Source organism: Elephas maximus, chromosome 3 (genome assembly GCF_024166365.1).
Source record: "Elephas maximus indicus isolate mEleMax1 chromosome 3, mEleMax1 primary haplotype, whole genome shotgun sequence".
In the NCBI taxonomy this organism is placed as follows: domain Eukaryota; kingdom Metazoa; phylum Chordata; class Mammalia; order Proboscidea; family Elephantidae; genus Elephas; species Elephas maximus.
In genome coordinates, this window is record NC_064821.1 from 42428420 (window position 1) to 42489367 (window position 60948).

General features: G+C 49.4%; 4 protein-coding genes across 12 annotated transcripts; 3 read left to right on the forward strand and 1 right to left on the reverse strand.

The window, feature by feature from the left end:
- The first annotated feature begins 9056 nt into the window (after nt 1-9056).
- On the forward strand, nt 9057-31200 carry CCDC27 (coiled-coil domain containing 27). The gene is given in 12 exon segments (XM_049875499.1): nt 9057-9173; nt 10136-10268; nt 12169-12279; nt 13579-13736; nt 17617-17796; nt 18918-19019; nt 19432-19822; nt 20109-20239; nt 25075-25152; nt 25816-26028; nt 30676-30780; nt 31072-31200. Coding segments are annotated over 12 exon segments (1848 nt in total).
- A 777-nt stretch (nt 31201-31977) lies between these two features.
- Nucleotides 31978-36499, forward strand: SMIM1 (small integral membrane protein 1 (Vel blood group)). 8 transcript variants are annotated; one of them, XM_049877711.1, is made up of 5 exons: nt 31978-32215; nt 33021-33105; nt 34155-34213; nt 35329-35439; nt 35819-36499. In XM_049877711.1, exons 4-5 carry the CDS (start codon nt 35330-35332, stop codon nt 35943-35945), a joined length of 237 nt encoding a protein of 78 aa, XP_049733668.1. In that variant the 5' UTR covers nt 31978-32215; nt 33021-33105; nt 34155-34213; nt 35329; the 3' UTR covers nt 35946-36499. The 8 variants fall into 8 exon arrangements, with proteins under 8 accessions (XP_049733668.1, XP_049733670.1, XP_049733663.1 ...); XM_049877713.1 differs by lacking the exon at nt 31978-32215 and adding an exon at nt 32584-32682; XM_049877705.1 differs by lacking the exon at nt 31978-32215 and adding an exon at nt 34398-34463 and having other exon boundaries at nt 33020-33101.
- A 157-nt stretch (nt 36500-36656) lies between these two features.
- LOC126072489 (endogenous retrovirus group V member 2 Env polyprotein-like) lies at nt 36657-43213 on the forward strand. Its single transcript, XM_049877704.1, has 2 exons — nt 36657-36735; nt 40769-43213. The coding sequence occupies exon 2, from the start codon at nt 41091-41093 to the stop codon at nt 42558-42560; it is 1470 nt and encodes a 489-aa protein (XP_049733661.1). The 5' UTR covers nt 36657-36735; nt 40769-41090; the 3' UTR covers nt 42561-43213.
- A 3752-nt stretch (nt 43214-46965) lies between these two features.
- On the reverse strand, nt 46966-60005 carry LRRC47 (leucine rich repeat containing 47). 2 transcript variants are annotated; one of them, XM_049877714.1, is made up of 7 exons: nt 59366-60005; nt 52192-52653; nt 50326-50442; nt 49414-49529; nt 48470-48572; nt 48067-48156; nt 46966-47911 (listed from the first exon to the last, which is right to left on the reverse strand). In XM_049877714.1, the coding sequence occupies exons 1-7, from the start codon at nt 59978-59980 to the stop codon at nt 47663-47665; spliced, it is 1752 nt and encodes a 583-aa protein (XP_049733671.1). In that variant the 5' UTR covers nt 59981-60005; the 3' UTR covers nt 46966-47662. The 2 variants fall into 2 exon arrangements, with proteins under 2 accessions (XP_049733671.1, XP_049733672.1); XM_049877715.1 differs by having other exon boundaries at nt 47829-47911; nt 48005-48156.
- Between the last annotated feature and the right edge of the window lie 943 nt (nt 60006-60948).

Consider the following 60948-nt stretch of genomic DNA (forward strand, 5'->3'; position numbering starts at 1 on the left):
TCTTTCAAATGTTAAAAGACAAAGATGTCACTTTGAAGAAGCACCTGACTCAAGCCATGGTATTTTCAATTGCCTCATATGCATGCAAAAGCAGGACAATGAATAAGGAAGACCAAAGAAGAATTTATGCATTTGAATTACGGTGTTCGAGAAGAATATTGAATATACCATAGATTGCCAGAAGAATGAACAAATCTGTCTTGGAATAAGTACACCCAGAATGCTCCTTAGAAGGGAGGATAGTGAGACTTCATCTCACGTACTTGTGACATGTTATCAGGAGGGACTAGTCTCTGGAAAAGGATATCACGCTTGGTAAAGTAGAGGGAGACTCTCAATGAGATGGATTGACACAGTGGCTGCAACAATGGGTTCAAGCATAGCGACGATTGTGAGAATGGCACAGGACCGTGCAATGTTTGGTTCTGCTGTCTGTAGTGTCGCTGTGAGTTGGAACTAACTCAACGGCACCTAACAACAGTGGTAAATGATGTTACCATAAAGTCAAGTGTTAGGTGTTCTTGTTTGTTTTGGTTTTTTATTGTACTTTAGATGAAGGTTTACAGAACAAACTAGTTTCTCTTTAAACAGTTAGTACACGTGTTGTTTTGTGACATTGGTTACCAACTCCACGGCATGTCAACACTCTCCCGTTTTCAACCTTGGGTTCCCTATTACCATCTTTCCTGTCCCCTCCTGCCTTCTAGTCCTTGTCCCTGCACTGGGGTGCCCCTTTAGTCTCATTTTGTTTTATAAGCCCGTCCAATTCTCCTCTGAAGGGTGAACCCCAGGAGGAGTGTTTGGTGCTTTTAAGAGTCCTGGCCCAGGTCTCTGCTCAGTCAGGCAGCCTGGTTCTTCCCCAGAGTCCTTTTTGGGCAGGAACCGTCTTGTATTGTTCATGGCCCTCACACTTCAGAAAGCTTCACGTACTACATCCAATCCTATTTTTAAAACAGAATTACATCTTCAGGTACTAAGAAAAGCTTCTAATTTGTGAATATTAAGCAAAGATGTTTAAATTTTCATTGCAGAGCCACTGACACAGTACCAGGATTTCTTTTTTGTTTGTTTTTTTGTAACTATCACTGCATTCTATTTCCATGACTATTTTATCACAGCTAATAAATTTTTGTCTCTATATGTTATGGGTTGAATTGCGTCCCCCAGTCTTGGTCATTTAGTGCTGCTATAACAGAAATCCCCCACCTGTCTGTCAGTTTGTCGTACTGTGGGGGCTTGTGTGTTGTTGTGATGCTGGAAGCTATGCCACCGGTATTCAGATACCAGCAGGGTCACCCACGGAGGACAGGTTTCAGCTGAGCTTCCAGACTAATACAGACTAGGAAGAAGGACCCGGCAGCCTACTTCCGAAAAGCATTAGCCAGGGAAAACCTTATGAATAGCAGTGGAACATTGTCTGATATAGTGCTGGAAGATGAGCCCCCCAGGTTGGAAGGCACTCAAAACATGACTGGGGAAGAGCTGCCTCCTCAATGCAGAGTTGACCTTAATGACGTGGATGGAGTAAAGTTTTCGGGACCTTCGTTTGCTGATGTGTTATGACTCAAAATGAGAAGAAACAGCTGCAAATATCCATTAATACTCAGAACCTGGAATGTACGAAGTATGAATCCAGGAAAATTGGAAATCATCAAAAATGAAATGGAACGTATAAACATCGATATCCTAGGCATTAGTAAGCTGAGATGGACTGGTATTGGCCATTTTGAATCAGACAATCATATAGTCTACTATGCTGGGAATGACAGCTTGAAGAGGAATGGTGTTGCATTCATCGTCAGAAAGAACGTTTCAAGATCTATCCTTAAGTACAACACTGTCAGTGATAGGATAATATCCATATGCCTGCAAGGAAGACCAGTTAATACGACTATTATTCAAATTTGCGCACCAACCACTAGGGCCAAAGATGAAGAAATAGAAGATTTTTATCAGCTGCTGCAGTCTGAAATTGATCGAACATGCAATCAAGAAGCATTGATAATTACTGGCGATTGGAATGCAAAAGACGAAAACAAAGAAGAAGGATCAGTATTGGAAAATATGGCCTTGGTGATAGAAACAATGCCGGAGATCGAATGACAGAATTTTGCAAGACCAATGACTTCTTCGTTGCAAATACCTTCTTTCACCAACATAAATGGCGACTATACACATGGACTTCGCCAGATGGAACACACAGAAATCAAATTGACTACATCTGTGGAAAGAGACAATGGAAAAACTCAATATCATCAGTCAGAACAAGGCCAGGGGCCCACTGTGGAACAGAGCATCAATTGCTCATATGCAAGTTCAAGCTGAAACTGAAGAAAATCAGAGCAAGTCCACGAGAGCCAAAATATGAGCTTGAGTATATCCCACCTGAATTCAGAGACCATCTCAAGAATAGATTTGCAGCATTGAACACTAGTGACTGAAGACCAGACAAGTTGTGGAATGACATCAAGGACACCATCCATGAAGAAAGCAAGAGGTCACTGAAAAGACAGGAAAGGAAGAAAAGACCAAGGTGGATGTCAGAGGAGACTCTGAAACTTGCTCTTGAGCGTCGAGCAGCTAAAGCAAAAGAAAGAATTCATGAAGTAAAAGAACTGAATAGAAGATTTCAAAGGGCGTCTCGAGAAGACAAAATAAAGTATTATAATGACATGCGCAAGGAGCTGGAGCTGGAAAACCAAAAGGGAAGAACACGTTTGGTGTTTCTCAAGCTGAAAGAACTGAAGAAAAAATTCAAGCTTCGAGTTGCAATACTGAAGGATTCCATGGGGAAAATATTAAATGATGCAGGAAGCATCAAAAGAAGATGGAAAGAATACACAGAGTCATTATATCAAAAAGAATTAGTCGATATTCAACCATTTCAAGAGGTGGCATATGATCAGGAACCGATGGTGCTGAAGGAAGAAGTCCAAGCTGCTCTGAAGGCATTGGCGAAAAACAAGGCTCCAGGAATTGATGGAATATCAATTGAGATGTTTCAACAAACAGATGCAGCGCTGGAGGTGCTCACTTGTCTATGCCAAGAAATATGGAAGACAGCTTCCTGGACAACTGATTGTAAGAGATCCATATTTATGCCTATTCCCAAGAAAGGTGATCCAACCGAATGGGGAAATTATAGAACAATATCATTAATAACACACGCAAGCAAAATTCTGCTGAAGATCATTCAAAAACGGCTACAGCAGTATATCGACAGGGAACTGTCAGAAATTCAGGCCGGTTTCAGAAGAGGACGTGGAACCAGGGATATCATTGCTGATGTCAGATGGATCCTGGCTGAAAGCAGAGAATACCAGAAGGCTGTTTACCTGTGTTTTATTGATTATGCAAAGGCATTTGACTGTGTGGATCATAACAAACTACGGATAACACTACGAAGAATGGGAATTCCAGAACACTTAATTGTGCTCATGAGGAACCTTTACATGGATAAAGAGGCAGTTGTTCAGACAGAGCAAGGGCATACTGATTGGTTTAAAGTCAGGAAAGGTGTGCGTCAGGGTTGTATTCTTTCACCATACCTATTTAATCTGTATGCTGAACAAATAATCCAAGAAGCTAGACTATATGAAGAAGAACGGGGCATCAGGATTGGAGGAAGACTCATTAACAACCTGTGTTATGCAGATGACACAACTTTGCTTGCTGAAAGTGAAGAGGACTTGAAGCACTTACTAATGAAGATCAAAGACCACAGCCTTCAGTATGGATTACACCTCAACCTAAAGAAAACAAAAATCCTTACAAATGGACCAATAAGCAACATCATGATAAACAGAGAAAAGATTGAAGTTGTCAAGGATTTCATTTTACTTGGATCCACAATCAACAGCCATGGAAGCAGCAGTCAGGAAATCAAAAGACACGTTGCATTCAGCAAATCTGCTGCAAAAGACTTCTTCAAAGTGTTGAAGACCAAAGATCTCACCCTGAAGACTAAGGTGTGCCTGACCCAAGCCATGGTATTTTCAATCGCATCATATGCATGTGAAAGCTAGACAATGAATAAGGAAGACCGAAGAAGACTTGACGCCTTTGAATTGTGGTGTTGGTGAAGAATATTGAATATACCATAGACTGCCAAAAGAATGAACAAATCTGTCTTAGAAGAAGTACAACCAGAATGCTCCTTAGAAGCAAGGATGGCAAGATCACATCTTACATACTGTGGACATGTTGTCAGGAGGGATGAGTCCCTGGAGAAGGACATCATGCTTGGCAGAGCACAGGGTCAGCGGAAAAGACGAAGACCCTCAATGAGGTGGATTGACACAGTGGCAGCAACAATGAGATCAACCATAACAACGATTGTTTAAGGATGGCGCAGGACCGGGGCAGTGTTTTGTTCTGTTGTGCATAGGCTTGCTATGAGTCGGAACCAACTTGATGGCACCTAACAACAACAACATAACAGAAATACCACAGGTGGATGGCTTTAACAAGAAGAAGTTTATTCTCTCATAGCCCAGTAGTCTAGAAATCCAAATTCAGGGTGCTGGCCCCAGGAGAAGGCTTTCTCTCTCTGTCAGCTCTAGAGGAAGGTCCTTGTGATGCATCAGTCTTCCTTTGGTCTGGGAGCATCTCAGCACAGGAACTTCAGGTCGAAAGGATATGCTCTGCTCCCGGCACTGCTTTCTTAATTGTATAAGGTCCCCATGTCTCTCTGCCTGCTTCTATCTTTTATATCTCAAAAGAGATTGGCTTAAGACACTATCTAATCTTGTAGATCTCATCCGTATAACTACCACTAATCCATCTCATTATATCATTGTGATAGCATTTCCAACACATAGGGAAATCACACCAGATGACATAATGGTAGACAATCATACAATACTGGGAATCATGACCTAGCCAAGTTGACAGGTATTTTGGGGGGGCACGATTCAATCCATGATACCCCCCAAAGTAGGAGTTGAAATTTTAACTCCTGTACTTGTAAATATGACTGTGTTTGGAAAAAGGGATTTTCTGTGTTACGTTAATTAGGTCATATCTGAGTAGCATGAGTCCTAAGCCTAATCTCTTTCAAGTTATAAAAGAGCAGGATAACTTCTGGAAGGGAAAGAGGCCCCAGATAAGTAAAGCATTACTGAAAAAGAAGAACAGAGTGGGAGGCCTCACTCTACTTGATTTTAGAACCGATTATACCGCCACAGTAGTCAAAACAGCCTGGTACTGGTACAACAACAGATACATAGACCAGTGGAACAGAATGGAGAATCCAGACATAAATTCAACTACTTATGAGCAGCTGATATTTGACAAAGGCCCAAAGTCCATTAAATGGGGAAAAGACAGTCCGTTTAACAAATGGTGCTGGCATAACTGGATATCCATCTGCAAAAAAATGAAACAAGACCCATACCTCACACCATGCACAAAAACTAACTCAAAATGGATCAAAGACCTAAATATAAAATCTAAAATGATAAAGATCGTGGAAGAAAAAATAGGGACAACGCTAAGAGCCCTAATACATGGCATAAACAGTATACAAAACATTACTAATAATGCAGAAGAGAAACTAGATAACTGGGAGCTCCTAAAAATCAAACACCTGTTCTCATCCAAAGACTTCACCAAAAGAGTAAAAAGATTACCTACAGTCTAGGAAAAAGTTTTTAGCTATGACATTTCCGATCAGCATCTGATGTCTAAAATCGACATGATACTGCAAAAACTCAACTACGAAAAGACGAATAACCCAATTAAAAAATGGGCAAAGGACATGAACAAGCACTTCACTAAAGAAGACATTCAGATAGCTAACAGATACATGCGGAAATGCTCACAATCGTTAGCCATTAGAGAAATGCAGATCAAAACTAGAATAAGATTCCATCTCACTCCAACAAGGCTGACATTAATCCAAAAAACACAACATAAATAAATGTTGGAGAGGTTGTGAAGAGACTGGAACAGTTATACACAGCTGGTGGGAATGTAAAATGGTACAACCACTTTGGAAATTGATTTGGCGCTTCCTTAAAAAACTAGAAATAGGGCTACCACATGATCCAGCAATCCCACTCCTTGGAATATATCCCAGAGAAATAACAGCCTTTATACAAACAGATACATGCACACCCATGCTCATTGCAGCACTGTTTACAAGAGCAAAAAGATGGAAGCAACCAAGGTGCCCATCAACGGATGAATGGATAAATTATGGTATATTCACACAATGGAATACTATGCATCGATAAAGAGCCATGATAAATCTGTGAAACATTTCATAACATGGAGGAATCTGGAAGGTATTACGCTGAGTGAAATTAGTTGCAAAAGGACAAATATTGTAATAGACCACTATTATAAGAACTTGAAAAATAGTTTAAACAGAGAAGAAAATATCCTTTGATGGTGATGAGAGTGGGGAGGGAGAGAGGAACAGGGATTTTCACTAATTAGACTGTAGATAACTGTTTTAGGTGAAGGGAAAGACAACACACATTACAGAAGAGGTCAGCACAACTGGGCTAAACCAAAAGCAAAGAAGTTTCCTGAATAAACTGAACTCTTCAAAGGCCAGCATAGCAGGGGTGGCGGTTTGGGGACCAAGGTTTCAGGGAGCATCTAAGTCAATTGGCATAATAAAATCTATTAAGAAACCATTCTGCATCCCGCTTTGGAGAGTGGCATCTGGGCACTTAAACGCTAGCAAGTGGCCATCTAAGATGCGTCAGTTGGTCTCAACACACCTGGAGCAAAGCAGAATGAAGAACACAAAAGACACAAGGTAATTATGAGGTCAAGAGACAGAAAGGGCCACATAAACCAGAGACTACATCAGCCTGAGACCAGAAGAGCTAGATGGTGCCTGGCTACAACTGATGACTGCCCTGACGGGAACACAACAGAGAACCCCTGAGGGAGCAGAAGAGCAGTGGGATGTAGACCTCAAATTCTCATAAAAAGACCAGACTTAATGGTCTGACTGAGACTAGAAAGACCCCGGGGATCATGGTCCCCAGACCTTCTGTTAGCCCAAGACGGGAACCATTCCCAAAGCCAACTCTTCAGAAAGGGATTGGACTGGACTATGGGATAGAAAATGATACTGGTGAAGAGTGAACTTCTTGGATCAAGTGGACACATGAGACTATGTCGGCATGTCCTGTCTGGAGGGGAGATGAGAAGGCAGAGGGGGTCAGGAATGGACCGAATGGACATGAAAATAGAGAGTGGAGGGAAGGAGTGTGCTGTCTCATTAGGGTTAGAGCAACTAGGAGTATATATAGCAAAGTGTATATAGATTTTTGTATGAGAAACTAATTTGATTTGTAAACTTTCACTTAAAGCACAATAAAAATTAAAAAAAAAAAAAAGAGCAGAATAGACTTAGAGACACACATAGGGGAGGGGGGTAAGACTCATCAAGGAACACCAAGGGCTGCCAACAGATACCAGAAATAAGAAGAGAGGCTCACAGAAGGAATTGACATGGCCGAGAACTTGATTTGGACTTTTAGCCTCCAGAACTGTGAGACAATAAATTGTTTTCTAAAGCCACCCACTTGTGGTATCTTTTGTTATGGCAGCACTAGGTAACTAAGACACTATGCACTTGCCTATTCTAGATATTTCGTATAAGTGGTACCATATAGTATTTGTCCTTTGTGTCTGACCTATTTCCCTCAGCATGTTTTCAAGGTTCACACATGTTATGGCATACATCAGAACTTCCTTTCTCAATGACTGAATAATATTTCATTCTGTATACATGCCATATTTTGTTTATCCACTCATCTGCTGATGAGCACTTGAGTTAACACGTTTTGGCTCTTCTGAATAATGAATGTTGGTGTACACCTACCTGTTTGAGTCTCTGCTTTCAATTCTCTTGGGTGTACCTAGAAGTGAATTGATGGGTCATGTTTGTTTTTTATGGTAATTCTAAGGATCCCAGGTGGTGCAGTTGTTAAGCACCAGGCTGTTAACAGAAAGCTCAGCAGTTAGGACCCACCAGCCACTCGGTGGGAGAAAGATGTGGCAGTCTGCTTCCGCAAAGATTAAACCCATTGCTGTCACGTAAATTCGAACTACTAGCCACCCTACAGGACAGAGTAGAACTGCCCCATAGGGTTTCCAAGGCTGTAAATCCTTATGGAAGCAGACTACCACATCTTTCTCCCTTGGAGTGGCTGGTGGGTTCTAACCGCTGACCTTTCTGTTAGCAGCCAAGTGCTTAACAACTGTGCAATGAGGGCTCCTTCTGTAAAGATTATACCCTTGGGAACCCTATGGGGCTGTTGTACTCTGGGCCACCATACTCTGTCCTATAAGGCCCCTATGAGTTGTGATCAACTCAGTGACAATGGGTTTGGTTTGGTTTATGGTAATTCTATATTTCACTCTTTCAGGAACCTCCACAATGTCTTCCACAGCAGCTGCCCCGTTTTACATTCCCACCAGCAATGCATGAGGGTTCCAATTTCTCCACATCCTCACCAACACTTGTTATTTTCCATTATTATTATTATTTTTTATAATAGCCATCCTAGTGGGTGTGACCTGCTATCCCATTGTGGCTTCAATATTTTAAATAAGGTAAAATATTGATGATTAAAGTAAATAAAAAATTAAATAAACCACAAAAGGAAGATGGCTGTTAAAGCCTCTGGTCCCTTCTAGTGTGTCTGTAACATGCTGAGACTTGGTGAGAGGTACTTCCAGGTCCCCTTCCCAGCTTCTTCTCCTAATTGCAGAACATTGAGATGAATGACATGCCAGTTTCTATGGAGACATCTGTGATGCCATACTCTGTTCCCAGAATCCAATAGGACGTGGGCTTGTAGAGTGTGGAATCTGGCCTTCCTGCCCGTACTAGTCGGCAGGCTCCAGCTTGAGCCCACACTGACCTTGTACACTGACCTTGACACCTTGCCTCAGACCGAGAGAGGTCCAGAGGAGCAGCCAGGGTCTTGTCATCCACGTGACAGCCTTAGTCTTTCCGTCTCACCTTCCTGATGCTACTCAAAAAGGAAAACAACACATCCGAGAGGCGTGGCAAGGCACCCAACACGATGGTGAAGGGTCTGACTGCGTTGAAGAGTGTCGCCAGCCGGGAATGGAAGCTGGACAGCAACCGGCCCTCCCTCAGCAAGTCAACTCGGGTCACCAGCCACTACTACCAGAAGATGGTACGGGGCCAGAGAGGATGGCCCAGTGAGCCCAGCATCCAGGAGATGACACGTCTCCTACCTTAACAAAAGACCTCATTGAGTCTCAGCCCATATTGTTATTGCTATTGTTGTTGTGCGCTGCCAAGTCGATTCTGACTCATAGTAACCCCATGGGACAGGGTAGAACTGCCCCATAGCATTTCCTAGGCTGTAATCTTTATGGGAGCAGATCACCAGGTCTTTCATCCATGGAGTTGCTGGGTGGATTCCAACAACCAACCTTTCAGTTAGCAGCTGAGCGCTTAACCATTGTGCTACCGGGGCTCCTTGGTCAGTCCATTAAAATAATCCCACTGCCACTGAGTCAGTTCCGACTCATAGTGACCCTGTAGGACTGCCCCACAGGGTTTCCGAGGCTGTAAAACTTTATGGAAGCAGACTGCCACATCTTTCTCCCGTGGAGGAGCTGGTGGATTCCAACAGCCAACCTTTTGGTTAGCAGCCAAGCACTTTAACCACTGCACCACCAGGGCTCCTTTCAGAGCATTCCAAATAAGTCTTGGCGATCAATAGATAAACGGTGGGCAGTTCCAGGAATGGAGTGGCACCGGTGGAGCAAACCCCTCTCATTCTCATCCAGGCTTGTTTCTCTGGGGGAATTGGTGCCTCAGTTCCCCATCTTTATGGGTTTCTCCTGGGGAATTAGCTGCTCTGGGCCACTTCTCCCTTGGCAGACCTATACTGGCTTTCTCTGGCCAGCCCAGCACAGAGGGGGTCTCAGAAAGCCAGCCCAGGGTCCCTCAGGGCCTTCTGAATAGTCGTGTTGTCCTGGACTTAGCATACAACGCACTATTTTTACTAAGTGCCCTGGTGTGCCAGGAGAGGGGAGAGACCCACATAACTGAGCCTTTTATACTTCTCAGTGGAAGAGGGGCTCCCAAGCCATTTCTCTGTGTGATGTCTTCTTTACTCCCTGCCAGAGTGAAATCAAGGATGTCCCCAGCCCTAGTGACGCTGGCTTTGCATCCCAAGTGGAAGAATTGCGAAAGGCATTTTTCATGCGTCCTGGCTGTCCCCAGTTTAGCACCAGAGCCACATCCACGTCTCAGTACGGTAAGAGCTACCACTGAGGGTCTGCTGCTGTATGACAACCGCCTCCTTCCAGTGCCTCCTGGCACATGGCCCCTCAGCCTTCACGCAGTGGCCTGAGTCCAGCGTGCCTGGCAGATGTAGCTGAAGACTCACTCTCTGCGGGAGAAGCAGGAGTCGGAAGAAGCAGCTGAGGCTGAGAGGAGAGGAGGGAGGGAAAAAGAGGGAGGAAGACAGTTTTCCTCTGCTCACTCTCAGCAGTATTATTTGTCTCCCAGCCTTCTTGCTTTTTCTGTTGTCCCACTCACCAAAGATTCGGTAGAGTTAGGGCAGGGGGAGAGGGAGATGGCTGAAGGTTCTGGAAACTTCAGGAAAGACAGATATAAGGCTAAACCAGTTGCTGTCATGTCAGCTCTGACTCAAGGCGACTCCATGCGTATCAGAGCAGAATGGTGCTCCATAGGGTTTGTAATGGCTGATTTTTCAGAAGGAGATTGCCAGCCCTTTCTTCTAAGGCACCTCTGGGTGGACTTGAACCACCAACACTTCAGTTAGCAGCTGAGTGCTTTCACTGTGTGCACCACCTAGGGACTCTAATCACCTGTCTCTTCTAGACACTCGTTGTTTTGATGGAGAATACGAGGCTCAGGGAAGGGCTGACGAGCCAGAGGCCACGGCATGCACCCCTGGCTCCCAGACTCGAGTTGTTCCTTTTCCCCACGCACCGTATCATCCTTGTTGTTGTTATTGTTAGGTGCGTGGAGTCGATTTAGGTTCACAGCAACCCCATGTGACAGAGTAGAACTGCCCCCTAGGGTTTCCTTGGCTGTAATCTTTACGGAAGTAGATCGCCAGGCCTTTCTCCCACAGAGCTTCTGGGTGAGTTCGAATTGCCAATTTTGCAGTTAGCAGCAGAGTGCTTAGCCATTTGCACCATCATGGCTCCTTATATCATCCTTACCCGTAGCCATTGAGTCGATTGCGGCTCATAGTGACCCTGTAGGACAGAGTGGAACTGCCCCCTAGAGTTTCCTTGGCTGTAATCTTTACAGGAGCAGACTGCCACATCTTTCTTCTGCAGGGCTGCTGTTGGTTTTGAACCACTGACCTTTTAGTTAGCAGCCAAGCACTTAACCACTGCACACCAGGGCTCCTAGGCCTGCCTGTGACCCATGACTGGCTGGGTCCTGTCCAGAAAGGCCAGCGGGCAGTCATTGAGAAGCATGGGGCCCCACCCACCATCCAGGCTTGAAGCGCTTCCACTGCTTTCCTGGAGGAGGAGGGGTCTGTTGTGGGCAGGTCTCCAGGAGCGGCCACAGGACCATCCAGGCCTTGGGTGTGGGGTCTGTCTACATGGTGCATGGGCACTGTTGGGCGTAAACTGGGTCTGCCTTTGAGTGAGCCCAGTCCCGAGGCAGAAGGGCGTTGGCAAGACTTTCAGGAGGAGCCATTATTACAGACAGGAAAGGGGGGTCCACTCTTCCTGGGGAGGAGGCCCAGGGCGCAAAGATTAAACCTCCCTGGGCCTATTTCAGGGGGACACACCGTGGTGGGCGGGAGGGCATAACTGGAGTTTGATTCTACCCTGCTACTCTTGTCCCATGTACCCACTGAAAAATGCCATCTTTACCTAATGTGAAGGAGTCCCTGGGTGCTGCAGACAGTAACCACTCGACTACCAGCTGAAAGATTGGTGGTTCGAACCCACTCAGAGGCACCTTGGAAGAAAGGCCTGGCAATCTGCTTCTGAAAGATCACAGCCTTGAAAACACTGGGGAGCAGTTCTACTCTGCAGACATCTGGTCACCATGAGTTGGAATCAACTCAGTGGCAACTAACAACAAGCCAATAATAACCCCCGTCCTGAGATAATGAGGAGATAAGGGCGCAGTGGTTACCAGCTGGCATTTCTAATGCTCCGCAGGGTCGACTGTGGCAGCTGCTCTGCCCAGAGAGCTGAGTGTCAGCACAGAGACCTGGAAGATGACCGAAGGCAAGCTCTCTGGCCGACAGTGCTCGGATACTAATGTGGATGGTGAGGCGGGGCTTGCCCGGCACTGGCATGAACCACCCCACAGAGTCACCTCTGCTGTCACCAAGTTACTGCAGGAATCTCCCCAGGATGGTGGTGCCTGTCTTTGGCAAAATTGGGGTTGATGACCTCGTCCCCACTGGGCCCTGCGTCCCTTCTGCAGGGGCCCATGCATGCATCCCTCCTTGAGTAGGTGACCCACAGAACATTGTCTTATGGACAATTGCATTTGCTTTCTTCCAAAAGAAAAAATCCACACGGGGATAGTTCCTTCTTGGTCTCGATGCCAGGGAACCGAGAGCCTTGGTGACCAGCTCCCCTCAGGCTTGGGGACCTGGGCAGGCCCCCTCCCTCGGTTTAATGATGGGAAGCTAAAGCCCAAAGAGAGGGCACGGGGCAGCCTCGGGATGGTCCTCCTCTCCTGGCTCCCAGGGTTGGCTTCCTTAGGCTGAGGGTCTGGAAGATGCTCTGATTCACTCCTGCATTTACTCAACACGCACCTGAGGCTCACCTGGGGGATGCAGTGGTGTTCACAGCAGTCACTATCGCCGTGCTTGGGAAATAGGTGTCTGACGGGAGGGAGGGACACTCAGCAAATAAGGATGCAAGTATCTGAATTTTATGAGGGTTATTGTCTTAGGATTCCCCAGAGAAAAAGAACAGTGAGTTGTATATATAGAGAGAGACGGACAGACAGACAGAGACAGAGAACAGAGGGAGATTCACTTAAAGGACTTGGCTCATGTGATTCAGGGGGGCCCATAGGGCCAAAATGTCTATAGTCTGGCAGCAGAACACACCTTAGGGAAACTCTCTTTTTGTTCTCAAGGCCTTCAACTGGTTGGTTACATTACATTAGATTACATTATGGAAGAGGGTTACATTGCATTACATGATGGAAGGTGATTACATTACATTAGGTGAAAGGTGATTACATTAGATTACGTTATGGAAAATGATTGCATTGCATTACATTACACTAAAGACGCTTACATTGCATTGCACTACATTAGAGCACATTATGGAAAGTACCCTGCTTTACTTGAGGGTAACTGATTTAATAACATGTAACAATTCCATAACAGCAACCAGACTAGTGTTTGGCCAAACACCTGAGCTCCACAGTCTAGCCAAGTAGATAACATGAAATTAACCATCCCAGTGATAGAGGAGACAGATAGGAGCACAGCTGGACAAAGAAGAGTGACTGTGACCATGGCAGAGGTCAGGAGACCTCAGCCCAGGAAGCTCCCGCCTCCTGGGTGCGAGCTGGGTACTGCATCTGCTCTATTTTCTCAACAGGGCACCTCCTGCCCTTCAGTAAGAGTGCCTGTGAGTTCGATTACTTGCAAAGAAAGAGCAAATCCCAGATAATGAGCCCAGTCCCCAGCAGTCCAGTCGCAGCCCAGACCTACCCAAGAAAGAAGATGCCCTGGTACATCTCGGTCATCCACGAGAAGGTAGGCCCCAGGGACTAGGGCAAAATCTGGGCCACCCTCACTTGGTCTGCACCCTCCCAGTACAGGCACCACACCCATCCCAAAGCAGGTATTGAGCACCTAGCTTCTGTTCAGCTGCATCAAGCAGGTCCCCAGAGGTGGCCTGAAATGCTCTCTAGACTCACAACACTGGCTTTTGTGAATCAGATATGTTACAAATGTCTGGCCCCCAAGCATCCTCACCTGGCTGGGTGGAGTGACATCCTCCAGGGCAGCTTGTCACCGCCTACCCTGAACTTTCAACAGTCAATCACCATTTAACCCAGTAAGTCCACTTGGGAGAGTGTAGTCTTAAAAAAAAGAAAAAAAAAAGTTTTTATATGCAAAGATTTATGTACCTCAACGCATTGTGGTATTATTATTTTATTTTCATCTATGTTTACGAAAGGAGCCCTGGAGGTGCAGTGGCTAAAGCAATCAACTGGTAACTGAAAGGGTAACTGATTTAATACACGTAACAACTCCATAACAGCAACCAGACTAGTGTTTAGCCAAACACCTGAGCTCCACAGTCTAGCTAAGTTGATACGTGAAATTAACCATGGCAGTGATAGAGGAGACAGATAGAAGCACTGCTGGACAAAGAAGAGTGACTGTGACCATGGCAGAGGTCCAGGGACCTCAGCCCAGGAAGCTCCCACCTCCTGGGAGTTCAAAAACCGTCCAGTTTGAGGGTTTTTGTTTTCTTTATGTTGAGATGTAATCTACACTGAAGGCTGTAGTCTTTGATCTCCATCAGTAAGTGCTTCAAGCCCTCTTCACTTACAGCAAGCAAGGTTGTGTCACCTGCATATTTGAAGGTTGTTAATGAGTCTTCCACCAATCCTGATGCCATGTTTTTCTTCATATAGTCCAGCTTCTCTGATTATTTGTTTAGCATACAGGTTGAATAAGTATGGTGGAAGGATACAACCAGGACACATACCTTTCTTGATTTTAAACCAGGCAGAGGCCCTTGTTCTGTTTGAATGACTGCCTCTTCTGATACTTCCAATATCTGTGGATTCTGTGAGGAAAATTCTTTTTCATTCCTGATATTGGTAATCTGTGCAATCTCTCTTTTTTCCTTTATCAGTCTTGCTAGGTGTTTATCAATTTTAAAAGTCTTTTCATAGAATCAACTTCCAGTTTTGTCAATTCCCTCTAGTGTGTGTTTTCTATATCATCCTTTTTTTTTTTTAAGCTGGTGATTTTAGTTAAAATTATGAAAATCAATAACACAAAATTTTGGATAGTTGGGAGTCATGAAGGAGGAAACAATTTCACAGATGGTGTGAGCTCATGAGTATTTATTTTATTGTATTCTTACACACTGCCTCTACATTTTATAATAGAGTCACCATTTAAAGCATTTTTATACCCTTTGACCAAGCAATTCCACTTCTGGGAAACAGCCTGAGGATATAATTAAATAAATCCACCTAGATAGATGCCAAAGGATGTTCATTGCAGGATTGTTATTAACTCAAACAGCAGATAGGAGATGTCGTGGATTGAATTGTGTTCCCCAAAATATGTGTCAGCTTGGTTAGGACAAGTATTTCCAGTGTTGTGTGGTTGCCCTCCATTTTGTGATTTTAATTTTCTTATGTGTGGTAAATCCTAATCTCTGTACCTGGTTACTGAGGCAAGATTAGATTATGTTAAAGAGGATTAGGGTGGGATGTAATACCCTTACTCAGTTCACATCACTGGTCCGATGTAAAGGGAGTTTTCCTGGGATGTGGCCTGCATCACCTTTTATCTTACAAGAGATAAAAGGAAAGGAAGGCAAGCAGAAAGTTGGGGACCTCATACTACCAAGAAAGCAGAGCGAGTCCTTTGGACCTGGGGTTCCTGCTTGGAGAAGCTCCTAGACCAAGGGAAAATTGATGACGAGGACCTTCTTTCAGAGCTGACAGAGAGAAAGCCTTCCCCCGGAAATGAGGCCCTGAATTCGGGCTTCTAGCCTACTAGACTGTGAGAGAATAAACTTCTGTTTGTTAAAGCCATCCACTTGTGGCATTTCTGTTACAGCAGTACTAGGTGACTAAGAGGGGATTTCCCAGCTCCTGTACTCAGGCTGTTCAGGGGAAGAGCTGCAGGTATGGTTGTCTCCAGGAGCTCAGATGGTCTCAATAGGGTTCTATTTCTCTCACCTCTGCTTTCCTCTGAGCTGGCCTCCGTCATAGGTAAGCTCTTCTTATTTGGTTGCAAGGGAGACACCAGCTGTAACAAAGCTTGCATCATGCCAGCCCAGCTACCTGGAGGGAAGCGAGATGAGCTGCTTTCCTCCAGTAATTATTGGACTAGTTTGGAACATATACATATCTCTAAAATTCACCATGGTCCGGGGAATAAAATGTGATTGTTGTTGTTGGGTGCGATCGAGTCAATTCCGACTTATTACAACCCCATGAGACCAAGTAGAATGGCCCCATAGGGTTTTCTTGACTAATCTTTCTGGGAGCAGATCACCAGGCCTTTCTCCTACGGTGCTGCTGGGTGGGTTAGAACCTCCAAACTTTTGGTTAGCAGCCAAGCATTTAACCACTGCATCACCAGGGCTCCTTAAAATGTGATCTGTTGCATTATTTTTTTTCCTTTAACTTTGTATTTTGATAATTCAGATGTAAAGAAAATTGTTAGAATAATACAAATAATTCCCATATACGCTTCAATCAGATTTCCCAAAGGTTAAAATGTTGCCATATTTGATTTATCATTCTTTCATTTTCCTCCCCCTTCCTCTTCTCCCTCCCTACATCATTAATTCTAGCACTTTGCCTTATTATTTCCTTCCTACTTTCTTTAGATTTAACCTGGAGTTTCTTTTCTGAATTCTTGAGATGGATACTTAGATCACTGATCTCAACTTTTTTTTTCCTAATATATGCATTTTAAGGCTATAAATTTGTGTTTAATCACAGCATTAGCTGCACGCCAAATTTTTATATATATGTTTGTGTTTGTTTTCATCCATTTCAAAATATTTTCTAACTTCCTTTGCAATTTCTTCTTTGACCTATGGATTATGTAGAAGCACATCACTTAATTTCTAAACATTTGGGGATTTTCTAGTTATCTTCCTATCCAGAATTCTATCTGGGTTCATTTTCCACCTGCGTGAAGAATCCTCTTTCGTATTTCCTGAAGTTCAGATCTGCTGGTGACAAATTCTTTCAGTTTTTGTTTGTCTGAAAGCATCTTTACTTTTGCCTTCACTTTTGAAGAATTGGGGGACTTGAAGGTTGAGGGACAGAGGGACAGCTCCCTGGCAAGCCCTCGGGTGAGAGGTGGCTCTTGGAAAGCATTGCTGTTTATATATGGAGCCACAGAGAGGACTGATGTCCTTCAGCTACAGTGGAGGAGGCAGGCTGGGAACCAGACCTGAAAGGAAGGCTGCCCGTGCATCTTCTGGAGCTGATTTAGGACCTGCTTTTAGGAGCCATAGTGGTACAACTGTTAAGCACTAGGCTGCTAAGCACAAGGTCGGGGGTTAGAATCCACCCAGTGGCTCCATGGGAGAAAGACCTGTGATCTACTCCCATGAAGATTATAGCCTAGAAAACCCTGTGGAGCAGTTCTACTCTATTATATGGGATGACTATGAGTCAAAATTACTCAACAGTATCTAACAACAACAACTTAGAAACAGACGCAGAGGGGACAAGGCCACAGGGCACGGCTGCTTTAAATGGCTAGAAGTGCGCACCGTGATTCCAGGACTTTGGGGTCCCAGATCAGCAGGTCTGCTGTTCCTGGCCCGGAGCCACTATCCAGGGGTAGCCTGGAGGAGGTGGGTGGGAAGAAAGCCGGTGAGGCTGTGCATGTCCACACAGGCTGCCCTTTTCTTCCGCAGGACAACTGCCTGTTCATGCTGGGTAAGGAAGTCCAGCGCCTGTCAGAGCTGGAGGTGCAGAGCCGGAAGAAAGACGAGGAGATCCTGGTGCTTCGGGAGGAGAAGGAGGCCTTAAAGAAGCAGCTGAAATGCCTTCTCAAAGGCAAAGGCTGGGAGATGTCCGTGTTACCTGGCCTGCAGGTGAGCCAGCAACTGGCAGGCAGTGAAGGCACTGCTGCAACGCACCCATGTCGTTGGTGGCTCGGCAAGTCCCCAGGCACCCTCAATGCCAACCAGTCCTCGCTCGAGCTAGGCATGGCTCCCAGAATTTTGACAAGAGGCCAGAATCCAGAGGCGAGTTAGAGAAAAAGAGCTTTGAGCTGATGCCTAGATGTCGAGGGTTGTTCCAGCTCTGCTTTCTATTTGCTTTCGAGCTGTTTTCTAAAATGGCCTGGGCTCAGTTCCCTGACCTGTAAAACAAGGGCCTGAGCTCACCGCTGGGGTTGCCTGCAGCTCCGAAATCCTGGGCGGAGAGGGTCTCCCTGCAGGAGGATGGCCCAGGCTTGCTGTGGCTGCTTTGTAGGCTGTATCTTGGTCACTGGGGCAGCTGGACAATTAACGCAGCAGGCTTGGATTCCTGTCCTGGCTGCTGTCCCTTCCCTCCACTCTCTGGCTCTGGGACGCTTCTGACCTGGCCTTAGTGCCCTTGTCTGAAATGGGGTGGGTGGTGCTGCCTGCCCAGCACTGGGTGGAGGGAGGGTCTGGGGAGCAGGTCTGTGGAGGTGTACTGTGGGCCTCGTGTGAGCAGATGCTGGGCCTAAGGCCTGATTTCTTCTTGCTGAGGATACAGCCTGAGCTGAGGTTTGGGCGGGCATGAAGGGGTGCGAGGTTTCAGCCTGCAGCAGAGTCCCCAAAACAAGAGAGCTGCCCAGACATTGATGGCAGTGGCGGGGAGGGGGCGGTGGGCAGGAGTCTGGGGAGGCTGAGAGGGCCACCTTGCATTCCCCATTCCCTGGCCTCCCAGGACCTGTTAGATAGGTGTGATAGACACAGTGCCTGGCAACATTCAGGCGGCATGTCTGGGACCCGCCCCCTCAGCCCTCTGCATGAGAGTGCCAGTTATTGCAAAACTGCCGCCTGGCCCACCCTCCCCCTCACCCAGCTGTTCCTTGACCCCTTGGCAGGAGGACTTCGGGTCCCCCTGCCTCAACACAGAGCAGCTGCTGCCCCCGTGCCAGGAGGACAGATCACCACAGCATATAGCCCTGGAGGAGCTGCCGGAGCAGTTTGAAGCCCTGGGGGACCACATGGGCTCCCTGCAGGAGTGGCTGCCCGAGGCGCAGGCCAAGCTCGGGCAGGTGAGCATCCTGCAGGGCGTCTGCAGGGACGATGAGGAGTAGCTGCTGCTGCCGCGCTGGAAGCAGGTGTGCGGTGCCCGGTAGGCAGGCGCACAGGTGTGTCCAGGGCAGGAGCCAGCCCCTCTCCTCCAGGGCTTCCCACGTGATGCTGGCTCTGGCCAGGCTGTCGCCACCTGCAGCCCTGACCTCAGGTGGCCCCTGGTGTAGGCCCCCAGTCCCCTCAAGGGGAACACCTGAGGTGCACCCACCTGAGAATACAGGCCAGGTGCGGCTTCTTGCCAGCAGAGGTATGAGTCACAGGTGTGCCTGACTGGCGTGGGGCACAGTGCCCAGTGGGTGCCCCCCTTCTCTCTGGATCCCTGCAGCAGCCTGGAGTGAAGCTCCTTCCTGAGCCCCACACATGAATGCGCTCCCACTGTCCGAGCCCCCCTCCCTGGGGGAGCCCCCAGCCCTGCCCAACATGTCCCCCCTCTCGCAGATGCAGGAGGACTATATGGCAGCAGAGAAGGACAAGGACCTGGAAGGAGGAGGAGGAGGAGGCGAGGAGGAAGAGGACTTGGCGGGGGCTGCTGAGCAGGTGGAGGGGAGGCATGCGAAGGGGGGTGCAGGTGAGAAGGGGGCTGAGCAGGAGGAATCGTACGAGGAAAAGGAGGGGGGTGAGGAAGAGGAAGAGGACGAGGATGAGGAGAGGGTAGTGGAAGAGGAGCTGGCTGAGGAGGGAGAAGAGGCGATCCAGAGGAGGAGGACATACTCGCCGGACGAGGCCTTTGAAGATGAGCTGTTGGCCAGGCTGGAGGAGTACGGGCAGGTGGTCCAGGAGATCCAGTGCGACCTGGAGATCACCAGGAGCAGATACTTGCTGGCGACAGGTGGGACCCATCACCACTGCTGGGCTGAGCTGGGGAAGGGGCCGGAGCGGACATGGGTGGGAGTGCCCAGGCGCAGCCAGCTTTCCTCTGAGGGCAAGGGGAGCAGGGTCTGCCCTGTACTGTTAGCTTCCAGCAATTTGAGGGAGGGAGCCCAGCCTGGGCCCCAGGGGGGCATGGAGCACCTCCAGGCTGACCCAGGGATGCCGGCCCCTTACTTCACATTCTTCATCATCCAATCTTGCTCTCCCCCACCCCCTCTGCTGTCCCCTGTCCTTTGCTCATTCAGGAGCTATTACATCTTTGCAAAGACAAGTGGATTTCCAAGAGTCCCAGCTGCAGAAGATCAACACGGAGAACGAGATGCTGCGGAAGGAGCTGCGAGAGCGGAAGAATCAGCTACAGGCCATGTCCAACAAGGTGGCCGAAACTAGTAACTCCCTCTGAGTGCTAGGCCACGTCCAACAAGGTGGACGAACCCTAGTAACACCCACTGAGCACTAGGCCATGCCCAACAAGGTAGCCAACCCTAGTAACACCCACTGAGTGCTAGGCCATGTCCAACAAGGTGGCCAACCCTAGTAATGGCCACCGAGCACTAGGCCATGTCCAACAAGGTGACTGAACCCTAGTAATGCCCACTGAGCACTAAGCCATGTCCAATAAGGTGACTGAACCCTAGTAACGCCCACTGAGCACTAGGCCATGTCCAACAAGGTGGCCAACCCTAGTGACACCCACTGAGGGCTTGGCACACATGCGTTCACTCTCCCTCCCAGCAGGCTCAGGGTGAGCACCCTTCATCCCATCCTACAGATTGAGAAAGTGAACTTGGGGAGCTTAACCTGTCCAGGATCATGTGGCTAATGGAGAGGGGGCAGAGCTGGGACTCACTCCAGCTCTGTGGGGAGCCCACCCGCAGCTCTGCTCTGCCCTCTAGCTCAGAGCAGTGTCCCTGGCTCCTGGGCCAGTTTGCTGTCAGGCACTTTCCAAGCATCGCCTGGCCCCTGAGTCCCAGGGGTGATAAGCCATCCATGTGTAGAGAGCTTGGTACTCTGCTGAGCCTGCCCCTTGTTGCTGCTGCTGTTAGGTGTGTTTAATTTTCATTTTTATCAAAGTTATTCGTGCGCACAGCTCTAAGAGTCAGAGTTCCACGAGGCTTGTTATGAAAAACAGGAGCCTCCGACTGCTCCTGCCCATTTTCCCTTCTCCCAAGGCAACTGCTTTCAACTCTTCTAGCTGATTCTTTAGGAATCTCCTTCCGTATCTCTACCACCAGTTGCCACGGAGCCAACACTGACTCATGGTGACCCCATGTGTTGTGGAGTAGAACTGTGCTCCATAAGGTTTTCATTCACTGATCTTTCAGAAATTGATCACAGGACTTTCTTCTGAGCGCCTCTGGGTGGCCTCCAACCGCCACTCTTTGAGTTAGCAGCCCATCGTTTTAACCGTTAGTACCACCCAGGGATTCCTCAGTTGAATGCTGACATTTCCCATTCTTGATTTTTCTTGGTGTTAAGCATTACCTAATGCTTTCCTCCTTCATTCTGTGCTTCCCCAACATAGGGGCATCCTTTCCATCCATCTCCCTCCCAATGTTATTCATCATAATGTCAGTGAGATTGATACTGTCTTTATATTATTAGGACAGCTATGGAAGCGTGGAAACCCTGGTGGCGTAGTGGTTAAGAGCTACGGCTGCTAACCAAAAGGTCGGCAGTTCAAGTCCACCAGGAACTCTTTGGAAACCATATGGGGCAGTTCTACTCTGTCCCATAGGGTCGCATTGAGTTAGAATTGACTCAACAGTGGTGGGTTTTTATGGAAGCATGGAGTCCCTGAGTGGTGCAAATGGTTAAGTCCTGGGCTACTAACTGTCAGGTTTGCAGTTCAAACCCACCCAAATGGCACTAGAAGAAAGGCCTGGTGATCTGCTTCTGAAAGGTCACAGCCATGAAAACCATGTGGGGTTGAGATCTGTTGGAATCGACTTGGCTAGATCTGTTTTTGTTTATTAAAAGCAAAAATTTTGTGAAATGATATTTAAGACTCAGAAACCATAATTTCTTAGAAACTGCTGCATCCATCTTCTTTTTCTTGATTTACTTCTGCATTTTTGGTGGAGCACATCCTCCAGTAGTTTTTGGAGAAAGGATGAATAGAGGGTAAATTTTGGGGGAAACTATGTGTCTGAAAATGTCCTTACTCTACCCATTCATAAAATTTGGTTGAATACAGAATTCCGGCTTGGAAAACACTTTCCTTTAGAATTGGGAAGGCATTGCTTCATTATCTTTTGGCTTCTAGGGTTGCTGGTAGGAAGTCCAAACTCATACTGATTCTTTTGTGCATGACATGTTCTTGGGTGTTGTTTGTTTCTCTCTGGGAAGTTGTAAGATCCTATCTTTGTCCCAAGTGTTCTGAAACTTCACAAGGGTATGCCTTTTTGAGGGTCTATTTTCATCCATTGTGCTGGGCACTCAGTGGCCCTTTGAATCTGTGTCTTTTACTGTTGCAAATTTTCCTTTGTTATCAGTGAAACCTGTGAAAGCTGGAATACAAAGGGACTACCTTGTTTTTCCTGGTCTCGCCCATTTTCCCCCTTTGACAGGGTGCAGTCTCACTGCTTTTCTATCACTCTATTAACCAAAAAACCCAAACTCATAGAGTTGATTCTGACCCAAAGTGACCCTATTGGACAGACTAGAACTGCCCCATAGGATTTCCAAGGCTGTAAACCTTTATGGAAGCCAAGCAGCCACATTGTTCTCCCTCACTGTGGCTGGTGGGTTGGAACTGCTGACCCTTTGGATAGCAGATGAGCACTTTAATGACTGCACAACCAGGGCTCCCTTCCTTCTCTATTCGTGGAAAATATTTGACTTTTCCTTCTCTGACAGGTTTCCACCTTACATGGGTTCCGGCTTGTGCAGGTTTTACTATATTATTTTTATTTCCTTCACTCTGTTTTCTATGAACTCTCCTCTGCAATAATTATTTGGCTGCTGGACTTCCTGTTCTGGCCCTCTGCTCCCTTTTTTTTCTTCATATCTGTTCCTTCCTATTCATCTCATCTCTTTTGCTCTACTTTCCTTAACTTTATCAGCAGACGTGCTATTGACTGTTAATTTTGTTATAGTGTTTTAAATTTCCAAGTCTGTCTTGTTCTCTTGCAGTATCTTCTCTTACATTGATGAGAACACTCCTTATAGCTGTCTTTTTTTTTTTTTTTTTTTTGCTAATTTCTTGCATGTTCCTACTTGTTCCTACAGATTCCTTCTTCAAGTTTGTTTTTGGTTTCTATCACTCATCCTAGAACTTTGCTTCAGCGTCAGAGCTGACTGGAGGCTCTGAGCACGTGTGAGGGAAGGGGTGACAACTTTGTGCTCACCGCAGAGTAGGTGCTTGGCCATTGCAATTGGAGCATCCAGGGGCAGATTATCCCACAGGCAAGGTAAGCACTGTGCTTACTGTGCTTACCAGATTATCCATAGTGAACAATTTTACATTTTTCACCACATCAAAGGTTCTGCTTCTAGGTATGGCTGGCATCTGTCTCACTCCCAGTCCCACAGCACCTTCCAACAGAATCAAAGCCTCTTTTCAAATTTACAGTCCCTGACAAGGACGGGTTACCCAGTGAGCAAGGTAAACACGGACTTCCTTGTGCTTACTTACTAACTTTAGACCTGGTGAAACCCACGTGAAATTGTTCCCTACAGATTGGGAAATAAGCGCAAGTAAACCCTGCTTATCTTGCTTATTGGGTAGTCTGCCCCCGGGAGCCTCTCATGGCAGCATCTCTAAGCCTTTCCTCTTGGTTTGGTCAGATTCCCCTGAAATCCAGAATATATTGTCTGGAAGGTAAAGGCCCAGCTGCTGACTTGCTGGGGAGCAGCTGGGAGTCCAACTTCAGCCCCAGTATGCACACACCTGGACTGGGGTGTCTCCACCAGAGACCCTCTGCTGTGCCCCAGACCTCCAGGGAAGGGCCAGGTGCCCAGTGGCTTGAAGTGAGAAGCCAATCTGGGGCTTTTACTGTTTTTGAAACAAGAGTCTACTAATCTCCCTCATCTTAGCCTCCATGTCTAGGAAAAATTGATGTCACTGATTTCTGAGACTTTATTGCTGTTAGTTGCCATTGAGTCAGTTCCAACTCATGGCGACCCCATGCACAACAGAATGAAATGTCGCCTCGTCTTGTGCCATTTTCATGATCATTGGTATGCTCGACTCCCTTGTTTCAGCCACTGTCTATTTTGAGTGTCTTGCAACCTAGGGACCCATCTTCCAGCACTATATCAGACAGTACCCTGTTGTGATCCATAGGCATTTTATTGGCTAATTTTTAGAAATAAATTGCCAGGCCTTTCTTTCTAGTCTGTCTTAGTCCAAAAGCTCAAAATCTGTCCACCATGGGTGGCCCTGCTGGTATTTGAAATACTGGGGGCAAATCATCCAGCATCACAGAATCACACAAGCCACCACAGTGTGACAAAATGACAGAAGAGTGATGGCTGAGACTTTCAGGGACCCTGTAGTGTGAACTAGGCTGGCTGTCAGCTTTCCCTGATGCCAGCTCAGGACCCCTGTCTCTTGGATCTGCTATGTCTGATACCACTTATCCATTTGCTTTCCATCTTCCACTGGTTTTGAATACTGAGTTCTCTTTTCTTCTCTGCATCCTCTACAGAAACCCCACTGTAGAAGAAAGATGTGGCAGTCTGCTTCCGTAAAGATTACAGCCTTGGAAACCCTATGGGGCAGCTCTACTCTGTCCTGTATGGTCACTATGAATCGGAATCGACTCGACAGCAGTGGGTTTGGGCTTTTTGTTTTGTTTTAGGGAGACAGGGGGGCAGTGGTGGTACAGTGGTTGAATTCGCACCTCCTGTGGGGAGACCCGGGTTGGATTCCATTCCTGGCCAATGCGCCTCATTAGCAGCCACCACCCTTCTGTCAGGAGAGCCTTGTATATCCTACAATGTTGAGCAGGTTTCAGCAGAGCTTCCAGACTAAGACAGACTAGGAAGAAAGGCCTGGTGATCTATGTCTGAAAATCAGCCAGTGAATACCTGTGGATCACAGTGGTCCGATCCTACTGTGCAGGGGGTCACCATGATTTGGGAGCTGACTCCGTGGCAGCTAGCAATGACAACAACAACAAAGGGAGGGAGAAGTTAGCTGCCAGTGTTCAATCTGTCTGCACTACCTGGGAGTCCCCTAAGCCAACCCCTCTGCCTGCCTTCCAGTTCTCCAACCTCCGAGAAGGCAGAAAACATGACGAAATGATGGGGCTCATCGAGAAGGACAACCTTCTCCTCCGACAGGTGAGCACTGGGTGTTGTTAAATGGTCATCCAGGTCCCTGAAGTGACTGTATTCGTTGGTATATGGCAACGGGGCAAGATGAAGCTGGGAGAACCAGCTGAGCCATTTTTAGGCAGTACCCCTTATTTCTGGAAACCCTGGTGGCAAAGTGGTTAAGTCCTATGGCTGCTAACCAAAGTCTGCAGCTCGAATCCACCAGGTGCTCCTTGGAAACCCCATGGGGCAGTTCTACTCTGTCCTATAGGGTCGCTATGCATTGGAATCAACTCGATGGCAACGGGTTTGGGTTTTGGTTTCACCTCTTGTTTTGGAGCCCTGGTGGCGTGGTGGTTAAGAGCTCAGGCTGCTAACCAAAAGGTCAGCAATTCAGATCTACCAGCCACTCCTTGGAAACCCTACGGGGCAGTTCTACTCTGTCCTATAGGGTCTCTATGAGTCAGGATTGACTCAACAGCAGCAGGTTTTACCACTTATTTCAGGCAGTTTCCCACTTGACAAGTCTCAGGACAGCCTACCCACACAGTGGGTCCTTGCAGTCATTGGCTCAAGATTTGAGTTGGACCCCAGGGAGAGTGGCCCACCATTTCTTGGGGGCTAGGAGGATGGGGACGGGGAACACACGCAATGTCCCCACTCCTCTCTCCTCCCCGGCTCTCCCCCCAGGAAGTGTTGGAGCTGGAGAATGAGCTCACGAAACGTGACCACATCATCTCAGAGTACGACGCCAAGGTGCAGCAGCTGCAGGCCCAGGTGACCCTGCACCAGAACCACCTGCAGAGGCAGAAGCAGCTGCAGGAGGAGCTGCAGAGCAAGAACGAGCTGATCCAGCAGGCGGAGCAGCAGGCGCGTGTGGCCCTGGAGAGCGCCCAGGCCAGGGTATGCCCAGCTCCCTCCTCCTGAGGGTCTCGGCCCAGCAGCTGGCGGCGCAGACACCGGGCCCTTGCCCACTGCCAACCGAGGTAGAGCGCGCACACTGAGAGGGCAGGGCTCTGGATATTCCCCTTGTCCCCCGGCTCCCACCTTGGAGTTGACGCTCGAGAAATGTTGGCAGGGCGGGAGTGAGGGCATGGAGGAGAACAGGAACTTAGTAGTAGCGGCAGGGGGGAGCTCCGTAGGCAGGGACCACCCTGTTTATGAGGGACATGGGACTGGGGCTGGGCTGTGAAGAGGCAAGAGGATTTGGACAGCTGGCCAGGAAGAAGAAAGGTGCCGAGGTACAGCAGATATAATAATAATGCCTATTTGTAATTTATGGAGTCCCTGGGTGGTGCAGAGAATGCGTTTAGCTGCTAACCGAAAGGTTAGAGGTTTGAATCTACCCAGAGGCACCTTGGAAGAAAAGCCTGGCAATCTACTTCCAAAAAATCAGCCATTGAAAACCCCATGGAGTGCAGTTCTACTCTGACGCGAGTCAGAACCTGGCATTTGTGATGTATAGAGCATATACGATGGACTAAGGGCTGTTCTGAGCCCTTCATTGATATTACACTCATTTAACCCTTTCAAGTAGGTGCTGTTGTTATACTCACTTTACAGATAGGGCAACGGACACAAGGGATGATCAATAACGCGCCTAAGGCCCCAGGCCTGCTAAGAGGAGGTGCTGGGATTTGAACATAACCAGCCTTAACTGCAGGGCCCACTCTTGGCCGCCATGTTTCATGTGAGCAAAGGCACAAGGGGGGTGGAGTGGATGCATGCTGCTTACTCAAGAGACCAGGTGGCCGAAAGGAACATCAGCAGAGAGCCGACCTTGACTGAGAGTCCAAAATCCAGCAAATGTAAAGACTGCGCTCATGCAGACTTAAAATTTTTTTTTTAATTGTGGTAAAATATACATAACTTAAAATTTACCATTTAAAAAAATTTTTATTGTACTCTAAGTGAAAGTTTACAAATCAAGTCAGTCTCTTGTACAAAAATTTATATACACCTTGCTATATACTCCTAGTTGCTTTCCCCGTAACGAGACAGCACACTCCTTCCCTCCACGCTCTATTTTCATGTCCATTCGGTCCATTCCTGACCCCCTCTGCCTTCTCATCTCCCCTGCAGACAGGACATGCCAACATAGTCTCATGTGTCCACTTGATCCAAGAAGTTCACTCTTCACCAGTATCATTTTCTATTCCATAGTCCAGTCCAATCCCTGTCTGAAGAATTGGCTTTGGGAATGGTTCCCGTCTTGGGCTAACAGAAGGTCTGGGGACCATGATCCCCGGGGTCTTTCTAGTCTCAGTCAGACGATTAAGTTTGGTCTTTTTAGGAGAATTTGAGGTCTGCTTCCCACTGTTCTCCTGCTCCCTCAGGGGTTCTCCGTTGTGTTCCCTGTCAGGGCAGTCATCAGTTGTAGTCAGGCACCATCTAATTCTTCTGCACTCAGGCTGATTTGGTCTCTGGTTTATGTGGCCCTTTCTGTCTCTTGGCCTCATAATTACCTTGTATCTTTGGTGGTCTTCATTCTCCTTTACTCCAGGTGGGTTGAGACCAATTGACGCATCTTAGATGGCCACTTGCTAGCGTTTAAGCGCCCAGACGCCACTCTCCAAAGTGGGATGCAGAATGTTTTCTTAATAGGCTTTATTATGCCAATTAACCTAGATGTCCCGTGAAACCATGGTCCCCAAACCCCCACCCCTGCTATGCTGGCCTTCGAAGTGTATTCAGGAAACTTTTTTGCTTTTGGTTTAGTCCAGTTGTGCTGACCTCTCCTGTATTGTGTGTTGTCTTTCCCTTCACCTAAAATAGTTCTTGTCTACTATCTAATTGGTGAATTCCTCTCTCCCTCCCTCCCTCCCCACTCTCATAACCATCAAAGAATATAAAATCTACCATTTTAACCATTTATTCAGTGCACAACCCTGTGGCATTAATTATACGCGGCATATCATGCAACCATCACCACTATTTCCAAAATTATGTCATGACCCCACCCAGAAACTCGGTGCCCCTCAAGCAATAACTCCCCCCAGCCCCTGGGTAACCTCTAATCTACTTTCTGTCTCATGTATTTGCCTATTCTGGATGTGTCATGTAAGCGGGATCATACAGTATTCGTCCTTTTGTGTCTGGCTTATTTCACTCGGCATGATGTTTTTGAGGTTCACCCATGCGGTAGCATGTATCGGATCTTCATTTCCATTGTACGGATCGACCATATTTTGTTTCTCCATCTGCTGTTGGGCATTTGGATTGTTTCTACCATTTGGCTGCGGAGAATAGTGCTGCAATGAACATGGGTGTACACATATCTGTTTGAGTCCCTGCTTTGAGGTTTTTTGGGTACATACCTAGGAGTGGAATTGCTGGTCATATGGTAATTCTATTTTAACTATTTGCGGAACCACCAACTGTTTTCCATGGTGGCTTTACCATATTCCATTCCCACCAGCAATGCACAAGGGTCCATGTAAGCTTTTGAAATCACCTTTCCCCTCCTGCCCCACCCACCTACCCACCCACCAAGAATGCCAACCGTAACTCAGCTTTGCTGTCTTTCCTGTTTGGGTGGCCTCCTTCCGGCTGACTCTGACAGCATCATGGAGGACCGCACACGTATTAACTTTTAGAAAATTATGTTTCCAACCTGTAAGCATTCCCACCTAGAGCGTTATACCACAAGGGTGTGTACTATAATTTCATTTTGTGTGCCTACTCACCTTGACGCCTTTGAATTTTGGTATTGGCAAAGAATATTGAGTACACCATGGACTGCCAGAAGAACGAACAAATTTGTCTTGGAAGAAGTATAGCCAGAGTGCTCCTCAGAAGCAAGGATGGTGAGACATCGTCTCTCGTACTTTGGACCTGGGGGATCAGTTCCTGGAGAAGGATATCATGCTTGCTAAAGCTGAGGGTAATCAAAAAAGACGGAGACCCTCAACAAGATGGATTGACACAGTGGCTGCAACAATGGGTTCATGTGTAACAATGATTGTGAGGGTGGCACAGGACTGGGCAGTGTTTCGTTCTGTGGTATATAGGGTTGCTATGAATTGGAACTGACTCAACAGCACCGAACAGCAACAGCTCACTTTGACTCAGAAGAGCCTGGGACTCTGTTGTTGAGAAAGACTGTAAAGCTAAGTCTGAGGTCAGCAGACTTATGAGTCATGAGTGCGGAATGAGGCCCCGGTGGCCATCCTCCCCCTTACCCGGATGTAGACATTTCTGGCGCAGGGACCAAGAAAGACCCTGGTTCCCTCAGCTGCTCTAGCACCTAGCATAGGGCCTGGCCCAGGGTGGGCACTCAGTAAATAGTGAAACGAAGGCGAGGAATCCCCACTCTCACTGGAGGCCCAGGGGCTTGTAATGTTGGTGCTGCCACTCAAACCCTGTCCGAGATGTCAAATGGACTTGCCTGCAGCTCTCTTAGGCAGAGCCGAGTCTCCAGCTGGGTGCTGCCCAGGTGATTTCCACATGGTCTGGGCTCCTGAACACTGAGGGCTCATGCAGGGGACCCAGGTTTGATTCCACCTGTCAATGTAGGCTTGTGTGTTGCTATGATACCGAACAGATTTCAGCAGAGCTTCTAGACTAAAATGGACTAGGAAGAAAGGCCTGGTTATCTCTTTCCAAAAATCAACCAATGAAAGCCCTATGGATCACAACAATCTGATGATGGGAATGGCGCAGGGTCGTGCAACATTTTTTTCCATTGTGGATGGAGTCGCCCAGAGTCAGGGGTCAGCTCCACAACTAACAATCTCAAGTTTCTGGGGGCACGACTGGCTCACCTTTGGGGAGGTAGATGGGGCCATCCATATGCACCAGGATGTTTGTAGCAGCAAAAGACCAGGAACCACTTAGGGTGTGTCTGCAGGGGCCTGGTTCAATCCTTATGTATGTCCACCCCACAGAGAATCTCATAATCAATGTGAAAAGGAGGGTGCCACGTGTACCAACAGGGAGGGACCACTGAACCGAATGCCTCCCACGTCCTTGCAAGAAGGGTGTCTCTAGGTGGCTGCAACAGACTGCTCCTCGAGCTTCCTGTAGAGAGGCCGTGCAGGAGAGAGAGGCCTGGGAGTCGATGCGGACCTTTTGTACTCTTCGTGTTTGTGTTTTGAACCATGCGCAGGTTTTACTTTTTCAATTAAAACAAAACCAAAAGGTGGTGTCGTAGACAGCCTTTGGGCTTTGGTGTTAGGCAACCCGGGTCTGGATTTTGAGCTGGCACCTTCTAGATCTCAGGCTGGCCACACTGGCCTCTTTGACCCTCAGTTCTTACTTTCTAAAGCCTTGAAAAACTAGTTGCTGCGGAGTTAACTCCAACTCCTGGCGACCCCGTGTGTGTCAGAGCAGAGCAAAACTGCTCCACTGGGTTGTCAGTGGCTGATTTTTCCAACCTCTGGGTGGACTTGAACCTTCAACCTTTTGGTTATCAGCCAAGTGCATTAACTGTTTGCACCACCCAGGGACTCCTAAACCCATGAATAGTGAGGGTGAGGCCTACGATTAGATAAGGTTATGGGTGCCTTTCTCTGGCAAAGGCATGTGATCGCTATTTTTCTTTGCTTATAGCTTGAAAGACTAAGAAATAAGATCATCCAGGCCACCTTCAACATCACAGGGGTCAAGTCCTTGGTCACCGAGATCTCTGACAATGACATCCTGGAGGCTCTACAGGTATATCCCAGCCCTCGGCTGTGTCCTCATCCTGGGCTATGCTTTCAGGATCTGCAGGCAGGTGGCAGAGGGGAGAGGCCTGAGTTGAACTCTGGGGACCCCATTCTTGTCCTCTGCTCATCCACCTTTTCTTACTATGAGGTTCTCCTTGAGATGGACTTACATACCCCAGGGCCGTCCCTCTGCTCACGCAGACTCACCTGACGGTCTAGCTCTAACCACCAGCAAGGATAGCTGCTCGGGGGCCTGAGCGCCAAGCTGCCCCCTAGGCAGGCTGCATTTCTGCCCTAGAGGGTCATCTCAGAGAGAACCGACTACTACAACCAGCTGAAGCAGAAAGGTGTGAAAGTGCCCCCCATGAGCCAATCGGATGTCTCACTCTCCTTGCCCAGCAAACCCAAGAAGGCAACTTCCAAGTAGGTCCTGCCCAGCACGCCCAGCGTGGTCAGTCCGGCAGAGGCCAGAAACCAGCTCAGGAGAGCAGCTTAGCTCCGCCCTCTAGTTCAGAATTAAACTCTATTGTTGGCAGTGGTCTCCAGCTTTTCTTCTTCTCAGTGCCACATGCAGGCTTCTGGGTCTCTGCAACCTTGGAGCCATGCCCCCTGCCCCATTCCACAGCGGCTCACTGGGAGTCTACACTTCCAGCCTATGCCATTGGGTCCTCCCTGGGGAGCCTCACACTGGGCAAGGATCCCTCCAGCTGTCCCGGGCTGCAGGGCACAAGGTGCTGGGTGGCAGCACTCAGCTAGCCCTCACACACTCCTCTCGGTGCCGCACACACGCCCTGGAGCTGGCAGGGCGCTGTGCCACTCCTCCGCCATGGGGCTGGCCTGGCTGGGGCGCTGATGGGCTGGTGGAATCCCTTGGGCAGAGAGATGGTGAGTGGGGTGGGACACACCTGATTCAGTCCATCCACCTCCCTGGAAGGAAAGCTCCATGAAGATAAGGACTGTGCTGTTCACAGGTCTCTCCCCTGCCCCAGAGTTTGGGACGCAGTGGGTGCTCAGTGACCACGTGAATGTAGGGATCCGTCCATGGCTTGTACCGTCTCTTTGCTGTCAGCTCACACTGTCCACTCATCCATGCATGCATTCTGCATCTGTTTACTGATGTGCACCCTGCGCCGGGCACCGCGCCCGCGCCAAACCAGACAGACCGGCACTGCCCACGTGGGACTGGCCAGTGCCGGGCGGGAGCAGCACCTCCCACTCCAAGCCCGAGGAAACGTGGCGTCTAGTGCTCCCTCGGGGACGCCCGGGTGTCCGTCCGTCCCCCTCCCCCTGGCCCCGCCGCTGACCAGCCTCCCGCCCGGACCGGCTCCCAGAGGCTCCAGCAGAAGCTTCCTAGCACCTCTCCGGATTCAGCGCGGAAGGCCAGGCGGCTCCGGGAACCTCGTTTCTGCCCTTAAGCCCCGGTTCCCCCGGCGGAGGCCAAGGCAAGGCAGCAGGAGCAAGGCAGCGCTGAGCTGCAGTGAGGGGAGGTCCCCTGGGAATTCCGGGGTTCAGGGCCCGCTCCCGCCGGTCGTGAGTCCCTGGGAGCGGGGCCCTCTTGCAGCCCCTCCCCGCAGAGGCTGACTTCCCCGTGGTCCGGGAGGGCTCGCGCACTCGAGCTTGCACTGTCAGCCCGCCCATCTCAGACCCCGCCCCTCCGGCCCCCTTAGGCCCCACCTATCCCGACCCCGTCCACAAGCCGGTTTGGCCCTGTCCCCAGCTGGCCTCGCCCCTCCTAGGCACCTCCCCTTCCAGGCCCGGACCCCTGTCCTAGGCCGCCCTGCCCCTGCTCCTCCCAGGCCCCGCCCCCGCTCTGCCTAGGCCCCGCCCCCGCCCCGGAGCCCCCTCCGCGGCCGCCCTCCCCAACCGGAGACACATCGGGCCTAGCACGAGGAGCTGCGGGGGGCGGAGGGTGAGAGGGGTGCAGGGCGGGCCGGGGCGGGGGTGGCGGGCTGAGCCGGCGGCGGTGCAGCTTCCTCCTGCAGCAGAGGGGGAGGGTGGCCTGGCTGGCTCCGAGTGGCTCCCGCCCCCCAGGAGAGTCGCGCTGTTGAGGAGGGGCGGTTAAGAGTGCGGGGGTGGTGGCTAAGGAGCGCTGGGGGAGTGGGCGCCCCCTGACTGTTCCCGGGCATAACCTGCGGAGGGGCTGCCAGATCCCCAAACACTCGCTCGGGAAGCCCGCGGGGCCACTGTCCGGTTCTTGGCCTCCAAGACCCGCTTCTCTAGCCACCTTTTAAATTTTTATTTCTTGAGGCTTGAGGCCTCGCAGGAGCTGAGCCGCTGGCCGGGCTCTGACGGTCTCCCTGGGCTCCAGAGGCTTCAGCACCGACCTCGGTTTGTAAGTTGTGGCATCCTGGGAGTTGTTTGGTGGGAAGAAGGAGTCTGGAGGGAATGCTGGTCACACCCTCCCAGGAGGTTTTGAGAGCACCTGGAGAGAAGTGTCCCTGCCCCAACTCACTCAGCTGAACAGGGCCAGCCAGGTTCCCAGCCCCAGGCTTCTTCTGTTTGCCGAATGACTTGTCAGATGGATGCTGGACCTGTGTCTACAGAGGGAATGAGTGAGTTGAGAGGGAAGGCATGAAGCTCTCAGGGCCCACCACTAGGCACCACCAGAGTGACTTGAGAGCCACTGGAGGCTCTACACCAGCAAGGAATACCTTCAACAGGAAATAACAGAAAACCCCACTTCCCAAGCCTGAACCAAGAGGGTAGATTTTCCTCACACCCAGAAGTCCATAGGTGGGGGTGGTTGGTGTAAATTTGGTGACTCAGGGCTAGTGTCATGTGACTATTCATGTTACAAGCTGGCTGCTGCAGTGCCAGCCATCACATCCACATCTAGGGGAAGAAAAGATGGCTGCTGTTTCTTTAAGAAAACAAACTTCCCCTAGCCCCTTCTCCAACTGACTTTGCCCATGGCTGGGTGACATGGGAAGGCAGGGACCAAGGCTATTATGCTTATCTCTCCCTTGTTGTTGTTAGGTGCCATCGAGTCGGTTCCAACTCATAGTGACCCTATGCACAACAGAACGAAACACTGCCCGGTTCTGAGCCATCCTTACAATCGTTGTTATGCTTGAGCTCATTGTTGGCAGCCACTGTGTCAATCCACCTCGTTGAGGGTCTTCCTCTTTTCCAATGACCCTGTACTCTGCCAAGCATGATGCCTTTTCCAGGGATTGATCCCTCCTGACAAGTGTCTCTCCTTAGTTGTGACTATTACCTGGAACAAGATAGATTCTGCCTACAGGAAGGAGCTTTGTGGCTCTGACACAGCTCCCTTCTGTCCTCCCTGCTGGCCTGGGTTTGGGAAAGGGCCAACCCAGAAGCACGTCAGGGATTTAAGAACTGCCTGGTTTTATGGGTTTCTTGGTTGGTTTCTTGCAGATAAGTAGCTGCTGTGCCTTTAAGCTGCTGTGTCCAGGATTAGAACCTGAGGGAGAAAGGTCAGCATTGCTGAGGCTGGTGCCCCCTCCCCCCCAGCAAAGTCTCAGCTCCTCATAGCGTGCGACCTGCCCCTGCCTATCTGGGGCTGGGTGTGGAGAGTGGATGGCAGACCCCATCTCTCACCCCCATCCTGCTTGGGCTGGTTACTCACCTCCTGATGCTCTGGCCCCCCTTGGAAAACAGGGACCGTGACAGAGTCTGCTAAGTTAATGCCATGACGAGACAGGTGCCCAGCAAGGCCTGTCCACAGTGAGTGTGCACTGAATGGCAGCGGTCATTGCTGTCACTTACTACTCTCCAACTCAGCCCCAGCTCAAACTCTGCCTCTGCTTTTCCAATGCTCAGGGGGGCCAGGCACCATGGAGTGCAGGGAGGGACTACCAGGCCACAAGGTTGTGTGTGTCCCCTCCTGCTCCGGGCACCACCTAGTCCCATTCCTCCTTTCCAGTCTCTACTTGGCTCCCTGAGCGCCAGGACCCCCAGCAGGCCCCTCCTCAGCATCTCTCAAGGCTACAGGAGGGGGAGGGGCTGCCGTGCAGACAAGCCCGGGGACACAGCTGCCACCACTGCCCAGGGCCAACCAGGCCTCCTCCCCACAGGGCTGGCGGTACCAGCCGCTACCCCCAGGCCTGCCCGCCCAGCCTCCCCAGAGATAGGCACCAGGGCCTCATCTAGCAGGAATGGGGGTGGCCGTTATCAGGGGATACAGGCACCCTGGCACCAGCCCAAGGACCCACAGTGACCTCTGAGGGTGGCCCCAGGGGCCCATACTCCCTTGATGGATATCCAGACCTCATGGCAACGTGAGAGCCCCAGGGAATAATTCCTGATGAACCTGGCCTCGCTCATTCCTGAGGTCAGGGCCTGGCCGCTTGCCAGCCCTTGGGTTGGAATTCAAACTTTGCCTCTTCCTCCCAGTGGCCCCGGGGAAGTCACTTAAACCCTCTGTGGAATGGGCCCAGAGTTGCCCCTGAGCATCTTGAAACAGTTGGGTGAGGGGTTGGCGCCTGCACCATTAGTGCTTCTCTGCCTTCACCCCAGGGAAGCCCTGATCCCCTGCCTCGGTCTCCCCTCAGGGGAAGGCTTCAGCTGCCCCTCTGACCCTCCCCTATAGCATGGAGCCCCAGGAGAGCGGTGTCCAGTACAGCCGGTGGAAGGAAAGTGGCCAGGATGAAGTCAGCATGGTGGCCGTGACTAACAGTGAGGAGGCCTCTTGGTGCCAGAGGTAAGGAGGCCCCTACCCTATCCCCCACCCCCAGCCCTGACTGGCGGTTGTCCCCTCCCTGCATACTGGCTTTTCCCCTACTGTGGGCCTTATCGAGTTCAGTCTCCCCCACCCAGGGGCCCAGCCCTCTGCTCCAGCTCTAGCCTGAGGGCAGGATAAGGCTGCATTCAGGATAAGCCTCCCAACTCCTGACCCTAACAGCCTCCTCCTGACCCTGCCGGCTGCCCTCAGGGCCTGGCCTACCCATTGCCTACCCTGCCCTGAGCCCACTCCTCCTCACCCGTCATCCCCTTGGGGGTTCCACTCCTCCCCAGCAGACCCTTTAGCTTCCCTCCTGCAGCCTTGCCCTGAGGCTCACATGAGGCTTTTCTCATCCCAGGGTCTGCCGGAAGCTGTGCACGGGCAAGCTGGGCATCACCATGAAGGTGGTCGGAGGAGTAGCCCTCTTCTGGGCCGTCTTCATCCTGGGCTACATCACTGGCTACTATGTGCACAAGTGCAAATAAATGTTCTTGGGGCTGAGTGCATATGCGATGGACACAAGCTGGGAGGGCACCCCCAAGCTGGGAGGGTCACTCCTGTATACACAGACCCCCCGCCAATGTACACAGCCTTTCCAAATACATGGACTCCCCTCCCCCATACACACAGACCCCAGGGTACGAGCCTACGGATGAACACAGCACACGGGCACACACATTGGCACACAGGACACTCCACAGACATCACGGGCCCTGCAGAAAGGCACACAGGTAAACAGGGACACAGGTATTCATGGGATAGACCCCCCACAGAGACACACATACTTAGCACACCTTAAATGAACTCAAAATGGACTCATGTGGTTGACAAAATGGTGCCAGCAGTTGAGTGGACAAAGCCCTTAAAACTTGTTTCCTCCCACCCCAAAATTTAAGCCTAATAAAATCGCTTGTAACGGCCGAGCTTTCCTGTAAATCAGGCCACTCTTGTCGACCAATGAGCTCCTTGAGTTGTAATGAGCCAATCAGAAATAAGCTTTCGCTTCCTCATTCTGTCAATAAAAACCAATCACAGCTGATACTCAGCGGTATTCCTTTCCACCTGTGGATTGGTTCTACCTGATTGTCGGATCTTCTGACCAAATAAACCTCATCCAATAGATTAATTTTATTATTGACTCAGTTTGTTTTGACAATTTTTGACATCAGAAGTGGGATTCTGCAGAAGACCCTGAAGACTCTGCTGCAGAAGCAGGCTTGGTACCTACCAAGCCCTTTGGGCTTTCTGTCTTCGTGTTGTTTGTGGAGTTATCTGGTAAGTTTCCTCTCTGATCCAGACTTTGCTCTTTTTTGCATTTTGAGTTCTCTGAACTTTATTTGGTACCAGGGCAGACTGGGTCTGATCCTCTTGATGAACTAGATTTGTTTGGGTTTTGCTGTTACTTGCAGGTAAGACATGGGGTCCTGAGGATCCAAGGAACGCTTGTGAACTTTATGATTAAAAAGGGAGGAAACTGACTTAAGAACAATATAGAACTGCAGTGGCCATTATGGGGAAGTTTTACAATAAGTTAAAGCATTTCAAAGGATCCCTCAAGAAGTGCACTATTCTTTGATTGGTATTTAGAAGCCTCCAAACACCAGAATGACTCCAAATTTCCTTCTGTAAAAGATACTGTTGACAGGTTTTCAAAAACTAATCAAGAACTAATTTCTAAAGTCAAGAATTTCACTCAGGGGACTGTTTAGTTGCCTCTCCAAGAATGCCAGTCAACCTGACAGACAAGACACAGACTACCCATTCGCCTCCTTAGCCTACCTTACCCACTTACTCTTTGTTCTGCTCTCCTGATTCCAAGTCTCTTCTGGCTGAACTTTTCCCTCTGTCTCTGAAGCCCCTCTCTACAGATGCCCTTCAAGGTGAAACCAGCTAAAGATACCACTCCTGATGGGAGGCAGCAACCTGACCAGATTTCTTATACCCCTTGGTCAAAAGCAAAATTACAAGCTATTTTAAAGGAATTTCCCAAACCCAGGGAGGATCCTCAAAAATTCTTTGAGGAATTTAGTATCCTGATTGGAACATAGGACTGTGGCCTCTCTGACTTATATCAATTAATTCACATGCTTATGAGACCAGGGGATGCCCAACATTTGGGTGCAAACAGTAGAATGGAAAAATCCAGAAAAGGATGTAGGGGACCCTAAAAATTTAAACAGGTCATAAAAGGAAACTGAAGGCTTTCTCTAGGAAAATAAATTGGTCAAAGGTAAAAAATTGTAAACAGCAACAAAAAAAGAAGATACCCACTGCTGTTGAGTGGATTCCAACTCAGAGCGACCCTATAGGACAGACTAGAACTGTCCCATAGAGTTTCCAAGGAGTGTCTGGCGGATTCGAACCACAGACCTCTTGGTTAGCAGCCATAGCACTTAACCACTATGCCACCAGGGCTTCCAAAAAAAAAAAAGATAGGGTTATGAAAATGTAATATTTTCCTGCCTCTGGATGGCATTTTCAAATTAGGTTATAATGTTCCCTGAAAGAGGTTTATTCTGATTGGGTTAGTGATAAATAAATTGAATAGTCCTAATATTCCTGGGAATTAATGAAAGTGAATTCATTCTAACAGAAGTTTTTATGTTTTGTAGTATGTCAACTTAAAAGCAATTTCTAAGATCTTTTTAGTAGCTTAGGACATCATGTTTGGTTAAAGTAGAGGGTCATTGAAAGAGGGGAAGATCTTCAATGAGATGGATTGACACAGCGGCTGCAACAATGGGCTCAAACACAGCAGTGATTGTGAGAACGGCTCAGGACCAGGCAGTGTTTCATTCTGTTGTATACAGGGTCCCTATGAGTCAGAACTGATTTCACAGGGCACCTAACAACAACAGGCTGGACTGAGTATATGGGATGTTTTGTTAAGAGAAAAGAGAGTAATTTTGCCCTGAGGTAAAAAGACTGGTTGTTCCAGAATGAGAAAAGGGGCAGCATAAGATCAAACTTAGACTGGGGGGCAGGGGGAGGCTAGCCAAGATTTGATGGGTTTATTTATTACCAAATTGCTTAAAGAGCTTTGGGTTGCTCTTAGTAAAGGGTAATAAAAGATTATGATACAGAAGGAAAAGAATAGTAAGAGTCAAGAGACTCCTCTCGGGGTGGAAATCCTTTAAAGATATTTAAAAATAGAATAAATAAGATGGACACCAAAGGGTTTAAACCAAACAGTCTTAATACAGTCATCAGAAATTGGTTGGATCCCCCACATTAAAGAACTGTAAACAAGCCCTTTCTATTGTAATTTTAAAAAGCTAGAAGATAAAGATCACAAGGAAAAAGACGAAGATCACAAAAAAAATTGGAAAATGTTTAACCAAGATACAGATGAAAAAAGGATTTGCTGTCCCACTCTAGCCAGAGATCTAAGGGTGTATCCATATCAAAGAATAAAATGGGCAGATCCACCACTTTGTGATTTCCAAAACAAGCTGATAAAATCTTTAAAGAGCTAAAGTTGGATTAAAAAAACAAAAAAGATTGATTTAAAAAATGGTAGAAGTTTGTATGAAAATTCAGAATATTTAAATGAACTTCATTTCAACAATAATATGTTTTGTGGTGTCTAGGCTTGGAAACCCGGGTGGCATAGTGGCTAAGTGCTGCAGCTGCTAACCAAAGGTTTGGCAGTGGAATCCACCAGGCACTCCTTGGAAACCTCTATGGGCAGTTCTACTCTGTCCTATAGGGTCACTATAAGTCAGAATCGACTGGATGACAACAGGTTGTTCGTTTTTGTCTTTAAGCTTGAAGATAATTTCTAAGATTTTTAGATCTTGAGTTAATAATTTTGAGTTAATATCTATTAAACTCAATTTAATGATATTAAATTGAGTTATACATATTATAATTTAAAGTTATGTACTTTTGTTTTTTATTTATACGCCACAGAGAGGATATGTATTTGGGTTTGCTAATAAATGTGTTCATTTTTGCCACTTAAAAAAAGTTGTACCCTAAGAGATGCGTGATAAAGACAGAATGCTTAAGAGGTTTATAAAAGGGAATTTTATTTGCTGTGATCAAAGATTTTATCTGTCTTGGCTAAAGTTTAATGGGTTAATTTATGAAATTTCTAAGAGCTTTAGAAACAAATAGCATGTAAAGCAAAATTTGGATTTCTCTGTTAAAACGACAAAATTTTCTTTAAGGTTGTAAGAGTTAAAAAAAAACTAAAAAGGTTGTAAGAGTTAACTTCTGAGTAATCTCTCTAGAAGGCAAAAGTTACTATGGCTCATTAGAATAAGCTCCTGAGTTCCTTTTGAAAACTAAGTGTCTCAGTTCTCTATTGCTGCTTTCACAGAAACACAAGTGGGTAGCTTTATCCAACAGGAACGTATTTTCTTGCTTTAGGAGGCTAGAAGTCCAAATTCAGGACAAGGCTCTAGGGGAAGGTTTTCTCTCTCTCTATTGGCTCTGGGGGAAGGTCCTTGTCTCTGTTCAGCTTCTGTTTCTTGGTTACCTGGGTCTCATGTGGCATATGTCTTCCCCATCTGTGCTTCCTTCCTTGTGTTTAATCTACTCATTTATATCCCAAAAGAGGTTGAAGTAAAAAACTGCCTACGCTAATACTTCCTTATTAATATACGAAGGAAACTCATTCCCACATGGAATTATAACCACAGGTCATAAGGGTTAGGATTTACAACACATATTTCTGGGGGGACATAATTCTTGACACCAAGCCTCATGGCTTTTGAAAAAGCCAAGGTTTTTAGTTTTTAATCTTTTTTTGTCACTTTGATTAAATAGCTATCAAAGTATTGTGACCAATGATAAACTCCTGACAATTTTGAGAAAAGTGCTAGAAATAATGAGGTTTATTTATTTAATGTGTTGTGAATTACATGAAACGTATTGCCAAATCGAAAGTTGTCTAATTTTCTTTGGGTTTGAAATTTGTGTTAGTGTCTCTTAGGTTTTGACTGATATTAGACAACAAGATTTTTAAATTGCTAACTTGGTTGCAGCTTTATTTATTTAATTGAAACCTAGCATCATTGAAGCCAATGGTTTTAACTGAGGAATTCATATCCTTTACCTATGGAGTTTTATTAATATTCAGATATTTGATAATCTTGGTATATTTTATATCTCAGGATTATTACATGTTGAGCTGAAGTTCTTTGAAAATAGGGTTAATCATTATGGCTAGAGATCTTTTGTCTAAAGTTTTTTTTTTTTAATTGGTTTTATTTTGCTTTCCATTACTTTTGTAATGAATTATCAGATTATTATCAGTAGTAATAAGTTAAACATGTCAATTTTTAATTTTTGTTGTCTGCAGAGTTTTTACTTTGCTAACACCCTGAAAGTGCTTGACCAGAGCATTTCAACCAAAAACAGACAACATCAGAGACTTATGGAAAGGACTCTACCAAGTATTGTTGACCACCCACTGTGCAGCTAAGTTTGAAGGGTTGAATCTGAGGTCCACATCTCTCGACTCAAGCAAGCTCCTCCATCCACCTGGACTGCAACACCAACGGATGACCTCAAGATAAAACTTCCTCGAGGTAACCCAGAAGAGACAGTTTTTGGATGTAGACAGCTTTCCCAAGACCAACGGAACAAGTAACCCAGTAGACTTTTTAAACATTCTTTTGATAATGAACAAGTTGATTGTATTTGTTTTCTTATTCCTGCTTGTATTTAAAGCCCAAGCGTGGAAAGACAATGCTTTTGTTAGATTAGCCCAGGCAGTAGCTTCAGCAGGAAATTTGAAAGATTTTTGGATTTGCCACCCTTCTCCCCACTCGGTACATTCTTTTTCAGACCCTTTAGCTTTACCCATCCTCAATTACACTGGAATCCCAGATGCCACTCTCAATTCATCTATCCGAGTAATTCGCGGAATTCAAGTTAGACTCTGGCATCCTCCAAATTCCCAGTACGATTTCACTGCTCCTTGCTTTAATCTCACTGCAATGAGAAACATAACCATTGACTGTTCAGAATACTTAGAGTCAGATGGAACAGTTGGTGTAACATGGGCCAGTCATAAAGATTGGGCCCCACCAGAATGTAAGCATTCTAATGGATCCCTCAATCAGTCAGTCACTGGCAACTTTGGGTTCTATCCCTACAGAACCAGGAGCTTTAATTTCCTACTTGAAAACTGTCGTCATTCAGTGGGAGAGTATGAAAGAGATTCTTTTGTCTGTCGGGAGTTCCCCTATCCCCATGATTGGGGAAGACTCTCTATTTGTGATCATTCTCTTTCTGAAAATTGGTTAATTCGGGCAAATAATACCATTCCCTATAGTGCATCTGTTAAAGTCACTGGAGCTGGTGCCCTCTGTGCACCCAAAGGCTATGTTTTTCTTTGTGGAGGGTCTGACTGGTATAAAGACAATGAAATTCCTCAGAATTCAGATATGGTCTGGGCGCTCCAATGCCTCGACGGCTGGAGAATGTCCGGAGCCTGCACTCTTGGAACCCTTGGGGTCCCCTTAGAACTCTACCCATACAATGAAAGTATACGTTGGGCTAGCACCCTAAACATTTTTGAAAGAATTAGAAACAAACGAGATTACTCCTCAGTCCACGTTTCCTTCATTAGGAACATATTTTCCCGACTCGGAGTTCATACAAATGAAGTCATGATTCGTAACCTGTCTCACATTATGACAGAAATAGCTGACTCCACAGCTCAGACTATACAAGATCAGCAGAAGTCTCTCAACTCTTTATCTAGGGTGGTGCTAAATAATAGAATTGCTTTAGATTTCCTTCTGGCCCAACAAGGAGGCATCTGTGTGACAGCTACCACTTCTTGTTGTGTGTGGATAAATTCCACTGGACAAGTAGAACAAGCTGTAACTAAAATCCAACAACATGCACGCTTGTTACGCCAAGTACAATTTCATCTCAGTGGGGAATCTGGTATGTTTAGCATGTTGTTTACTGATGTACGGTCTTGGACTTTTGCTTTCATCCTAGCAGGAATTATAATTTTAATCACGATTATTGTTTTATGTGGAATAATCGCGTGTGCTTCCCGATCTAGAAACATTTCTTCTCACACAGTTTTTCTCCCTTTCAGTGACAGTAAAAAGAAAGAAGATATGGAGTCTTGACCCACTTGGCTCGGCTGACGACATTTCTCAAACACACTGTTACTCCATTAGTCAATCAACTCCCCCCTCTGTCTCTGGTTAACACTGCCTGGAGCCTTAACTATGACCTGGTGAAGAAGACCTGTAAATGAAAGGCCATTGTTGGACATTAGTCAGCAAAAGCCAATGCTGAAGGCCCATGAGAAGGCAAAATGAGATGCCAGTAACTATATCAAAGACCTTCTTTGACAGTTTTGATCAAAAGGGGGGAATTGTTAAATGGAATAAAAATGGAGTCATGTGGTTGACAGAATGGCGTCGGCGATCGAGTGGACAATGCCCCCAAGACTTCCCCCCCAAAACCTAAGCCTAATAAAAGCTCTTGTAATCACCTAGCTTTTCCTGTAAATCAGGCCACCCTTGTTGACCAATGAGATCCTGACAGCACTTAAATTGTATCAGCCAATCTTTTGCTTCTGCATTCTGTCAATAAAAGCCAGTATCTTTCCATTTTTAGTTTGGTGCTATCCGATTTTTTAATCTTCTGCCTAAATAAACCTCATCCAATAATTTTATTATTGACTCAGTTTCTTTCAACACACACCACACAGGCACCTCCAAGTACCAAGACACAAGCACTGCATACACAATAGTCACATGCACAGCACACGCAGTTCCTGGGTGCACACAGGGCTGGGAGACCTAGGCAGTGTTCACAGAATACATCCCAGCCCCACCTGGCCCAGCCCCACAGAGCCCCTGCCACACCAGGATGAGGGGCTTATGCTTGGTTACCCTGGCAACTCTCTGCAGATGACCTGCACCCACCCTCCCTCAGCACCCTGGGGTGGGCAGGCAGGGGTCTCTGCCCCTGCTGCCTCCCTCCCTGGTGTGGGCAGAGCCAGGCAGGGGTAGGCCAAGTGCCTGCACTGTACCCTCTCTGGGCATTCCTGACTCCCAGTTGTGAAAGGAAGGCTCAGAAGGGCTCTGTCCCCTCTCTGGGGACTGACACCCGGCCTGGACACTGGTTCCTGGGCAGAGCAAGAGAGGGGCCTTGGCCATGCCCCAGGCCCACTCCCTTGTCCTCCCTTCAGTAAATGGCCATGGGGTCTGGTCTACCCTAGGGTGGCCACCACCGGGAAGGACCCCTGGTAAACCCACTCTCCCCTACACCAAGGCCTGGGTCCAGGGGCCACCGAGACATGCAAATTTGTTGAATGAACAATGCTGGCTGCCTTTCCACTGGCCTGAGGATAGTTGGCCCTCATAGCTGAGCCTTGTGCACCTGAGGCCAGCTGAGGGGGCAAGACAGCACCTGGGAGGCTCTCAGCCTTGGCCCCTTCTCACTTGACTCTGACTGGAAGCAATTACCTAGGGGCAGGACTGAGGGCTCGGGTGTTGCTAACCTGCTCCCATTTCACCTGACCATAAACAGGCTTCAGCCCTGCTCTGGGCCTGGGCAACCCCACCTGCCTGTCTGCCTTCCTGTTCTCAGAAATGCCTTCCTGGGCTGTACACGGGGCTCGCCTACTTCAAAGTTGTGTCTCAGGCCCCCAGGCACTTTCTGAAAACATCCTCTTTGGGATGTGGGCCTCACCCCAGGCCTGAGGGCAAGAAACCCAGAGGCAGTTATTGTCCTTGTAGGCTGGTGGCTGTTAGAGAGGAGACATTGGTCCAGGCATTCGGGTGTCAGGGTGCACCTCTCCCCACTTCACCCAGCTGAGCCTCTGAGCACAGCTCACTGGCTGGGAATCCAGGACGAGTGTGAGCAGTGTCGATGGAGAGGCTGGACCAAGGGGGGGTGGGGGCGGGCAGGCCCTCTGCAGGTCTGTCGGGCCAGGCAGGGCCATGACCCCTGCAACCAGAGGCCCCTTGCTCTGCCCCCAAGGAGGGAGGCCAGTTAGGGCTCTGGAAAGCAGGGCACCTGTTGGACCTCACCCATTCCGGGAGGGTCTCCAAGCAATTGTCTCACAGGCCTACGGCAGGGTTGGGGCTAATGCCATGGGTCTGGTGCAGCCAAAGCTTGGTCTCTTCTTGTGAAAGGCCTCAGTGCCCGTCTCCAAAAAGAGACCATCCCCACCCAACCCTCCGTGCAGTCTGGCCACGCACGTAGGGAGGGAGGGGAGCTCTGGCTTCAACCCGGCGCTTTAGCTGGCATAGGTCTCCCCTTCCACCTCTGACATCACAGGAGATAGTGTGGGGTTTGGCAGAGGTGACCAGAGACCAGCAACTGGATGGCATGGCCTCTGTGGGCCCTAAAGGTCCAGCAGTTGGCTATGGAGATCTAGGGGCCAGGCCTTCCCAAGCCTGACTGGGCTCTAGCCAGGAGCTGGGTGCAGGCGCAGGATGGGAGAGGACGGGGCTCCTCTTTCTATAAGCAGCTCCAGCTCCATGGTATAGAACCTCTGCTGGCTCCAGGGCTGCAGAGGGGGCATGGGGCAAGGGTGGAAGCCCTCAGGTGGGTGCAGGGCGGCAGTTCCAGGCCAGTTGCCAGGGTCATGGGCTGGATGGACAGGGCAATGCTGTGGGCCCTGGGGGGTGAGGCCTGGACAGAGCGAGGCAGGGGCACAGAGGTAGGACATGGACTGGCCCTCCCTGGGACAAGGAGGGACAGGAATGGGTGTGACCCACAAGAGGAACAGTGAACGTGGGGTCAGGAGGTGGTCACCACTACAGAAACTCCAGCCGCTCCAGCTCAGCCAACAGTACAGTGCTCAGTGCAGCATCACTACCACCTATGCTTCAGCTCAGACACTGTGGTGCTCAGTGCAGCGTCACTACTACCTATGCCCCAGCTCAGCCAACCCGGTGCGCTCAGCATCCTCATGCACACCTTCCCTGCAGGGTGGCCAAACCAGAAGCCTGAGGCAGAGAGGCCAAGGGCTTTGCTGCTTCCATGTGAGCCACGTGGGAGCTGACTCCCTGGCCCTGGCACGGGCAGGATGGCAGCGAGTGGATGGGGCTGGAGGTGGTGCTGCAGCCCCACACCTTCCTGGGCCAGGCAGCACCCCTGGCAGCTCTAAGAGGATGGGGCATCTGGTTGCCACCTGGCCTCCCCTCCCAGGGAGGATTCAGGAAAAAGACAAAGACTATCTGCTGGGTGTGGCATGGGGGACTCGACTTCTCTGAGGGTGTTAGGGTGAGTGCCCAGAAGAGTCCTGGCAGGGAGCAGTGGCCCCTGCTGGATTCCAGGACCCAGGGGTCGAGGGCACAGGCACCTGTGGGCGGTGCCTGTGCCACAGCAGGTTAGCCAGTGCCTTGCTGGCAGTAACTGGTTTGGGAAGGCAGGAGCATCAGGCAGGTAGTCATTCACGAGTCCTCTGTTTCCCCACCTAGAATGAAATTCATGCACCTACCGTGGGCACTCCACAGGAAAGGACTCACTGGACAAAGGGATGAAATGTTTTTATTAAAGGTTTTTTAGAGGCCTTTCAGGATCAGGTGGACAGAGAATGCCCAAGAGGCATCCTGCTTTAAGTTAAACACATCTCCAAAATCTCACACTTAATCAAGCTGCATCAGAAAGGAGGGGATCAAGAGCTGGCAGGTTCTTTGGAACAAGGGCAGATATAATCAGTACAAGGGAACCCACGGTCCTGGGCATGCGGCAGGAGGGGCAGCCTACCCGCACCGCACTGGGCCCTGCAGAGAAAGGATCCCCCTCTCCCACGATAACCCAAAGTTACCTCAGGGAGTGACCTGCCCATGACCCCAGGCCAGCTGCCAGGGCAGAGTCCCAGCCTATAGCAGCAGCCATGCCATCTGGGCTCCACTGGGCTCTGAATGAACATGTAGACCCCATGAACGCTATTGCCACCAGCAGCCTGGACTGCCCCGCAGTACCATGAAATGACAAGTCAGAGCCATCAACACACACCAATGTCTGGTAGGCTAAGAGGGAAAAAAGGGAGGACTGTCACTTCCAGTGGACAGATAGAGAAGCTTGGAGGTGACCTGTGTCACCAGTCCAGGCCCGCCAAGGCGGCCCAGCCCATGTCTCACCAAGCTGGCTGGCTGGATTCTATTACAGAATACGAAAATCACCCTTCGTAGGTTAGAAACCATGGAACGACAAACAAATGTCATTAAAACACAAGTTTGTCATATTCAAGCCAGATCTTAAGGCAGCAAGGTCAGGAAAGTCACCAGTGGGTGTCACTGGCTGGGTCTCCCGTGACCCCAGAACACCCTGGCTCCAGGGAGGGGTGTGTGTGCGTGTGCCCCACGTGCAGATATACATGGACACAGACGTCCTGTGACCTGGGAGAGCCGGAAACAAGACATCTCTACAACAACATATAGCAGTACCACGTGACTGGCACATGTACTCTATGGTTTTGGGCTTAAAAAACTTAAAAAAAAACCTGTGGGGTGAGAGTTACACTTGGAACTGTCCTTGTCACCATCTCCTAGTCCAGTGACCGCAGTGGGGAGCAAGCCCACATTACACTTGCCACTGCATTCAGACTGGCGGAGCTGCATACCCCCAGGGTCCCACACATCGCCACCCCCAGGGCATTCGAACAGCAACAGCAGGGAAACTGACTTCGCCAATGCTAAAGTCACAGTTTCCTTCTTGTTCCTTTTTTTTTTTTTAAATAAAAACATAACAGTTTACCCCAAGCCGGAAAACGTAAATGTCATTCATCGTTTCAGAGCTATATTTCCGGCACAGTAAAATCTAGACGGGTGTGTATCATAGGAAAAGAGTTCAGAGCCTCAGTAAGACGACGTCGCTTAGCTTCCCAGTCCAGAACTGAGTAAGACAAACCAGTCAGAGTCTATTTTCCTGTGAGGAGGGTTCTCTGCCATGTGTCTACATGATTTCATAGCATCCTGAACAGGTAATCCCTACATTAAAATAATTTCATGAGAAACATCAGTACAATTAGCTTGGCGTTTCAGCACTGGAAAGACGGTTTAGGCACACAACAACACAGAAACAACGGACCGTCCGAAGGACTGAGCGAAGGGTACAAGCACACGGGGCTTACAAAAATGCAGAAGTGAAAAGGTCATGAATAATTTAACATCACCACACAGAAACCTCTGTAAAACAGGCCACACGAGCAGCGAAATCTCCAACAAGCAGCTGCTGGCACTGAAAGCCGGGGCCTGGCTGGTTAGCGGATCACAGTTACGTGCGAGGCAGCGATGTCCAGGTCTGTCTTAGAAGGGTACACCACCTTCAGGCTCCCTTCCATGTCCACCACCCGGACCTGTTCTACGACCAGGGGGGAATTCCCACCTTTGTCAGCACTTTGGTTAGTTTTGAGATCCGGAGATTGTCCAGAAACTGTATCTGCTTCAGTATCTGAGAGTGATTCTTCCTCTTTATTTTCTAAAGTGTATTTGTTGATTTCTGCCATTTTCTGCAAATGAAAGATACGTTTTGAATCTCCAGATTACAGGTAACCTGGGGAGGAAATGCTATAGTAACAGCGGTGGGAAAACAAAGCACGAACCATTCTCTATGGCTCAGAAGTCCGGCTCTGGTGACAGGAGGCTGCTGTGTGGGCCTACTCACCAGAATGAGGGCGTCCATGATATCTTTACACATCTGCAGACTCGTAGCGCTCGTGACTTCCAAAAACAAGTCAGTAGTTGTTTTTTTAATCTTTAACAAACAAAAAATCGGGAAGGTTTCAGGAAAGAAGAAAGTTATCAGAAAGTGGACATCAGCAACTGTAACATTTAGTCTGAAAACAAATTCATACAGCGGTATTATACAAACCAGGACTGCCACTGTCCTGAAGAAAAACATGAATGGGAATCCTGTACACGTGGTAATTCTTGGTGCACCACCAACTGGACGTGGTGACCTGTGGCCCGGAAGACCTGCGTGGCCCGGTCCTGAGTGCACCCCTTTCTCGTCTGCATGTTCTATCATGCACACCTGTGTGAATGCACAGTGGAGCCCCCGTACGTACCTTCGTCTTGTCACTGTTGGTGATGGGCGGGAAGGAGATCACGTCGCCGTCTGCGTCCACGAGACAGGGGTAGTTGTCTTTTCCATCTAGTAAGTGAAGGTATCTGTGTGGAGAGAATGCAGATCACAGGCACCATATTAACAAGCACACCCAAAGGCTACACCACACACATGGGACTTCTGTAGACAAGCAGGTGTGAGGTCAAGGGCGAGTGTGTAACACGCTTCAGAGAACAGCCTTCCAACACCTGCGTTCACATGCAAACGACAGCGGGGCTAGTCCTGCACAATCTCAGGGGTTAGTGGGAGCAGGCCTTGGCATCTCTGCTTGGTGGTGCGTCGTAGCAACATGTGTCTGCGCAAAATGCAGCAGGCTCTCCGGCATTCTGGCAGTTGGGACGAATTGGAATCTCACGTCCTGGCCAGGCTTTGATTTTCCTGATGCTAGTGGGTGACGGCATCTCACAGGTACTGGCAATGTGGTGGGGATGCGTCACCCCACTTGGTAACTCTGAGCGCCAGCCTTCTCCCCTACACCACTCCTAACACCTCCTGGTTTCCTCTGAGGAAGCGCCCCACCTCACCGTGTGTCAGACAGGACCTGTGGGAGCCCATCGAGCTACGAGACCGTTACCATCAATTCCCTTTGCCCCATGCAAGGCTCCCCACCAACACTAAACTTCAGGGAGATTTCTCTCTCTCTCTCTCTTTTTTTTTTTATAACCACAGGGAATAGCTTTCAACTTCTGGTCACTTTAGGAGTTTGCTCAGTAGCCTAAGTGGGTTAAACTGAAGATGGCAGGCTGTGGCTGTCCCCTCTCCTGAGACTGGTGTGCATGGCGAGGCTGGCATACCCCCAGGTCACCAGGGGCCACGCGCACTCCGCTTACACCACCGCCACTGGTCCCTCTCCACAGGGCCTGCCACGGGGAGAGGCTGACTAACCTATGCAGGCCCGAGACGTTCTGCCTCTTCTTCTGCTTCCTCTGCTCCTCGGCCTCCAGCTGGAGCTGCCGCACCAGGTCCTTGGCCTTGATCTCTCGCCGGCCCAAGGGGACGATCTGTGGAGGCAGAAAACTGCAGTCAACCTTTATGAAGACATGCTTGCGTGAAGATGACAGCCGCAAACTTGCCTGTCCTGTGGATTCTGGTTTTAAACATGAACCATGGCTCTCATTGCTTTCCTTCATTATCTCTAGGGCAGCGAGAGGCACTCGGGAGAGCTGGTGATTCCAAGTTGGACTCAAGCTGGCCTTGTCACCACGTGGTCACCTGACAAGAAGCTGGCTAGGGTGCCTCCAGGGGTCACGTTTGGGGATGCAGATGCCCAAACACTCAAGTACCTTTAAAACAAAGCTTAACCTTAAACCAGCTAATGTACACCTTAGTTTCTGCATACCTGCAGGAGGCTAAGGCAGGTGTAAGCTCTACATCAGAGGCCACACGGGGGTGCCCAGGAACCCCCACCACCCCAGGGACCCAGCACCCTGCACGGGTCCAGCAGACACGAACAGGACTGCAGAGGAACTGGTCACACGAAAGTAAATCCCACGCCAGGGGTTCTGCAATTGGGCCAAAGTCTTTGGTTAAAAATGAGTGAGCAAGTAAAGGAAACTATTTTGAAATTACTGCCTCCTTTGATGAGCATTCAAATAGTTAAGCAACTGCTTTCCAAAGTAACCTTAAACCTGGTCCATGTTTATTTACATGAATGTATCTTATGTGGTGGCAAGTTCTACCTTAACATGCTTTGACTCAACCATTATCTGAAAATATCTAGTGACATATACTGCTTCCGGAAAAATCTCAAAAGGCAGAGCCTCAACTCCCAGCGGAGGAGGCAGCAGTTCGGGGCACCTTGAGGTCCTGTGGCGGCCGGGCCCCGTACAGCAGGGGACCCCGGATGGCCTTGAGGTCGTGAGTGGCGATGGTCGCTGCTGTTCTCTTCTCGCAAAGGTCCTCGTGGAGCTTGGTCTACAACACAAGGTCAGAGCATCGGTAAATCTTAGCACGCCCAGGAGTGGAGAAGTGTCCATACAGGCCCTGGGCCTGACCTACGTGTGCAGGGGACCTCCTCCTTGCTTGCTCCTCATGGCCTGGAGCCTCATCACTCCCCTCCACCAATAGCTCCTCCTGGGGTTCTCTCCTTTGCCTCGCTAACCAAGTACTTATTCGGTGGACTCATTCAGGAAAACTATTTATCTGTTCATCAGCACAATTTCACCTTTTTCTAATGCTTGAACACAATATTTGAAATTCCAAAGAACTGATCATGAACTAAAATTTATGACTGAATAAACAAAAGTATGACTTAAAAATGAAAAATAATCCCAGCATGTTTTCCTTCAAAAGCACTGCCCTTGAAGCTCTAACAGCTGGTCCTGTGAGCCTGCTTGCCTCACCCCTAACCTAAAGCAGAAGGGGCTCCAAAGGTGACCAGCTGCCACCTTCCACGAAGCTTGCTGGCTACTCGAGGGCCACACCCTGGCTTCCCCTTGTGCAAAGATGGGCATGTCTTTAGAAGCTGGGTGAAGGCACACTGCACAGAAAAACCAATCAGGAAATTAGGTTAGCCAGAACCCTATAAACTAGTCACGTAACAAGCTAGCAAGAGAGCTGATGAGTATTAAAAAAAGAAATGCCAACGAATCGACCCTGACTCATGGTGACCCCATGTGTGTCAGAGTAGAGCTGTGCTCCACAGCGTTTTCAAGGGCTGTTTTGGAAGTTTTTCAAGGCCTTTCTTCCAAGGTGTCTCTGGATGGACTTAACCCATCAACCTTTCAGTCAGCAGCAGAGTGCCTGTACTACCCAGGGACTCTGATGGTTTTAATGCTATTTTATATAAAAATAAATGTGTGGTTTATTACAGAAACCAGAAAATCTATAAAAGTATTGGAAAACTCAAAGAACACGGACTTGCAACTTCAATAAATTGGTAAGAGGTAAGTGGCCGCTCTCCTGTCACCGGCAAGATTCAACACGAAACGTGGTCTGGATGTCTGTTAAAAATGGAGCATTCCTTCCTAGAGCCATGGAGGCTGGAGGAACCCTTCAAACTATTGCCCTGAGATTACCTTTAAACCTTAAACCAAAAATATTGCCTGAAGACTTCTTAAAACCAAGCAACAGTTTAGTGTAACTAGTAAAAATGTCTACCTTGAGCACTATGCTCTTTTAAGAACTACGTACATGAGATCACAAAGATAACAGCAACTTGAAAGTTCAGATAGAAACCTTAGGGGGCAGTGAATTTATGTTAATGGTAGAGGAACAACCCAGAAAAGGAGGCTGAGAATGGCTGCACAACTTGAAGAATGTAATCAATGTCACTAAATACTACATGCAGAAACTGTTAAATTGGTGGATGTTTTGCTGTGTATATTCTCAACGATAACAAAACAAACAAATTTTAAAAAAAGGGGAGGGGGCATTCTTGATTTTGAGGAACACAACGCTTCTGACAGCTCCTGTTTCCAGGTCCAGGGTGAGGGACAAGCGCTCAAACACAAGAGCGTGGTATGGGCGTACATCAGCTCACGTCATGCCCTCCAACACCTGACGAGCTGCTCCCTGCTACCGTCCCATTCTAGCAGTGAGGAAACTGAGGCACAAGGAAGCTGGGGGCCTGCATTACACTGCCTCTTTGTTAACACAACCCCCTCGTTCCCGCCCACCACGGCCCCCACCCCAGCTGCAGGCACAAGCTAGCATAGGCCCTACCTGGGCAGTGAGGAAGCGCTTGAGTGCATTTCCGGAGTTCAGGTACATGCCCCTCACAATGGTGCCCACGATGAAGGGCCGTACGTCCCTGACCTCAGGGTGCACGTTCACCACCAGGGGCGCAGGGTTCTCGGAGATGTGCAGGACCCTGAGCAGCAGCCTGTGTGCAGCCTCCAGCTCCTTCTCCTCCCCCTCACCACCCTCCTTCCTCTGCTTCTTCTCCCTCTTCTTCTTCCGGCTCTCCTCCTTCTCGGTGCCCTCGGCCTTGGCCCGGCCCTTCCCGCCACCCCGGCCGCCGACGCGCAGGTATTCCAGGATGGACTTGGTCTGGCAGCCGTGCACCATCTTCTCCAGGCGCTTATCCCGCAGCTTGTTCCCCTCGAAGTGGATTTCCTTGAGCTTCGGGCAGTCGGCCAGTGCAGCTGGGATCTCACTTAGCTGGTTGTTGGAGAGGTCCAGCGTCTGGGAAGACACAGAAGGGATGACTCAGACTACAGGGCTTTGGAAGAAGATGCCAGAGGTCCTGTTTCCGGAGAAGTGTCAAAGAACAAGGATACTCAGTGGGAGCCCCCATGTTCTCGTCTTGTAAAACGCCCCTCAGGAGCCGCAGCTACAATGGGAGACCTGGTTTTTTGCTGGTTATACACCCCACACACCCAGGCAGCTCTGCATGGTACCTCATCACCAACTATCTACCCATCGATGATGCCACAGCCCTAGAGATTTGCTAACAGGAAGGGGTCAGCAATGATTGTTGTTGTCAGGACCTGTCAAGTTAAATTTTGATGCATAGTGTCCCCACGTGACAGAGAAGAACGGCCCCATAGGGATTTCTAAGCTGTAATCTTTATGAGAAGGAGCTCTGGTGGCTTAATGGTTAGGTGTTTGGCTGCTAACCGAAAGGCCAGCAGTTTGAACCCGCCAGCCACTCCTCAGGAGCAAAGACCTGGCAATCTGCTCCCATAAACATTACAGCCTAGGAAATCCTATAGGGCAGTGCTGCTTGGTCCTATAGGGTCGCTACTGAGTCGGAATTTACTTGATGGCACACAACAACAATCTTTACGGCAGTGGATCTCCAGGTCTTTTCTCCTGCAGAAGCGCTGGGAGGGTTTGAACCTCCAACCTTTCGGTTAGCAACCAGGCACTTAACTGTTGTACCACCAGGGCTCCTTTAGCAATGATTTGTTATCAAGAATTGCTACTGAAATTTTTTTCATACTCAAACATCTTACTCATTTGCTCAACTACAAGTTCCCTGAGGGCAACGACGATAGCAAAAATTCCAATCAATCCTTGGGTTAGGAGGGAAAAGATAATAGGGGACAGGTTTTGGTTATGAAACGTGGACTTGCTTCAGAAACAAGTACTTCTTTAGGTGGAGAAATAAGATCCCTCTAAAATGGTGCTATTTTTTAAAAAATTAACTGATCTAAAAATAAAACAATACAGCAAAATCAGCAAACAACATTACCATTCTTGACACTAGGTTCAAGGTCACCAGTAAGAAAACATGCTGTTTTCATGTTTCTTGTGTAAAGAAAAACGACAACAGCGCTGGGTTCTCAGCCCTTCCTATGACCCAAGAGAAGGTTTGGGGGCCCCTGCTGTGCCCCAAAGACACTCAGGACATGTTCGGCCTCTGTTACAGAACCTCTGACTGTCACAGATCAGACTTTTTGACATGATGGGCACTGGCATGCCTGAGACGATGGCAAGATCAAAGCAGCCACCTTCTGTGCTTAGAGGGCTGCTTCTGGGAGCCCAGGCAGGGGTAGGGGTGGGGGACTAATCTGACTGGTCAGACTCCGGGACGCTGAGGGGTCACCATACTAGCAGGTGGGGGTCAGTAAGTTACTGCAACACTGCTGGGTGCAGCGTCTTCGGCCTCCTTCCTTACACGTGGTTGGAAGGAGCAGATCAATGATTAATTGCCAATAATCACTATTCAAATTTTTTTCTTACTGAAACATCTTACTCTTCTTGCTCGATTACAAGTTCCCTGGTAGTAAAAATGACAGCAGAATTTCAATCATTATGGAGAAGGGAGATGATAACAAGGGGCGAGGGCAGTGTTTGGGGCAGGCCCTGGCCTTTTCCAGACCCCTCCCCCTGCTTTCTTCCCAGCAACTGTGTCAGGAGCAGCAGCAGCAGCAGCAGCAGGTGGGGACGAGGCACTGAGAGTCAATGGCTCCTTTCTCGTCTCCTCCAGGGCCAGCAGGGAAGCTCTGGATTGACTGTGCCCGCATAACGAGGTTTCCTCTGGCCCCTCACGCTGAGCCTGGAGGAGACAAGGAGCCACTATCTGGTCTGGGTGCGGTGAGCTTGTGCCCAGGGAGCTGGCGTTTAGAAGGCAAGGTCAGGGGAGGGAGAGGGCTCTGAGGGGGATCTGTGCTGGGAGAGGTTTAGGGCGAGGAGCCGTGCTGGCTGGCAGCTGTAGGGGCTGTGACTCTGGCTCAATCCCCAGCCTGTTTGGCTGCACCCTGAGTCACAGATGCCACCATAGTGGGCCCACATGGGTCCTGCACTTATTCAGAGCTCCCACGTGGCCAGGCCCCTTGCTGGCTGCCCATGTTGTCTGCTTGGCCAACAAAGGGGCCCTGACCACAAGTGGATGGGTGAGACCACAGTGGGAAGCGGATTCTATTCATGAGCAGGGCTCTTAACGACTCAGGAGTCAGATCCTCTGCCTGGTTGGTGTGAAGGATGATGTCAATGGAATTTCACAAACCCCAAGTTATGAAGGACACAAAAAAGGAAATGTCTGGAATCCTCTGGCTCAAGCAATGGGTCTGCCCAGAGCTCGACATAAGAGGGTGCCGCAGTCTGGTGAGTCGTAGGGAGTTGGGGGCGGGGGGGCAGAGCCTCAAGGACTGGGGGCTGCTCTGATCAAACAAGACCAGTGTCACAGGGGGCAGGGACAGGCACTCCTCTAGGATGGGTGGGGGTGGGGTGGGGGTGGGGGAGGGGCTAGTCTAAGACACAGACCCAGAGTTCACACCTGAAAGGAGCCTGCTGGGGATACTGTAGCTCTGGAGGCAAGGGGAACAGAGGCAGCCTCCAGGGGCTGGAAGGAAGCCAGACGCAACTTGGTCTTCAGTTACAGCTGGAGACAAAAAGCAAACCCCCCAGAGGCACCTCTGAGGAACAGGGTAGGAACCTGAGCTGTGGGTTAATACAACTTAATTATTTTGTACCTCTCCAGGCCTTTTCCCACTCTGGATGCAGGACTAGATAGGGGGTGGCGTAGGGCAGATTGAGGTCATTGGTGCCACCAATGAATACCTTCCCTGTATCCCTGTCCCCAGCACCGAGACCTGCAGCTCCTGCTGACAAGCGGCGGGGTCTTGCTTCCCCATTCCTGGAGTCTGGGCTGGCCTGTTGACACATATTACTAACTCAAAGCAAACCTGTCAGGAGCCAGTTCTGTGCCCAGGCTTCAAAAGCACTTAGGCTTCTGCTCTCTGGCAGAACAAGCCTGGGCTGGCCCAGCTGGCCAGCAGGAGCGAGCCTCGCCCAGAACTGGATGTCCTGCCTGCCAGCAGGCCGGGAGCAAGAGGAAAGGGCTGGCCTGAGCCATTCTGCTCGTAGTTTGCAGGCAGCACTAGCTGCATTCACCCACTAAGTTTGCAGTCCGCTCTGCCGAAAAGGCTTTGGTCAGACAGTGTGAGAACTCCACTCGGGTAATCTCGCTGCTGCAGGAAAACACGGCAGAATGGGATGCTTCTTCTCCCACGAAAGGGCAAGTTACTCAAGACCTGAAAACGGCAACAGCGGAAGAAAAGCAAAGCTTTGGGGAGGGCTACATGCCAGGGCTGTGCCTCCTGGGGTTCCCGAGAGCCCAGTTACTCCAAGCATCAACCAGAACTGGACAGTGCAGGGCCTGCAATCTGCTGAGGAGTCTCTGCAAAGGACAAATGTGCATGGGGACTGGGTGGGGGAGGGGGTCTTCTTCCAGCAGCTAGTCACTGAATGAAGAGCATTTTGGAAAGCAAGCGGTGGCTGTGCCCATGGTGGCACACATGGCAGCTCAGGACCTGCCTTGGGGTCCTGTGGGAGCACGCAGAGAAGAGCAGCAGTGGGACAGGCGTGTGGTCGGGGGGGCCCTGTTAGAAACATGGAGATCCCTGCCAACAAGAGTGGACACTGTCCCTACACTGACACTGCCCTCACCCCAGCACCGGGCACCGGCATTGGCAGGTCTAATGAAGAAACGGAAACGAGTCGGTTTCCCACAAAGTATGAACACTAAGGGGAGGAAGGGAGCCTCGGGGAATCCTCGGAGGTGGGAGGCAGCCTGGGTGCACATTCTAGATGTGCAACACAGCAGCAGTGTTGAGCCCCAACTTTCTGACAGGCAGCTGTGTGTGCGTTATGCACTCTGACCCCCAGGACACGAGGAGCCCGTTCTCTTAGTGGGAGAATTCTTCGCTAAGCGTGGAGTGGCCTCCCGGCACCAGGCCTAGCATGGACACAGACATACCCTCTCGCTTTGGTGTTTCCATTTATTCTCTTCCCACAGGTAGCACAGATGCTTGTCGTGGCCCTAGGCTGACACAGTGATGAGGCGCCCGTCTATAACTCTAGGTCGAAACCCAGATTGCATTCTCAAAATATCACTCTTGCCTGGGAAACGTGATGTTTTTTGCTATCGGGCAAGGGACCCCAATTTTGTGGTTCTGGCAAACTTGAGAAGAACCGATCCGTCTTTGGAGCAGCCGTCTTGGCTCTAGTGAAAGACGGCCCAGGCATCAGCTGCGGAGGGAACCAGCCTGACCCACGCGCCTGAGTGAGCCCCACGGCCTCTGACACCAGCCGAACAAAAGAACAAAATTGGGGAGGGATTTTTTTTTTTAACTTCACTTTCTCTTGTCATGGGACAAGAGGCTTCACAAAGTTTCTCTGTGAACCCTTACTGTGGGAGGAGGGTGTACTGGCCACATTTTAAGAATCCCATATGCTGGGGCCATGCCAACACCTGAGAGTCATCCTGTAACCCTATCCCATGGGCCAGGATGGACAAGATAAGTGGGCATGACTTGGCGGGAACAAGAGGAATCTTGGACGGTGTAGCCTTTCCACTAACCATTGTACTGTCCTGGCCTATTGCAGAAGTTACAGGGACACATGTCCTGTCCATCTGTGGGACAAGGAACTTGGTTTGGCCCTTTGACTCTGGCTTCTGAAAATAACCCAAGCAATCAAAATGTCTTGTTTTCCAAAATAGCCTAGCAAGTAGGAGCTACACAGTCCCCACACCTGGCGAACTCACTTCAGGAAGGGAGGTGGCCTGATGCAGTCATACATATTCATTGAGGCCCCAGTTACTAGAGCACCCTAAACCTTGGGGTACTCTTTGGGGTCTCCTGGATTGGTGAGAACATCCATACAGGGGAGAGGGAGTGGCATGTCCCTGGGGACAGTGGAGCCCCATGCCACTCTCCCGAACCCTGCCTGATACATATCTATGCTTGTACCCTTTCTGGTTATAAGTGGGTAACTCTAAGTAGGAAACCCTGGTGGCGTAGTGGTTAAGAATTACGGCTGCTAATCAAAAGGTCGCCAGTTCGAATCCACCAAGAGTTCCTTGGAAACTCTATGGGGCAGTTCTACTCCGTCCTATAGGGTTGCTATGAGCCAGAATTGACTCAACGGCAACAGGTTTGGTTTTTTTTGAAATGTAAGTGTAGGTAACCAGTCTACATGAATTCTGTGATCTGTCCTAGAGAACATACCCACAGGGGCAATGAGCACTAGGGGTATGCAGTAGAGTTGATTTGGGTAGACCCAGCTCTCGGTGGCTGAGGGATAGGGAAAGGCTGCACAGCAGTTGATGACCTGGCCTCAGATGGCCAGGGATGTTTTGACCTGGCTCAGAAGAACCAAGGATGAGGTCGGATCTAACTCTCGGTGGTTAGGGTTAGAGAACAGAATTGCCATGTAAGTAGCTGGTGATGAGGAGTGGAAATGTGGACTGGTGGGGCCTGGATCCATTTCCAGCTGGGAACTGGATTCATGCTGATCCTTGCTACGAAGTTAGTGATAAAGGTGGGGTTTGCCCACCTTCCCCTTTTACAGTGCAGTTGGTGGCAACAGCGTCTTCTTTGCACCATCCCTCCTTCAGCCCCAGAGGGACAGTGGCACAGGTCTGGGAAACAGCAACATAAAAACGCAGGCGGGAGTGATGTGAAGGTGCCACCTTATCCTTGGCTTGCTACCACCCTGGCAGTTCAGCCCAGTGGGTAATAGATCATAGCGAAAGGACGCGTGCAAATGAGGAAAAGTGCTACCTGGGTTCTCATTTCTCCACCAAAGTGGAAAGCCAAGGTGAATGAGCCAGAGGCCAGGACAATGAAGCCATGTTCACTGGTGGGCAGTTGCCTGGGGAGCTAAAAGGATGGCAAAGGGAGTAGCCGAGCTACCTCTTCAGCTTCCTGTTGCAAGTGGCTGCAGTGGGAAAGAGGGTCAGGGCTGTCACAGCACCAAAGTCTGAGGAGGCAGCAGTAGGTGCTGGGCCCAAGGAGCTTCTCTTTGCAATCTCCCCCACTCTGGGGAGGCGGTAGAGCAGAGGCCTTTGCTACTATTACTTTAAGCAAATAAAAACTTAACTGGCTCCTAAAGAACCACACCTCCTGGTATTCACATTGTCGAATCTGGACTGGGCATGAAATTATTTAACCAACAGAACAGGGTGGAAGTGACATGGGAGTAACTCCAGGTCTAAGCCTTAAGAAGGGCTGGCCGCTTTGGCTTCTGTGCTCTTGGGAGCTCTGAGCATCGATGGAGAAGTCAGACCACCCTGTTGGAGACACCTGAGTGGAAATACAGAACATGAGACAAGGATCCCTGTTCAAGCCCTTCTAACAATTACAGAACTGCACGTTATGTGTTTGTGTTCAAGTCCGGCTGTGAATCAACGTGGTGGGAGTTCAGACAACAACCTGAACACCTTGGTCTGCTACTGGCGCGGGGCGGGGGGGGGGGGGCAGGGAAGGGGGTGGGGATAGGGGAGCAGGGTCGTGGAAGGCTTCCAGAGGTGATGACACAGGAACTGGCTCTTCCCAGCGGAGGAGGTATTTCCAGGATCAACGCCCTGTGGGGCGTCACCAGGAATGACTCAGCTCCGTGGCTACCCCAAGGCCCCAACCCACCCCGCTCGCGCAGCCCCGCTGACCTTGAGCGAGGCCAGGTGGGCGATGTCGGGGCTGAGCTCTCGGAGGCAATTGTCAGCAGCCGCCAGTTCGCTGAGCAGGGGCAGAGCGCCGGGGTGGAAAAGCGCGGCGGGGAAGGAGTCCAGGCAGTTCCCGGTGAGGTTGAGGGTCTGCAGGCGCGGGGCGCAGCGCGCCAGGTCGGCGGGCAGCTCGCGCAGCCGGTTGCCGCTGAGGTTGAGACTCTGCAGCTGCGGCAGGCCCGGCGGCTCCGCGGGGCCGAGGCCCTGGCCTGGCGGCAGTGCCTCCAACGCATTGCCCGATAAGTCCAGCACCCGCAGGGCGGGCAGGGGCCCGAGCTCGGGGCTCAGGCCGGGACCCAGCGCGTTGCGCCGGAGCACGAGGCTGTGCAGCTGCGGGAGGCCCTGCGCCAGACCCGGACCCGGTTCGCGCAGGCTCCCGCAGCCGCTCACCTCCAGGTAATGCAGGAGCGACAGCGTAAAGAGCCGCGGAGGCAGCCTCCCGCCCGCCGCCCGCACCCGCTCCTCCAGTCCCGGCCCGGTCAGCAGCAGCTCCCGCCGCCTCTCCCGCTCCGCCAGCTCCAGTTCAGGCCAGGCCTCGGACACTGCAGCCGCCGCCATCCCGCCGCCGCTCGCCGCAGCCACTCGCCAGGTGCTTCCGGGGCAGCGTGGCATCACTTCCGCCGCGGACCGGAAGAAACCATGGAGAAAAGGCTCGGATGTTAGAGAGCCGCAGCTTGTACCACAGAGACGAGGACTCTCTTAAATGGAGCTGTGGGGAGAGGCTCTGAAGTTCCTCGCCTCCAGTTGTCTTCTCAGTACGGGGAAGGCTGACGCCCAGGGTCCCAGACCTACGTGGGCCACTGCCACCATGTCGGCTGTCTTCTGGACCTAGTGTCAAACCCTTAGAGCAGTGGCGCTTATTTGGAATCACCTGTAGATCACAAACTGCTGATCTAGTTGGTCTGGGCTGTGGCGTGGGCATCGAATTTTTAAAAAAAGTTTCCCTGAAGCTGCTTCGAGAAGAATTACTCATCCTATCTTGTGATCCACTAGCCTGAGGCGTTTGGAGTAGGAGAAACGGAGGAGTAAATACCCTCAGTGGCTATTTTGTCTGCGCCTGTTTTCATTAACTCTTCACCGCAGCAGGGTTTTCAGTTGTTTTGTTTGGAAATTTCTGAATTTTTATTGAAGTGTAATATACATACAGGAAACGCACGCATTGTAATTGTATGGCTCCCTGAGTTTTGCAGAAACTGAACACATCCGTGTAAGCAGCACCCAGAACAAGAGACAGGTTATTACCAGTTCCCCCAAAGCCCCTCGTGACCCAAGAGGAACCGCTGTCTTGACTTCTAACAGCACAGACACAGTTTGTCTGTTTTTAATGTGCAGTTTGTGCTCTTTGGCGCCTAACTTCTTTGGTTCGACATCGTGCCTCTGGGATTCATCTGTGTGGGGGTTGTGGTTGAATATCTTTTGTGTTGCTATTTGCTATTATAAGTCAATTGTGAATATACCATATTTATCCCCAACAGGGCTTTTCTTTTGTGCAGGCCTGAATCCCCCTAACCCCCAGTTCAATACAC

Excerpts from the sequence above, each read along its gene's own strand:
- SMIM1 (XM_049877705.1), top strand. The coding sequence starts at position 34,429 with ATGACGAGACAGGTGCCCAGCAAGGCCTGTCCACA. Across the intron at positions 34,464-35,328 it reads CCCAGCAAGGCCTGTCCACA|CATGGAGCCCCAGGAGAGCG; the intron begins GTGAGTGTGCAC and ends CCTCCCCTATAG. Across the intron at positions 35,440-35,818 it reads GAGGCCTCTTGGTGCCAGAG|GGTCTGCCGGAAGCTGTGCA; the intron begins GTAAGGAGGCCC and ends TTCTCATCCCAG.
- LOC126072489 (XM_049877704.1), top strand. The coding sequence starts at position 41,091 with ATGAACAAGTTGATTGTATTTGTTTTCTTATTCCTGCTTGTATTTAAA.
- LRRC47 (XM_049877714.1), bottom strand. The coding sequence starts at position 59,980 with ATGGCGGCGGCTGCAGTGTCCGAGGCCTGGCCTGAACTGGAGCTGGCG. Across the intron at positions 50,443-52,191 it reads AGCGCTTCCTCACTGCCCAG|ACCAAGCTCCACGAGGACCT; the intron begins GTAGGGCCTATG and ends CTTGTGTTGTAG. Across the intron at positions 48,157-48,469 it reads CCAACAGTGACAAGACGAAG|ATTAAAAAAACAACTACTGA; the intron begins GTACGTACGGGG and ends TGTTTGTTAAAG.